Genomic DNA, 56873 nt, shown 5'->3' on the forward strand with positions numbered 1-56873 from the left:
ATGGCCTCACAGGAAAACAAGTCTCCTCATGAGACTGAATGTAGAGATCATACATGTGTGAATGTGCGTTTTTTATAAACTGTGCTCAACTCATTTTCTTGTGCTTACAGTTGTGTCTATAGTAAGTCTAAAAGAAATGTGTAAAGGAGTTGAGAGCCTTTTTTTTTTCTCACCCGGATAAGCTTTTGCTTTGTATTTCTGGAACATGCACGTGAATAGGCCCCCTTATCCTCAGAAAAGAGGGAACGGTTGGGGACATTTGCTTATTGCCTTCACTGGCTGATAAAATTATACACACTTAGTAATTGGCAGACGGAGGGAAAGTTTTATGATATGCTCTGCACAATACACACAAACCCTTGTATCTGCAGGTTTGTGTATATGTGAGGGGTGTGTGAGGGGGTACTTTGAATAATGCAGTCATCACAAAAATTTGAATACTACTAGATACTACAGATTAAGTTACACTTCTGCGAGCACCACAGAGCAAACAGTTCATTCACTTCAAACAGAGGAATTTCTCCAGTGAATGGTGTGGCTTCGCAGTGCTATTTACACTTGTATCTTAAACCACTGCAGGTTATTTGTAATAAGGTTATGACGAATAAAAGCATATTTACAGCTTAAGTATATGCAAATGTTGTTTATTGTCTTAGAGGAACAGCTTTTAAATGTAAATTATAGCTTCAGCTTAAGATATTATTATGTTTTCTAAAACAATATTCCCAAAATGACACTGAACACATGGCTGTACGAAAAACACACTTTATTTACTAGGCAGTTTAGAAAAGTATAAAAAAACATCAAAACTTGGCATGTATAAATGCTTTTATAAAATTGTTTAAGCTCAAAAGCTCGTATAAAACAACGCAACGTATAAAAAAAGATTGTTTGCTAAGTGTTTGACATGGGCTACTGCAGTCTTAGTATGAAAACAAAATGCTGATTGAATATGCATTATAAAACAATACAAAAGTATTCAAACAAATGTTTAGAAGCAACACCCATACAAAAGTATCAATCTGGTGTTTGTTTGTAGCATAATATAAAATATCAGTGTTTAGTACCCAGGCATTTTTATGGAGAATATAAAATTCACGTGCAGGTTGGTCTTAGTCTTACTGGGTGCAAGCTCATGGTTCCAAACATAACAGCACATTTAAGAATGTAGCATTCATATATATATATATATATATGTGTGTGTGTGTGTGTGTGTGTGTGTGTGTGAGTGTGAGTGTGTTCTTAAAATTTAAGAAATGTGATTGCTTATTGTATGTTTCCCCATACATGATACTTTGAAGACCAGAAACATTAAGTTGAAATGATTTTTTTTTTTTTAAATAAAGGCGCCAATGTGGTAATCACATAATACTAATAAGGCTGGCCCCTTATACTGTGAAAAACATTGTAAATCATAAGTTGAATAATGATGACAGAACAGACACAGCTGTTCTTGTTCAGTAGTTAGTAGTAGTTAAGTGTTTACATGTGGTGGCACAGAGCAAACACTTGAAATTCTCAGCAGACCCATTATATCATATTTAAAAGAGAAAGCAACAGAAACGTTTCAGAGGTCAGTTTTGAATTCATTAATATGCGTTTGGATATATGATAATGCTAATAGGGCTTAAATACTTAACTTACAACACTGCTCCACTTGCCAATTGTAAAAAAAAAGAAAAAAAACATTAACAAAGTCATAATAAAAACAAAAGAAATAAATTAATCAACTTGTTCTTTATATTAATATCAAAATTCGGAATTAATAATACAGCCCAATGCAAATTATATAGCCACCATATCCCATTTATAATACAACATTCATAATAATACAATGACAAGACCAAAAGTGAAAGGACGAACATTTATAAAAACCCAAAGCAAATTCTATGTATACGATATAAAAAAAAAAAGTTATAGTCTTTGGTTGGTTGAAATCCAACAAGTGTGAGTGTAAAAACACTAGTGGCATAGAGCCTCTCCCAACTGTTGTACCACAACAAATATGAAACCCACCGCGCTGCGTCCAGCGCAGGGAATGTTGATGTTTCCAGATCAACATGTGCCTCTGTCTACATGACCAGTGTCCTCGTAGGGTAAGTGTTGATGTACTTGTGGCTCTGCTCTGAGGCCAAAACGTGTTCCTCTGTTTTCCCACAGGTCGCCTGCTCCCAGGTACTGAGCTGCTGTTGGTGAGAGAAGAAGGAAGATGATGAGTTTTTATGGTTAATGTGCAATCGCTGCACTTTTATAAATTTAGATCAGTGAATACATAAATACAAACTACAACTACACACCTGTAGTGGGCTGCCCATAGCTCGGCGGGGGAAATAGGTTTTGTGTCCATCTTCACTCAGTAATGAGCTGGTAAGTAGGTCCTGAACAAAAACGCAAAAAACATGTTACCAACATAAGTCAAGCTCATGTCTGCAACCAATACTTCAACAGTACTCCAAGTACCACAGCAAAGAAAGCAGGGGGAGGGATGTATACTATGTGTTATTTTAGGTGAATATTAAGGTTTGATGATATTTGTGAGTAATCAAGGATGGCTTCACGTTACTGAACATATCCAGTGTGGGTCAAAAGGTCAAATTTAAACTTACTGGTACTTCTTGTGCAGGGCCGTTGGGGGAGAAGAGCTGTGTGTGAAGCTCTTGTGCTTCCCACTGCATACATGGGCTCCTCTCACATGGGGACTCCACCTAGAATCCAAAACACATCATGATCACTTAACAAACGTCATTATCAAGAGATCAGGTTAGTACTCCAAGTTATTCCTCTAGTAGATCAACGGTGTGTTGCAAAACCGAAAAAATCATTTACCCACAACCACAACTGCAAACTGAAAGTACATTCCACTTTTCACACTCGCCTTTGCTTTCTCATCTTAAAAAAAAAAAAAACTAAAACTAAAACTTCTTATGTCAGTCCCACATTTGTCTGTATAGTTTTTGCATATATGTCTGTGTGTGTGCTTATGTTGAGTGGAAAGTACCTCTTGTTTTATCTTCTTCAGTGGAGGCTGCTCAATGGCACACTCCATCGGCTCCTGCTTGATGGAGTTGACCATCTGCTGCTCGATAGGGGTGTTCTGGAAAAGAGACAAATCCCCCAGTGAGTCTCACGCATACTACAGCAAGAACAGTGGTTCACAAAGACTATTTTAAGGTCTCACTTACCAGCAGTTTGAGGGGTCCATACTTGGCTTCCTGCAGGGCCAGAGCTGACCTGAAAGGTGTGGGTGTGCGAGGTGATGACTCCAGGATGGAACGACAAATGTTTGGAGTTCGGAACCTGAGAGAAGACCGGAAGAGACAGCTGTTTGTAAAGCCTCACCAACAACAAATAATACAATAATACAATAATACAATAGATTAAAGACAAAGACACTTACATTTCATTCTCTTTCTGAGGCCTGGCAGTGTGGTCTATCAGAGGCTTGGAGTCCACAGGTGAGTTCATCTGTAAACTGTCGTCGGAGTGTTCTGGGCTCATTGGGTGGTTGAGGAACTGTGAAACAAAAGGAAGGAAGGCAATCAATCAAAGAGGTTTGGCAGGTTCGTTTTAGTTTGGAGCGGGAATAATCTGGCAGATCATTCGAGCATACTGAGTCCAAACTACAGAAATGGAGAGGAAAGGAAGAGAGAGAATAGAGAAGGAAGAGAGGAAGATGTGTTATAGTTGGAATGGTGAAGTAAAATAAAAAAAAAAAGGATGGAAAAAAGCAGCAGAAACGCTAATTCTGAATGATTGGTTGTTGGTGTCGTCAGATGGCAGTTTGGTGATTGGATGGATTCTTATCACACACAGCTACTTTAACTACCTGTGAGGGAGAAAAGGGTAGATTTCTGACTGCTGAAGGCTTGGGAGTTGAGCAGATGAAACCAGCCCATGCTCCGTGAGCAGTTCCTGAGCCCTGATTGGGTGAGGCCCTGTCTGTTTTGAGAATGGTGCTATCCAAGAACCCACTGGTAGTGGCCTCACCCACTGAGGAGAGGCTCTAGGAAAAGGGCGGGGAAAATAGGGGTCAAGGCCCACTACTAGGAACAATCTATTTTGCTATTTGCTAAGCTATCTCTTCATCTGGACACAGTTGGTCATGGCACCAAAAACGAGCAACATTAACTTTTAGCCTAGGGACAAACTAAAACTTAATAAGGAGTTCAGATACTTACTGAATCAATGACAGATTCCACAAACTCTGGGATAGTATTTGAGAACGTTGGGCTACTGTGGTGACTGTTGCTGCTGTTGTTGTTATTGTTGCTGCTGTTGTTGTTGCCGCGGGCACGTGTTGCGGAGGCGCTCTCCTCTGGTAGGCAGCTCTGGTCGAGAGGGAGGGCAGGGGCAGCTGCCTGGTGATGAGGTAACGACATGGCCACACCCTCTGAGCTGTTGGTCATGGAGCTCTGGCTGGTCCAGTTCGTGTAGGGCAAATTCATCTGTGGGAGAAAAGGATATAAAGATTGAGGGGCTGGAAATAACTGTTAAGCAATAATCGTCTGAAAATTTGAGCACAGCAGAGTGAGTGTAAAAAGTGTCAAACAAGCACGAGAGAAAACGCAAGCCTGACAATAAGGGAAGAGGTGTTAAAAATGTGAAAAAGAGAAGGAGAAAGGGAACTTTAATGTAAAGGGTGACAGAAGTGTTAAGTAGAGGGTTGCACAAGGGTTCACGCACGCGCACAGAAAATGGCGATAAGGTGCTATTTCATCACTTTTGCAGAAACAGACCCCCCAGATGTTTCCTCCTCCTTATTCACACAGACACACACATCCAACCACTGTCCTTAAAGCCAGGGTCAAATGCACATAAATTGAGCTGTGACACTTTCAAATTTCAACGCTCACCCACACCCAAACTTGCATAGCTACACACACACACACACAACTCACTGGTAGTGATGGCTGGCCTCTCAGCTCATTTTCTGTTGACATGAGCAGCAGTTCGATCTCTTTCACCCTCTGCTCCTTCTCAGGGTCCTCCTCACTATAGTGTCTCTAAGAGAACAAGAACAGAAGGCAGGTTTTAGTGCCAATTCAATCCTGTCCATTATTCTCATTTTACAATCCCAATCAATGTCCTCTTGCCTGACTAAAGTGATCAAGTATATTGCATTTACTTGCTTTTCTTTTACCTGTATAGCAGCGGTTCCATGCTGGGGAATGTTCAGGATGTTCAGATGCAAGGCCATGGGGAAGGGCACCTGTTAACCCAATCAGAAACATGTCCACGTGAAATAAATTAATCTCCTGCAGCTACACAGTCAGCATCATTTAGTTTTTCCTTCCAGCATCCCAAGTTTTAGTTTAAAACCCACTCACTCTGTGTGTGTTGGAGATGTAGGTGTAGTTGAGTGGCGACAAGGGAGGCAGCTGCGCTTGACTGGGTGAGTGGTTGGGGAAACCCATGATATGATTGTTGGTCTTGACGTAGCCATGGCCAATGGAGAGTGAAGAGTTGCTGTTCTTTGATGTGTTCTGAAGGTAGCCCTCCTGTTCCACCTTTCGCCTCATGGTGGAATTCCAGTGGTTCTTTATAGCGTTGTCAGTCCTGTGTGACATGGGTGACCCATATTAACAACCTGTTCTGACACTACAAGATTACAGAGTGACTTTCCAGTCACTCTGTAATCTTATTCAGTCCTGTCTTTGAAAACAAGGGAAAACTTTCTGTATTCAAACATCTATATTCTTTCATGTGTTGTGTGATTTTCTTATTTGCCTCTTCTCTTTTCATTCCTCCTTCAGTGTCCTCCCCTCCATTTCACCCTCTCAACCGCAACATTGCGCAGCCAACCAACAAGGGTTCTGTGATTCATCTAGCTTCTCTTTTTTCCACCTTTCTCTATTCTTCATTCTCTGCCTCACCTGCCAGGCAGCAGCTTTGCGATTTCGGCCCAACGATTGCCCAGCTTCTCGTGTGCCTGGTAGATGATTCGGTCCTCCTCCTCAGTCCACGATGTCTTCTTCACCTCCGGGTTCAGGTGGTTGTGCCAGCGCTCACGGCACTGCTTGCCAATTCGCCCCTTGAGGTGCTTGGCGATCACCGACCAGCGCTTGGCTCCATACTTCTGGACCAGTTCAATCACCTGGGGTGGACATGTTTTTGTGTGTGGGGGAGCGAAAGAGGAAAGGCAAGAGGGGAGGAGGAAGAGCGTTGAAAGGGAAGAGAAGTGAATGATAGTGGGAGGGCATGAGGAAAGAGGAAGGAAGGAGCAATAACAGGGAGGAGAGGGAGAAGTAGAGGTGCAGAGAAAGAAAAATAAGGTAAAGAAGTTAAAGGTAAGTGGGAGATTTAATAGATAGGATATGACAAAACACAAGAGAAAATGAAAATAAAAACTTGTTAGTTATCCATGAAAATCTCAGGCATCGTATCACTGAAAACCTCCCCTCTCCTTCTTTCCTCTCCTCCCTCCTTCCCTCCTTCTTTGTCTTTCGACTTTGAAGAGGCAATTGAGAACACCTGCTGGTGAGCAGTGAGGGAGTTTCCAGTGGAACGTTAGCACTCTGCTAATCATTACAGTGGTAACTGGGTGGAAATATAACTCCTTTGGACTGCTTCAATAAATGCTTCACAGGTTGTAAGAGACTAAACATGTTTCTTGTTGAGTAACGGCAACTTTTTGGGAAACTAAAAATGTGCAACAGCAGCCAAGGAGTTGCTACAGAATAGTTGCTTTAATCACACAGGAACATAAAGTAACCCTGAATGACACTTGATTGCCTGTTTCCTGTGAGTGATATCCAACTATGTTACTCCAAATAATTACCTAATGTAACAAACCTCAGTAGTGTTAAAGGTCATCACTGATGGCTCTCCAGAGAGAAGCACCTCCATGTAGATATTATAACATTATAAATACAGTAATTTAATCAAAATTTCTGTTCTGTGCAAAACACATTTTCTTGCACGGATATTCGCTGTTTTGTGTGTGACCTGTAAAATACTGTGTGGACTTTTAAAGTGGACTCTCTTCTTTCTAAAAGATTATTTTCTTACCCTCTGGTCCTCCTCTTTAGTCCAGGGCCCTTTGATGAGTTCTGGGTTCAGCACCTTCTGCCATCTGTGCTGACACTGCACATCTGTACGATTCTGGTAGGTAAGACAGCAAAGGCATTAATAATCATCCTTACAATATGAGAGATTACATGCATATAAATCAGCAGATCTAAGTAAAAAAAAAAAAAAACTCACAGAGAATTAGCAGAAATTAAACAAAAACCTCTTGGTTTGTCACAACTTCGCCACAAGACTGACTCGTCAGATATTGTTTGTTTACTTCCCTGTCTGTGTGCTTGAGTGTCTGTGTATGCACAGGCCTACTACTTACAGTTAATAAGCTTGCAATGAGTTTCCAGTCTTCTGATCCATGAAGCTCAACAAGTTTCTTCAACTTCTCGTCCTGAAAAAAGAGAATACATGTTGTAGTTTGTCAGACATTGAATGTGTGTCACTCCAATAAACACCAATCACAGCACTTTAAAAAGAGCATAACAGTCTGCCGATGTGGTTAGACCAGACAATTAATAAAAAAAAGGTTCCCAAGGTTCCTGGGAAGTGATCTCTCCTAAGGCACTTTCTATTTAACATGTGAAGTGTGAAATATTTTTGTACTGAACAGCAGACATTGAATTGTTTAAGCAAGCGTCTGTGTGTGTGTACCTCTTCTCGTGTCCAGCGTGTTTTGCCGAGGTGGCGTTTCCCTGCCTTGGCCAGTGATCCATCATAATCGTGTTCATACATCTCAGTCTCCTCCTCATCCTCCTCACTACTGTAAACACTGCAGACAGAGAGGAAGAGGGTTTTTAAAAAGAGGTTGTGCCTGTGTGAAAAAGAATAGTCTTAGATAATAGAAAGGCAAATAATAGCACAATAAGAACCTGTCTATTTCCAAACTACTCCCTAATCATCTCTTTACAGAGCATATAAAGAACTCAGCCCACTCTTTAACTCATCAGGTGTCAACACAGACAGAACCAGTCATTCTTGAAGGTTTGGGTGTAGGCTTTTGGCCAAGACACCCACAAGGGGAGAGAGAAAGAGAGAGAGAGAGGGGAGGGAGGGAGTATGGATGAACAGGTTCCAGTGTTTTTAGTTTCCACAGATACTGGGATTGGCATATGCGATCATAATTTCATGACCATGGCGTGTTCAGACCTGCAGTGGTATTGTACAGGGAAGCAATGCACACGCACACAGGGACACACACACACACACAGAGTTGCTTTTTAACCAATCAGAACATAGAGCATGGACAACGTGGAAGCTAGGTAAGGTAATTTGGCATCATACAGTGAAACAGGTGAAAAGGAACCCCACTGAGATGTGTGTGTGTGTGTGTGTGTGTGAGCTTGTACAAGAGGATATTTACTGTGGACTATCTTCCTTATTTTTGTCAATTTACTCCTTTACTACTACTACTTTAATTGTGTGACTAACTGATTAACAGAAATGACCATACGAAAAATTACACACACACACACACACAAACACACACACACACACACAAAATGACATATTGCACACATTTTATGTTTAAAACAAAGAATCTTGCAATATGAATTTGGGTTGAATGGTTGAATTTCCCATTGTAACCTATAAACAAAACTGCTGCTGTCAGAAGAAGGTAAAAAATAATATCTCGAAATAGGCAACAGACAATATTACGTGCAAACAGACACGCAAACGTAAGACCATTAATACGCCACAGGCAACTCATATTAAGAGTGATGAATCAACTTTAAACTGGATTATGAAGCAGTTTAAGGATGACCATTGCTCTTATCTCAATTAGCGGGGTAGTTGTGTGCTAGGTGAACGCTAGTCGCACCTTCCTCCGGTTATCTGCGTCAAACCCCGAGAATAAACCAATAAACCTCACTGAAACAATCATCGCTAAAACCCGAGTAAAACTTGACGCTTACGCTTTAATCTCAGTAACAAGATGCTTTTCAGGGAAAGGACGTGCCGATCGATGCCTTTCCAGACAGCGTGCAAAACGGTAAGCTGGTCAGTGAACTTGTTGCGATTCGTGTATGAAACAAGGGAAATATATATATATATATATAAATACGTCCTCTTCTTGAGACGAGTGCACACAGAGGACACTGCGAAAGATCAGTTTCCAAAATAACAGTTAACGAACTTCGCTTTCAGGAGATGCTGCGGCAATGCGGCAACATTCAGGGTGTACGCAGGTTTCACCAGGTCGGGTTTAAAATGACCGTTGTGCCAGCTAGATTCGTGTCTAAGATCCAATCTGCAAGTTGCACAATCGTGAAAAAGAAAACATCTGTGTATGCGTGGATGACTGGGGTGATGGCCACCAGAGAAACCAAAGCGTAATGAAACAGAAATGTTACCAAAGACCTTCATAAACTAAATTTAGGATATGAAATTGCTTGTTGCAAAACTCACTCCGGTGCCTGAGTGCGCTGAGGCAGATCTATGCAGACGCCGTGGTGCATTGTGTTTGATTTTGTGTTTATTATAGGCTCCTGTTAAAAACCCAATGTCCGTTTCGCGCACAGCGTGCCACGCGTCGGTCCACCCGCCTAATGTTATTAATGCGCGCGCGTGTATGTGTGTGAAAGAGAATGACTGACTGAGTGACAGAGAGACACTGAAAGAGGCCCCCTTTCTCTCTCTCTCACCACTGACAGCAGCGCGAGGAGCGCACATGCCAGATGACCACCACCTGTCATGAGCGCGCGAGCGACACAGCCACTCCACTACTCAGCTATAACGGCTGAGAAAACAAAACGGCTCAGAAAGACAAAAAGAGCACAAAAATATAATGACTTTATAGAAAAAAAGACATAGACTCCGTCAATAAGATGCACCCTTAACCTCTCAACCTCACGCCGTATCCAATAGTAACGAGAAGAGGAATAAGAGGAAAAACATTAACTGTGTATAAGACGCACATGGAAAAAATAAGAAAGTTATTAAATTACAGTAATATCTGTGTTTAAACTTACCTGTTTCTCGGCCGCCGAGCCATGTTAAAGTGTGTGGAGCGGCTCGCAAGTTGCGCTGAGCACGTACTTTCGCTATCTGCGCTGGGTTTGCTCTCCCGGCGAGGAGGAAGGTTGACATTAATTTAAACTAAGGCACCCTCTTCTACTGCTCCTCCTCCCTCGCTTCGCATCCCGGTAAATTTGGCGCTCCTGGGCGCGTGTGGCAGAGTGCGCATGTCCAAATTTAGAATACTTCAGGACCATCCGACGTTGTGTGATTACGTTTTGAACGACCACGGAAAAGTCAGAATCTTGGTTCACGTCCGAGAAAGAGACAGAATCCTAAGGAATATTTAATGCATTTCCACAGAATATATTAACTTCAGCTTTTGTTGAGGAAGAACCTGTATCAGCTACACCTAAATTGGTTTTACACTTCTTAGCAAGAGCAGCATCATCACCGTTACATTCTACAACTGTCATGATAAAAATAATAATGTATGATGAATAATATGCTACAAATAAAAAAAGGGTCAGCTGAGCGTTGGCTGAATAATCATGCTTCAAGGATCACACTGTTCAGAGCCAAAGTGTGCCAAGTAAATGTTCCTTAAAATTTACGAGGCGTTCATGAAGGCACCAGATCACTATAGCGTAAACTTGTTGAAGGCGCGTTTTGCCTGACTGTCCGCGCTAAACCCCTTTTGTAAACAATTTTTGTGAGTAGCTTCTCTTCTCTTGAAAAAGAGAAGGAAACCAGTGTATGTGGACGACGTAAACAGTCGTGGACTGGGTTGTTTGGCATGTGAGGAAAGCGCAGTTGCAATGCTTTCGGCTACCTGTTTGTAGCTTGCCTGCTGGTGTTAGAGATACAGATGTTTCTCAGTGATAAAACCTGCAACAAGACCTGCTCTTATCGTTTGGCGATAAAGTGAGCCTTTGTGCTCGTCTAGACAAAGACAGTTAAAGAAATGCAGTGGCACTTCAACTTTTTGTGTGGATTTATTGCACATAACTCAAAGGGCATGTTGAATTATGTGCAATAAATCCGAGTTTGCTTTAAGTTTCCTTTTGAGTTTCTTAAATGACAGCTTGCTGATGATCGCTGTAAATTCATTCAGAATAACCCGCATGGAAATAAGGAACAAGTTGAGCATGGTTTACAGCAACCATCTTTGAAAGATTAATAATAGCCAAATTCTCCTGTCTTAATTCAGTTGTTAACTTCAGCAATATTCTGTATTAACGCGACTGGCTACCATGTATTATGATTATTTTGTTTTGGTTGAGTTCTTCATCCTCCCTACGCCTAGACTGTAATCGCTGAACCATTCACTGCAGGGACGAAGGGGGTTAATACTTTATTTGTATAAATGTGTCTTCTCATTGTATTAGTTCCTCCATACGCGACCGTATTGTCCTGGTCACTTGTAATTACCGTCGCCCCAGACCAGCCTATTGTCCAAGGGCAGTCATCATAATAGTGCCCTGATAAAGGGACACACACAAACATACACTCGCGCGCGCACGCACGCACGCACACACACACACACACACACACACACGCGCGAAGGCCACTCACACATCGCCTTGGACTGCAAATTTCACTGTTTGATGCAGCAGCATGGAGTGCTCACTGAAGTGAATCACTTAGAGAGAAAAAAGAAGATTTCCACGTTAAATAAAATACAGCTTCAAATATACTTTCAAAACTTATCTGCACATTGTTATTCATACAGTCTATTGATTTTGGTTCAGAGGCTGGGCATTGGTAACATGAAAAAATGCTGCAGTTACATTTTAAGTACCACTACATCTAACTTCAGGCATGCGATGTGATGTATCACATGGTTGCCTGGTTTGCAATCACCTGTAGGCTTCACATCCTATACACACCTGTGCACACAAGCATTGTTCCAGTCATTTTTATTTTTGCCTAGAGGAGGTGGTACTTCTAATCTTTTCAAATCAAACTTTAATTATACAGCAGCTATCGTGCAAGATTGCAATACAAAATGTGCCACACAGAGAGGAAAGTAGGTCAGTAAAAGAGATACAGTACAAAAATCTCTAAAACATGAGTTGTAACCAGTGTTAACAACAGTACTGAAAGCACTAGTAGTAAAATGATGCAAAATACATAATATTTCATATATAAACAGTTTTTCTGAATGTGTCAGTAGCTGTTTTCTACACGAGCCCTAAATGTGTCTTTTCCCTCGAGGGTAATATTAAAAACTACATCTTGTTATCTGAAACCAAATTGAGGGAAGGGAGTCAGGGTATGCAAATTCCCTTATACTAGGTTGAGCAGGAAGCCTGAGACCCATTGATTCTTAGCAGAGGACATTTGCATGGGCGCGATTGGACAGGTTAAGGGCTGGTATTGTGATGGCTGCCCCCTTTGCAAAGCTTTGTGTGCACAGGTTGGTTCATTTGAATGATTTTTAATGATCGCCCCTGGGCTTGAGATATTATCCCATCGGGCTTTCAAATCCAGTCTTGGGAAGGTCAAACGTGTATTAATTGTCTCTGTGTGTGTCAATGTCTATGTAAAAGTCTGCACTGGGGAAAGCCTGATCCCAGTTACTATTGTTCTACCATACATTGCTCTACGGAAAACCAGCAATAATTTTCCAGAATCTTTTTTTAAATTATAAATATATCCTTAATGAATACATCTCGTCATCATATTGTCGGTGAAACATCACTATTGCTATTGATTTCGTTTCAGAATTTAGTTTTTTTGAATGATCTTTTAATTAAACAACGTGGCACATTAGGGACCTCAAATGTGTTTCCTTATTGACACTAGTTGTTTGGACCACCTGTCAAAGACTGCCAAGGGTGTAAGTTTTGCATTTTCCCCAGAGGCGAGTTCCTCTTCCCATGATGCCTAGTGCCTTTGGCAAATTATGTAAAGCATTACCTCATACCCATTGCCAACTTTTGGGAATGGACTTCACCCCTCACCCACTTGTACAAAGGCTTTGTCTTCTACAATTACACCAGGATTAATCTGTTTTCAGATTTACATGCTGTTGTTGACAGAGCTACAATCATTTGCTTTCACTTGATTCCATAGATACCGTAACCATCCAACTGTGAACAACCATTTTGTGAAATGTCCTAGCACTGAATATGATTCTCCTATAAAAAATAAAATATGATGGATGCAAACATGAAGATTATTACTCATTCAGTAATTTAATTTATACATCATTTAAACAAAGAACCCATGCACTGATCCGTTCATTCTTCTCGCAATCTGTCTATCCATCTGTTTAATCCATCTAATCAGTCCAAAATTAATTCTCTCGGAAACCTCTCGACCACCACTGATTCACTGGTCAGAATTTCCATGAACTCTGCGGCCACCTCGGCAGCACAGATTTGACCAGATAGTGCTTAAAAGACATTCAAAGGAAACAAATGTTCAGATCCTGCGTAGAGGTGTGAAAAATCACACCTCAGCCTCCTTGCAGCATGAACACATACTGAATTCATTGCATAAAGAAAGCAGAGAGACTTAAACAATAGCAAAAAAAACAAAACAAAAAAAAAAACATTTATTTTATGAACTAAAGACTTTGAATCGAGTTCTAGTTGTGTTTTATTTTTAGTAGATCTGTGTGTATTTTTCTTTCTTTATTTTTTTTTTTACAGAAGGTTATGTTAAACAAGAACAACACAAGAGAAAAGCTGCAAACACCACAGCAATTTTAATTGTTGAGGTTTGTACTTTTCACTTAGGCAATATGTTCCATTTCCATTACAGATCAGGTGCTGTTTGCTACTTTGGGTTTTAAAATGTCCTAGAAACATTTTAGTGATGCAAAGGAAGAGTTCCCTCTCTGTCACCTGTGTGACCCTGTAAAATGAGCATGTTTGTGTCTGTTTATTTGTGCATGTGTTCCATGTGTGCATGTGCAGTTGTTTATTTTGACATGTAGATGTGCAACTAAGACTTCAAAACGCAGGAAGTGGAATTTTTAGAGGGGAAACCTCCACCCACTTAGACACACTCACGCACGTTGTGGCACACGCACACACCTAACCAAAGATAAAACTTTGCTCTGACACAATAAATAATAAACTCTTCAGTTAACATCCCCTCCTGATATGAATGATCTCCCTCCTGTTCTTACTAACTTCTATCAAATCAAGCTGCTCTTCGTCAAACTGCCAGTTGAAATATGAGCTATTCATTGTGAAAAGGTCTTTACAATTACCTAAGCAGACGTCTTTCTTTATTCTGCTCTATTTTTAGGTTGGGGAGACACGCCAAACCTCATATTTCATTTCACTGTGCATATGTGCAAGTGTACTTCTGGTGTCAGATTATTGTCTGACATTTTCATCGTCTTCTATTTCACTGGCACATGGGCTACTATAGATGAGATCAGGACAACACAATGTATCAAAAACCACACTTGCATGCACCTGCACACACATTTATAACTATAAAGTGCATGTATATGCAAAGATTTAGTTTAGTTGGTTAGTTTTCACAGAAAAATAAGTGCATACACATGCTTGTAAATGCACAAAAGCACACATATTATTTCTTTCCCCTTTGCGGTAGATAGGCTATAGATTTCTTGTGGTACATAGGAAAAAGTGATGTCACTCATATGGTGAGTGTGTTTGTGTGAGGTGTAGAGTGTAGGCTCAGATGGGCTGGTCTCTAACCATAGGGCATAACCTTTGACAAAAATGGCATACATTCGCACCCCAAGATCACAGGTGGGATTGAAGGCTGTGTGTATTTCAAATAGGCAGACTCTGTCATGTTCTTTCAGTGCACTGCTCATGACCTCTTAAGCTGAAATGATTTTCTCAAGTTAGTGCAGAGAGGAAAAAGCTCTTAATCACTTTGTCAGTTCATCTATGATATTGGGCTTCCCCTTTCACATTAATAACACATAGTGCCTACTATGAATTTTATGTGTCTCTTCAAAAACCAGAACAGCATTTGTTTTTATGCATTTGCAATCTCATTTACTAGCTTCATTATTAACACAACCCAGTCACTAGATCTCTACCCTGCGCTGGTAAAACTTTCATCTCTTCCTGCTACGGCCTTGATGATTAGATTATGTAGAATATTCTCGATTAAATTTACCCCCCTCCTAGTCATTCTGATATTCATGTATCTGTTTAAGAGCTGATAATTATCAGCCCTGCATACACTGCCTGAGAGGCAGTTTCTGACAGGCAGCGTGCAAACAAATCATGAAGCTTGTTTGGAAGATCTGATCCCTGTCCGTATTGGTCCAACTGTAACAGGAAGTTACGTCAGCGACAAAAAAAAGAGCGAAAGCAACTTTTTAAAATTTATTTTAATGACTAGATTGTTGCCCATCAAGCAAAAGACACAACTTGGAGCGACTTTTAAAAACACCCCCCAATTTCACGTTTTTATTTTTGAGGCTGCAGAATTAAATCTGACCTGCCTGTTGCCTTAACTCCACGCAGTAGCAGCAGCAACAGCAGCAATGGCAGCCGGGCAGTGAGACACATGTCACAGCAGTCTGTGAGACGAAACACATTTTCGTGGGGGCCGAGAGACGACAAATAAGCAAAATGTCTCGGCACAGAAATGTCCGAGGTTACAACTACGATGAAGGTAGATAACCTTAACCAGGTGCTGTTCGCGGTTTAAACGTTGTGCCAAGGCCTCAAACCGCTGAACTCGTTAGCCGCTAAGCTACAGTTTACTGCTCTTGGTTGTAGCTCTAGCGGCTAACGCTAGCTAGCTTAGCTGGCAAGAAAACGTTGCTGTCGTGTCACTTGGCGCCTGGCACAAGATAAATTTCACAACAATTCAAGTTTTTGGGCCAACGTTATAGCGTTAAAACTGATGTTATACGTCCAAAGCAAGTTCAGATTATAGCTATTGTTTTTGTTTACTAAAGTTAACGACAGCTACTTAGCTAGCTTGCTAACTTTCCTGTGTTGTGGTAGTTACGTTACAAGCTTCTAATTCATAGCTGGATATGGCATATAGACACCCCCTGGTCTTATCAGTTTATTAATCCTTCCAGCTTGTCAGACCTACTGTTTAAGTATTTATAGGAAATCATCTGGCTTCCCATTTACTGTTTGTTATGCATTATGTAAAGCTGCTGACGAGGCAAAGTGACAGCTGTTACAAAGGACTCTTTCACTTTACTGCTACTGCATTTTAAACATGTGACTGTTTGTATGAAGCACAGGAAAGGAATACATTTGACGCTCAGGTATATGTTTTCTAGACTTTGAAGATGATGACATGTATGGACAGTCTGTGGATGATGACTATTGCTGTATATCACCAGCAACAGGTTGGTATCTGTGATTGCATGTGACAATTAAAAGTTACATCAACAAGTGTGCATATTTTTTAATAAACACCCCACATTAATACACCAGATTTTTTTTTCTTCCAGTCAAAGAAACTAATATGTATTTGCAGTACATTAATGATGAGACTGTAAGCTTTTAAAGTCAATTCTAGTTTGTAAAGTAGGATTGATGAGATCAAATAACTATTTACACCATCTAACATTAATCAGACATCATATCTCTTAGTTTGGCTAATAAGATGTTTCTGATTCATTCAGCCAATCAGTTCATCTACTCACGTCAAGAGAGGCAAGCACCAAAGGAGGAGCCTTTAGAAGAGGAAGAGTATGAAGATGAAGATGTTCCTATGTCCCCTACCATCAGCCACAACCTTGACCCTCTTGATCAAGGTAAGCTTTTTAAGTTCAGGCAGCAACATACAAGTCACAAAGGACGGAGATTGTCTGGCCTTTACCTCTTTTTGTGTTTCGAAATGTGCGTATTGAAGACATTAAGATCCTGTTGAATTTGTAGTTTTATTTTTACCTTAAATATTGTTCTTTATCTTGTAATTTTTTTCTGTATCACAAATGCAATGTCTGTGTTGTACTTTGTAGCCAAGCTGTATTCTTGTCTGGACCATATGCGGGCAGTGCTTGGAGATGCAGTACCAGACTCAGTCCTGAGCCAGGCAGCCATAAAATTTGGATTTGACCCACAGAGGGCACTGGACGCCGTCCTGTCTGAGGACACTAAAACAGCCCCAGTTAAAAGAAGTACCAATGAGGAGACAGCTTCGGTAGCAAGAGTTGGCCAGGAGAAAGCGCCCCTTCCACAAAGAACCAAACAAGAGGCCGTGGCTGAGAAAGGTACGCCTGGAGCAGATCAAAATTTGATCACTTTTTTGGTCAGAAGTTGTTGTCCCTTACTGGTCTACAACAGTTACATAGTAGAGAATGGTTGTTTCAATATTTTCCAAACAGTTTAGGATTTGAAAAAGCTTTTATTCAGCACTCAAAATGATTGAGTTGTTTCACATACTAGGTCATAATAAGTGTTTTTTCTTGTCATTTACTTTGAAGGGATGATAGCCATATAACGATTTCATGAGTACACATTGGTACTTTATGGTGCACAAATAAGGCTCTTGTCTTTTTGTATTACCTGCTTAATAATTAATAGCATTTCACTATAGGCAGAAGTTTTCAGTCAAACATTTTTGTACATCCCACATTGTGTAATTTCTTTTATCACATGTATTCCTCACTTTAGTATAACTAAGGATAAAAATAATCCTTAGTTATACTAAACAAGTGTAAGTGGTAATTAGATGAGATTTTAAGTCCAGTGAAAATCTGTAAGCTTGCTATTTAAGTGGACTGTTAATACAAAGTCAGAAGCTATTAATACTATTAAGAAGGAAAGATAATGAGTATTTCCCACAAAGCAAGAATTATGGGTTGTGATGAGGCAAAATAAGATATTAATATAAAAGAGGATTCAGAGAAACACAAGAACTAGACTTTTGCACAATAGGCTGATAAAAGATTGAGATAGAGCTTGGTAACTAATAGCGTATCATAATATTTGTGACTGCATGCGTGTGGGTTCTCCAGAAGAAACTCGAACAAAAGATAATTTTAAATAATATTCATCAGTATCAGCCAGAGTTCATTTCACACAAATGTGTGGGACGACACATTTAAGTCATGCAAATGCAAATGTTTAACAAAGTGCCTTCTTTCTGTTTTTTTCCCCCCTCATGTTTATGTTATGATTCATCTCGCCTCCTGTCTCTCCTCTTTGACACCTGCAATTGGCTTTCGTAAGGTAAGGAGCCTGCTTGTCTGCTTCTCACACAGACATTAGAACTGAGGCACATAACCCCCAGTCCAATGGGTGCAAACATACGCAACTACGTGTGCCAGCAAGTGCACCAAACTTGTGTGACCTCTTATCTCAAAATAAGCCTGAGCTAGTGGTTAGCAGCTCTGGAAATCAAAATGTTATCTGTCAAAATATTGGTTCAGGTGTTAGCAGTCTGGCACAGCTCATGTCTGAGCATGAGCAGAAGAGTAAGGGGACAGCAGTAATTGACACAGGGTCAAGTTTGGGTATTCCTTCATTAAGTGCTCTCACCATAGGACCCAGTTCACCTCCGTCCCTTACGTCCAATCTGAATAGTCTCTCATTGGGAACATTGGCGTCTTTAAATATATCTTCAGCATCTCACAGCTCAGCTCCCTCCCTCCTTCCAGTTTCACTCAGTAGCCTGTCACTAAACAACCCAAAACTAACAACTGCAAGCTCTTCTCTGGCTGCTCCTCCTGGGTTTGGGAGTCTCAGATCTGTTCTTCAGAGCAACCAGCTCTTAGTGGGCGTTGGAACTGGAGGCAAAGCCACAATGACTGATCCTAAGGGAAGCCCATCACTGGCTGATTTAATCCAGGAGCACTCAAACCACCGTCCAACTATCAGTAACTCTTTCTCTGCTCCACATAGTAGCATAGTCTCTGTAAAGTCTCAGTGCATGACTGCACCAGCACAAACTTTCTCTTTGTCTGAACTTGCTTCACAGCACCAAAACAGGGCTTCACACATTCAGTCTCAATCACAGAGCACTGAACGACTGGCAAACACAACTACCTTTTCTAAACCAACCAACATTTCTTCTACATGCCTGGGTGGGACTGTCTCACTGTCGCAGCTAGCTTTGCAACATCAAACCCACAGTTACTTACCTTCCCCTCAACCTGTCAGCTCTGAATCTCCTGCAAATGCTCTGAAACAGCCACCTGGCCTTTCTGAGCCGCTCTCTTTGTCACATTTGGCTTCTGAATGCAAAGATGAAACCTCAACCACCTCATACAGGTCACAGCACTCCCTAACCTCGCTCTTTTCACCAGCAAAACCAGAGAGGGCGGGTGTCTTGCCAGAAAGTACTTTAGAAGGTGGCATCAAGTGTAAGCTCGACCACAAATCAAACCACCAAAGCGCTGTGCTGCCTAAACCGAGCCAGAATATTGATTTGAGTGCACTCATGGCCCAGTCACATGGAACAGGCCCACGCCACCTTGACAACGACCTTGTGTCGCTGCCCTGTTCAGCTCCACTTGTCTTGAGGCTAGATTCTTCTGTTTTTGCAAAACCTTCAGTATTTGCGATTACTTTGTCGACTCAGAACCGCAGACAGCTGAAGAGAACAAGGAATGTATTGAAGGGAAAAAGAAGAGGTCAGAGGACAGGAAGTGGTTACCAGGCCTTCGTCTGTAAAGAGCAGGACAAAGCCAATGAGCAGCTTACCCCACTTTCACCAATTGTACCATTCCGCTTTGACACTCCATCACCTGACGACATCGTCCGTGCTAATCAGCGAAAAGCTTTCACCAGGTAGACAAGAGGAAATAAAAAGCACTTATTTCAGTTGCATCGAGGTTGGTGCTAAGTTGACTAACTTGGGATAAGAACCTCAGAGTTTTCTGGTGGCCTTTGCTCCACCAACTGCGCTAAACTCAGAGATGCAGCACTCAGGGTCATCAGTCCGTATGAGTCTTTTTAACTACTGTGTCCCACAATAAGCCATGTGGAGTGAAGAAACCTTTGGGACCAACAATACGGCACAATGACGTACTTGCTGCTGATCACTGCAAAAAAAAAAAAAACTTCTAGAAACAGTATTATGACATTTATGCATTTTCTTTTATAGAGGTAAAGAAACAAATCTTGTGTTGCTGTTACATACAGAACAATGATGTTTTAGTCAGACTGAACTACTCAGAGCCTCTCTGGCAGCTTGAAATTAATTGCAGCTAATCTTTCAAAGGATTTTAAGAACTTTTAGAAAGACATTTCTTCATTTACTGTAGTTAAGCATTTTTTTTGCTGTATTTTAAATTTTGAGTCTTATTTTTGTATGCTTATATGGCCATTGGCTTTTTAATTTTTGTATGAAAGTAAAGTAGTTTAATCTTAGCCAGGGAAAATTAAAATCTATCTCTTTTGGCGTGACCTCTTTTCTTTTCTGGCTTTGAGCTGCATGAACCCTCAAAAGAGAAAAAAGAGGTTGATTTTGTTTGCAGGTGTGCTGCAGCTATTGGAATATGGATCAGTTAACCATTGTACTGGTTTACTGCTGCCTGTGTTTGAGATCATGGGGTTGACTTTTTGGTTTAGAGGACACCTGGAGATTTTCCCATGAGAGAGCAGGAACACACACACACACACAGACATATGCATGCGCACTCAGACATGCACACACAATGAACAAGTGAACTCTTTTTATTGTCTGATATTAACAAAATGAGTTTAAAATGAATACCAATAAAGAGTGTACCGAATAAGTGAAAATGAATGCCTTCACACCCGAGGTAAAGTTTTTTTTTTCTCTTGCTCTTAATAGCTTTTAATATCACAATGTACAGATGTGTTTGATTTACACTGGGTGTGTCATCACATGCTGCCAGAGGTTAATTTGTTAATTTTGAAATAAAGATGACTGAATTTATGTACTCTGAGTGCGCCTGTGTCTGGGCGTGTCCCTCTGGTTGTGTGTGGTTGTACATTTGTGTGTGTCTGGGTGTAAAAACATAGAGTTAATGGATTCTGCAGATAAATCAGCACTCGGCACTCGTGTATGGTACCTGTTGATTCAGAACAAGTCTATACTTAAGGATGGGGTCGTGTGCGTCAATGTAAAATTATTATTGGAGTTGAGTAGGGGCCATGTCTGTTGTCAAATTGAAATGTTTAAGAAAGAAAACTGCATTATGTATCTGGTGCAGTGTATGCACACTTTAGGCTAGGCCAAAGTTTCTGAAGTCGTTTCACATGTTTAGTGTGAGTCATTGGTGCTGTTTGAATGGAGAATCTTACCCTTAAAGAAGTGAATGTTTATAGCTTAAGGTTGAACAAGGATTGCTTCAAGCCTGGTCAGATAACATCATGCAATAACAGCCACAACTGTAAGGTGCCTGGTATATGTGGTCTCATTAACTGTAAAAACTGGTGGTCTTGAGGACATTGTTCTGTGCCATAGTTGTGTGGCAGGAGAAGAAGAAAAGAGCTAATGTCAGACTTTTCTTATGGTTGAGTCATTTTTGTGCACTGCCTTAATGTTGTGTTCAGAATATTGTTTGAGCGAAGTTGTAGGGTTTGGGATAGTTGTGTGTAAACTTCATACAGGTGCAGAAAGGTGAGTGAACTGGACCCTCAGGGTGTCAAACATAGACTGGAGAGCCTGGGGGAAATGATATAAAGGGCAGATAGTGGTAATAATGACAAGTCAAACATTAGAAGTCAAACAGGTTTCTGACTTTAGTCCTGGGAGCATGATGATGTTTGGAAATAATTTGGTGGATCAGGGATGCTGTGGTCTGTTTTGAGAATGAAAATAGATTTTGCACTGGTAAAAATGTAGAGATGATTATGTACCTTTGTTAACAAGGAGTTTTGTCCATAAACTTTTTTCTCTTAAGGCGAGCCAGTGTGTGGGTTTGAGCAGCACTCTTGGAGAAAATGTCACCCAAAGCACAAATTGAAGCAGCGCACCAGCAGATCGTCTTACTCTCTGTCTCTCTTTTACACCACCTACGTAGGAAAATCTGATCATGTCTCTCAACTTTCACAGCTTTGTCAGAGGCCTTTGACAGATCAAATCATTTTGTGTCTTTACAGGCTCTGCATTTCTGCAAGGCGTACTTGTTGCACAAACATTGTTTTGTTGTGTTGAGGTGCCAAAACTGGAAAATACCATTTTACTCACAGCAAGTGGTCAAAATAAAGCGAGTGCATATGGACACGCACACATGGCTTCAGAATAACTGCTTTGTTGTGGTGCAGTGTGTTTACAGGAAAAATGGCTAAGAGAGAGATAGAACTCTTTGTCTAAATGGAAACAAAAACTTTACACAAAATTTGCAGCAGGCATGCACTTTGGCCTGAGAAATCGTTCTGGTTCATTTGTTATTCGCCTGTTGCGCTGTTGTAGATTGAACTGAAAAACCATTGCTGTGACAGCAATAGTAATATTTTGTGCAAATTTAAAATCAGAAGCACAGAAGTATCTTATTCGCAAGGTCATTAAACCATGAGTTGAGGTTTAACTGTGGCTGAGCAAAATTAAGATTTTAATAGGATTAATTCTCCAGCCCTATTATTCATTAGAATTGGCAGGAATGTGGGTCCTTCCACAATTTACTCTGTCACTGCAAGTGTATCTGTAGAGTCACTAAAAAAAATCAACCTCACATAATAATCAGCTGTGTCTTATCGGGTATGCAGCTAGATGGTCGATGAAACTGTTGAGTTTCCACCATGCTTTGTCTGAAAGCTAAAGTGTTAATGTTTATTAATGCGTATTGCTAAATCTTTTGCCTTTATACCCTGTTTTTTGCTTCTTTTGAAACTCTGAATGTGGAGTCATGTCTGTCACTCAAAAAAAGGCAGCCACAGGACTCTTAAGCAGGAGATCACTGAAGGGAATGTGGATGCACCACAGAGAATTGCTTAAAATAGGTTGAATTGGTTTTAGGATTATTTTGATGAACAATGTAAATCCAAACGTCCCTTGACACAATGGGTTATTTTGCTGTTGGCCAGAGACATTAATTTCACTACTGTTTTCAAAAACTGTAAACACAACAGGAGGTGAGAGCTCTTAAGTAGCTGTTATGACTCAAGTTGACTGTCTGCTGAGTAGGTGGTTGTAGAGGATAAGGAGATGTATCTTATGATGTGATCCTATGTTGAGAGGTGGTACTGATATTGTGTGCGTGCATATGTCTAAGTGTGAATCATCCTGAAAGTGGTCAGATGGGTCCTACTCAGAGCTTTTTCCTCAGCCAGCACTCTCATTTCCTTTATAGTCATTTTCATTCATGTCTTCCCTGACTTTTCAAAGGTGAATGAAGCCTAACTTGTATTTTGGTTCACTGGTATATCCAGTGTACAGAAAAAAAAATAGGCTATAATGTGCAAGGGAGTGCCAGAATGTTCATTTTAATTCCTAACGCATACCATGCCAGGTGATTTTACTTTGTCCTACCTGGTGGAAACCTCTTATACAGTAGCCTAGACTTAAAGCTGGAATTAAAGCATTTTTACTGTTTGCACCATTTGTGGTGCATGGTTTTCTGTACTGCACCTGAAGATTCTTTGTAACAGCCAGATCTACTAATCTGAGAGTGAGCAAACTTTGACACAGTCATATTGGCCCAGACTGAGATGCAATACAAAAATCAAGTGAAATGTTTTTCCCCTGTTTCTCCCTTCACTTTCCCCCACATCAAGACTATGAGGCTTTGAGATAAGTCACAGCCTTTAGCGGCCTCAAGTGGTAGGGATCCTCAAAATTCAAATTTTCTCTCCAGAATTCTCATTTTTAATTGTGATAACCAGCAGCTCACAATGTTCAGTTTGTTTATTAAATATTGGTTTGAGAAAGTCTTTCCTTAAAACTCAGGAACAGGACAGCAGATGTCGTCAAACGAGGAAAGAGACAACGTACTAACAGAACTCCAAATGTAGGAAGTATTGTCAAGATATATGACATGACTAGATTTCTCTCAGTCGTTCACTCTGTGTCTGTACTGTGCTCTTGGGTCTCTCACTCTCACTTGCCGTGTGAGACTGTCAGTCACCCCATTACTGGCTTTTTCACAAAGAGCCCATGTTATTTTACTTTTGCCTGCACACTTGTGTGTATTTGGACAGGGGGGGAAGAGGGTAGAGATTTGCATATCCTGGGCGGACTCCTCTTATCCTGTGCTCAGTTGAGCCCTGAGGCCAAGGTGTACAAATGACTCACTCACTCGTAGTCACTGCAAGGGTCCCCTATACTAGAGAAATCCTGGATGGAAGGACTCCAACTGTTTACCTGCCAATCTAAACAGTGTAAAGAGATCCTGCTCCAAGCCTCAGAACCTGATTGCACTGTATAGCTATTCTCAGGACACCCTCCTCCCCCGTTAATGCTGCCCCCAGGGTAGCCCAAAAAAAAATTATCTGGCAAGTTAGTTGTTTGCGAAGGCATTAAATTGTTTGACAGAGCAACATGTCCGGTAGTTAAAAAAAAGGGGGGTTATTTATTGCTAAAGACCTTGGGGGGTTGTAGAAGGGTGTGTCTGTCTGTTTCACCCAGGTTAAAATACAAATTAGGTGACCCTGATTGCCTTTATTATATTACTTAATCTAAAGTGATCATTTGTCTCACAGCTGATGTTCCATTAGTAGATTGCAAGCTGTTGGCTGGTGTCCTGTCTGACACAGGTGGTAGAAACCTACACGTCACTGTAGTTGGGACATGAAAAGCCCCCAGCTGCTGGAAGAACCAAAATTCCCCAGAGAGTTCTTTCTCTATCTTATGTTACTGCCTACTGCAGGATAAAACACCATCAGATAATGATTATGTAGATTTCAGTGCTTTTGCTTTTCTGCGTGGGTCCATTTATTACTAGTGCAGGTCGTTTTCAGGACTTTTTGTCTAGTATCATTTGGAAAGGGCACTTTATATAAGCTGTAATCATTTCTTTTTAAACATAACTTTAATGCAGTTCTGCACTGGTTGTCCTTTTTTTCCACTCTTTGTACAGATGTGAAAATAAACAGCATGCAAATGCAATCAAAGAAAAGAAGGCCTTTTCAGGGTGCGATGAACTGCCTAGCTTGTGTATCAGTGTTTCAGAATGAGAGGGACTTTTTTTTTAATGCAGAGCGAGTCATTCAGAGAATGCTTGGTTAGAGAAAGTCCATTAATAATTCTGTTGAATGACACCTCTGTTCCCCTCATTTTCCCTCAGGGTATTTTTTATGATGAATAAACTGCAATGAGCTTAGAGTGGCACACAGAAGGGATTAGTATAATGTAAAAAAAATGCATGTTTAACCAAAGCTTAAAGATTTAAAGAAAAAAAGTTTTTTTCTTGAAAACCTTAAACAGTCTTCGACAAAGACAAACATCAAAAGGGAACAAACTTTTGAGCAGCATTTTTCTTGCTTCATAAAGGTTCCAAAAATTTGCAGTTGTATCAAAAAGGGATGTGCAGGAGTTTATTTTGTGTTCATATAAAAAGAAAATATAAAAGGAAACATTTTATCATTGGTTTGTTGGTCATAAAGTTGTAATATATCAACCATTAAGGGGTATTTGTACACTGAACAAATCTTATAGTGCCAATATATGCACATTTATTTTAAAGAGTTGTGTGTGACGATACACGCATTCACCTCCAGCCCTGCACTTTGCTGAGGTGACACCTTTTCAAAAGATTCATTCTGCGAAACGCTGTGTCACACTGTTCTATTTACGTGGAGACGGGAGGCAACGGCCACTTCAGAAATTAACCCTTTCTGAACCAGGATGACACTGCCACACACATACACACAGACGCGCACGGTGTGCAGTTGGGTTGGCTGTGCAGCCCAGTCTAAATGAATCAGTAGCAGGTTGATATGACTGGGACCGGTGGCCATTTGGGACTGGGATGACAAAGCACTGACATCAACAAGTCTCACTGCTGCAGAATATGAGAGTGCAACTGATTTCATCATATGCTCACACTAAAGAATATATACTTGGATGCCTGTAAGTGATAACTATAACCAGGAAAGTAGTCATAAGCTATACGTTGTATTAATATCCTCTGGATGTCTTAATCCCACCGTTAGTGGTGTACATTGCTCAACAAGCTGTCTCCGTGTTTTATAATGTACTTTGGCATTTTAAAAGGAAAAGATCAAATCTCTTGTTTAGACCCATGCTCAATCTGCTGCTTCCCTGACTCTCAACTATTAACCAATAAAGTGTGAACTTTTGCACCGCGATACAGTCTTCCTGGTCTTAGGAAATCTGTGAAAAGTCTGCTTGCAAGTTTATGGGGTGGGAGAAACCTTTCAGTCTTATCTTGGTTATGAGAGAAAGTAGAGACATTTCTAATGCCTAGATGGTCATTTCTAATCTCTTTTTTAAATAAGATAAAAATGCCATATGTTCCTCTTTTCGCAGGCCACAGTGAGTCATCGTTGCCTTTGTTTGTGAGCAAGTGTACATTTTGTTCCTCTCTTCTCCTCAGCTAAAAGCAGAGATGCCTCTCACAGTAAACTGGACTCTGAAGTGGTACCCAAAGTGGCTCGCATGACTGTCTCAGGCAAGAAGCAAACCATGGGCTTCGATGTTCCCAGGTATCGAAAAAAACTCTGCCACTTAAATACACATTGTTCTCTTAAAACATAAAAAAAAAAAACGGCATTAAAGACGTGATCAAGTGCTCCCCTCTATATACACTGAAAATCTTTTAGCCTTTGGTAATATAGTTTTAATTTAAAATGAAAAGCAGATAAAACCATAAATTTGGATTAGCTGATGAGCATTACTGACACTTCAACCTTGAGTGGGTGTTGTGTAGATAAGAAACCATCTCGTTTCACAATATACCAGTGCTGCAGATGATTTTGGGAGCTGTATGCAGGCACATTTATCATCTGTGCCAGAGAAGAGAGGAGTTGTGTTTCATTGTGATTAAACTCTTCCCCATTTCTCTCCTCAGCACAGGGGAGAACGGCGTCGTCAGTGCTTCAGTTCGCCGTGGTGGCAGTCCTGAAAATGCAAGTGTAACACCTGCCACAGAAGCCACCTCCAAACGTCCCGAGACCCCATCTAAAGGGTCAAATGGAGACGAGCCCTCCACAGTTCCCACTCCAGGCCGCTCCTCTGGAAAGTCCCGCCAAGCGATTAATATCAAGGCTGAGCTGGAGAAGAGACAGGGGGGCAAGCCTCTGTTAAATTTGGTGGTTATAGGTAGGAAGAACACTTTCCCAAAAACCACCACAAAAAAAAAGCACTTGCAGATTAAAATGTCATTTCACTCAGGACAAATACAAGGAATACAAAAGTGGATTCTTCACCAAAACATTTGAAAAACTTAATTCAAACTTCTCCCTTAATTCCTTATACAAGAATTTCTGACATTGGTTAACAGTTACATACACAGAGGAAGTACAGCTTGCTTTTTTGTTAGGCAACTCAAGTTTTTAATCTTTGGGATTTTACATATTAAGAAATACAGCAACAAAATAAGTTGTTTTTTTTGGGGGAGTTCTTTTTTTTTTTTCATGAAGCCGTGCTTCTTGTAGCCAACTGTAAAATGCAGTTTTCTCACATTTCAAGTTGCAGGTGTGAGGTCCACATCAAAATGTCCACACGCTGCAACATAGCTGGTGTGAAAAAAAAAATCAAATTTTCCCCCCATATCCTAAACTTGGTTCATGTACACTGTATGTTTCTTATACAAGTTAAGCCATTTACTGTCTGATATTTAAGTGTAATGTTGATCAGTGAATAATTTTGAATCTCCCTTTTTTGGTGCCCTTGTTTGGTGTGCATATGCCTAAACTTGATGGTAGTGAAGGAGTCGAACTGCAGAACAGCGCAGTTGCTTGATAATATTTTCTCTTTCTCAGTTGCACGAGAAAATATGACTTGGTAGTTTCAGAAGTGCAGATGATTCTAGTTTCCCACAGCCTGTGAAACCTTTCGTTTTACCACGGTCCTTTCCCTTCCCCCTCTCACCGTCAATCCTTGTTCCCATTTGTGTCTGCCACACTCAACTTGTGCAATTCTGCTTCTTTCCTTCTCCCATCTGTGGCTTCCTTTAGCCATGTCTTACATTCTCTCTTCCCCCACCTGTCTTATCACTCTTGTGACAGTCTTCCTGTCTGTGCCAGTCTATCCTCATCCCTGCCTTGAGTCTTCCCCACCCTCCAAGCCCCTTTTCTCTATCAGTTCCTTTCTTTATACAACCGGTGCTCCTTGGCGATGTTACATTATTCCCTTCTTCTCTGCAGGACACGTGGACGCAGGTAAAAGCACACTGATGGGCCACCTGCTTTATCTGCTGGGAAACGTCAACAAACGTACCATGCACAAGTATGAGCAGGAGTCAAAGAAGGCGGGCAAAGCCTCCTTCGCCTATGCTTGGGTTCTGGATGAAACTGGCGAGGAGAGGGACAGGTACATTTTGAATGTGAAGCTATGGACAAACAGACAAATATGCATGCCTCCACCCCAGACCCCCTACCCCTCCAACCATCCCATCCCATACCCACACCCACACCCACCCACCCAACCTCCTCACTGAGGGCAGAGGTCAGGTTTGGTTGCAGATGGACAAGGACACTTGGGAAGTGCGGATGCTTACCAAACTGTCTGCTCCTGCTATGTGCTACTGGTTTATAACAAGCAGATCTTGAGAGTCCAAACGTTTTGTCCACTTACTGGTGTACCAGTACTGGAAGAGAGACTGGAAAGTCATCATCATCTTGTCCAGGATGTGATTTGGGGAAAAAATGGCTTTCTCATGAGGAGGAGCAAATCTTTCCTACACTCTTTGGAACATGTTTTGCTTCCAAATAGCTGTACTCCTTGTGACACAGAAAAAATGTTGTTGTTGAAAATATGTCCCTGTTTGCCCTCCCTCTCTGTTGTTGTTACCAGAGTGAAACGGAAGCGAAATATGCCAGAAACAGAAAGTGACTCGGGTGGGGATCCATATTCACTTATCAGTAACTTCTGAAGCAAATACGTAATATAGTGTCTGTCTGAGAGCCTCGCCCGCTAAAAGACGTTGCTCTTGAACTGAAATTGACTGAGGTTTTAAATCCACATCCTTTCATAGGGCAGTCCAGCTACTCAGCACTCCACCCACGTGATTGTTTTAATTAAAAGTGTTCATTTTACTACACGTCATTGTTTACATTGCAGCTGAAAGGAAAGCAAAAAACGTGATTATTCATTTTTTTCTCTCTCCAGAGGTGTGACAATGGATGTGGGCATGACCAAGTTTGAGACAAACTCTAAGGTGGTGACCCTGATGGATGCACCAGGACACAAAGACTTCATCCCCAACATGATTACAGGAGCTGCACAGGTATAACATATAAAAGACTCAAGCCTGCACTGTTCACAAAGATGAGATTTAGTGATAGAAGTGGGCATTGAGTGTTTGGAAGTACAGAAATTGTACTTCCAAACACTCATTTTGGAGGAGGCCTCTATAACAAATTTAACAATGCAACATTAACATACTTTGTTTATATATATATATTTATATTTATATTTATATATATTTATATATCCTAATAGATAATGCATTGTTTAATGTTATATAGAAGTGTTTCTACCAAATCATTTGAAACATTGTTTATTGATGATATAATTAGACTAGTCTGGAAATCTGGCAAATCTAGCAAATTAAATATCTGACATGTCAAGGTACTGAAAATAAAATACTAATGAAGACACACCAATACCTCCAATAACCACCTAAGCTGACCTCAACTGTTTGTCGAGGTGACATTAAGCATCTCTCTAATTTTGCAAATCTCTGTCTAAAGAAAATCCTCTCCCTCCTTCAGTATACCCTCAGCTGGCCACACCTGTTATGATTTGAAATCACTTCCCGTGGTTTTGGGTGTTGGTGTCAGAGAGTATTTTTGCCGACATGGGTGTGTTTGTCTGTCTCTTTTTTGGTGCACTAATGTAATTTCTCTTTTTACCTTATGACTGTCTTCACGTTCAGCCTCCTCGTGTAGTGACTAAGGGGTTTCTGTAGTAAGCAAATGAAGCTGTCAGTCAGACACATGCTATGAAGGATAGGATGTTTCTCAACCTGTAGTAAAACATTTGTTCATTAATTTAAAAATAAGTGAATTACTGTATTTTTATTTACTATTACTGCCTGTATGACATATTTGGCAGTATTTTGCTTTCTGGTACATATTACAAGTTGAAGTAACCATCACCATCAAGGAGAACAACAAATAAGTTGACATTTTATCTTGTGCAGATTATGAGTGCATGTTTTGCAAGTTTTAGGTTTTGGAAAAAGAAACAAAAAGCTTATGTAAGATAAGGTAAGATAAGATAATACTTTATTGCTGCAGCATAAATATAAATAACACGACATTTCACAAGAAACTAGAAAAATATAAAGTAAGTAACAAATAAGCTTAGAAAATTAAAAATAGAATATACAGAATAACCACAAGCAACTAGAAAAAAGATATAAAGTAAGTAACAAATAAACTAAAATTAAATATAGAATATACAGAATAACCGTAAAAAGAAATGAAATGCACAGTGGTGTAATTATGTCCTACATCATGAATATCATGAAAAAGAAATACTAACAACTCCAATAGGAGTTTTACTATTGCACAAGAAAAGTATGTAAGTTTAATGCGTGATTGTTATAAACTTCTGAATCTTATTGGAACATGATGAAGTATTGTGTATCTTGTGCATTTTCTTTTTAAGCTATTTTATGCTTTCTGATATTATAGACACTGCTTGTAAGCATCATTAAAGTCTTATTTTTACACTTATGTTATAAAATTCAGCTGTTAAATTACCTACTGAGGTGAGTTTGACTGTGACTATGATGCTCACATCTGCCTCAACAGAAATGCAAGCATATGGGTCTTATCTTTCCCCTCGGTTTTCTCTCCAGGCTGACGTGGCGGTGCTTGTGGTGGATGCCAGCAGAGGAGAGTTTGAGGCAGGCTTCGAGGCGGGTGGTCAGACCAGAGAGCATGCCCTGCTGGTGCGTTCGCTGGGCGTCACTCAGCTGGCTGTGGCAGTCAACAAGATGGACCAGGTCAGACCTGCTACACATCACTGACACACGATGCAGATGACTTTCTTTTGTTAGCATTACACATATGCATTAGGGGTAATTTGACCAATAATATTGTGGTACAGGAAATACAAACAATATTACTCTCACAAATTAGTGAAGGGGTTTCATTTTTACAAATACGTGTGAATTCGGGATCTGTGGGGACATACAGTTAAAAGTAATTTTTTTTTTTTGCTTTTTCAAAAATCTTAGTGAAACTGTAGAAACTGAAAGTACAGAACCGTAAGAATGTGGGAGTTCACTGATAAAATCAAGTCAAGAAGCAGAATTTCCCTATTCTGTCATAAAGCAAATACTGCTATATAATTTTTAGATTTTCTCAAAGTTCGTGACTTAACACCTCAAAGTGTTTGTCAGGAGAGAAGGGGACCTTAGGTGTGTGTGGGATTGCATTTTTGTGGTCTTTTTTTTTTTTTCCGATAATCACTGGCATGGTTGTTGACACATTTCCATTTCAAAGCCGTGCTGAAGGGGAAACTTTGTGTATTTTCCTTTATATGTGTATATAAATCAGGTAAACTGGCAACAGGAGCGCTTCCAAGAAATCATCTCCAAACTTGGCCATTTTCTCAAGCAGGCAGGATTCAAGGTGAGTTGGCACAAAGTCACTCGACATCTTGCGATATTAAACTCTTTATCAGTGTCAGTAATATTAAGTACTGTTTTACATATTTGGGCAAGAGGAAGTACTTCCTAGTTTGAAACTGGTGTTTATCTGTTTTTCGCAGGAGTCTGATGTTTTCTACATCCCCACGAGCGGCCTGTCGGGAGAAAACCTCGCCACCAGGAGTTCAGTTTCACAGCTCACCTCCTGGTTCTCTGGTCCCAGTCTCCTGGAGCAGATTGGTAATGCACACTGGCATGGATCAAGCTGCCTAAAGCGCTGACTCCCTTTTGACACTAAAACTCAGTGTTCTCTGGGGAAAAGTGGAAAAAAAAAAGTACAAGCGACAGTTCTACAATTCTGTTGCTGAATCACGTTTCTCTTGCAGATGTGTGAACAAACACACAAGTCATTCATTGGTTTTTGTGTGAATTAATCTGTTGTCATCTAGTCTGGTGTTGAATATGAAAGCACTTATCTTAAAAATAAAAATCAACCTACAGAAGGAAGTCATACTAGTGAAAAGCTAAACTGTGTTTAGCTAAACTAGTTTTTTCCTGAAACTAAGGAAACCATGAAATACCACTCTGCTAACAAGAGACCACTTGATTCAAGAGAGTTCCTAAAACAGGCTGAATTGAAAAAAGAAAAAAAATGCTGCCAATAATTGCTCCACTTAGCCCAAATCTGTTCATTATCAAATACTTAAATTTTCACTGTTTGATACTCAAAACACAGATTTTGAGTGGTATAATTCTTCAAAATGACTCAGTACAGCATAGAATGAGTAGTGGATAGTTAAGAAGAAATTAAGTACAATTTCTTTACAGTGTTGTGTGCACTCTGTATTTCATACAGCTCCGTGACTGCATTTAAAGTGCTGTTTGTCCAGACTTATGACCAGTAAGAAAACCATAGTGTTATACATCCAGTACCAGTGAAAATGATTCATCGCCCGCAGTCACCGGGCTTCTCATAATACTTTCTCGCCTCTACGCTCCTCATTGTTTTCTTCCTCTTTTTTTTGTCTTTGGTATTTTTCCTCTTTTCTAAAGATGCCTTCAAAGCTCCTCAGAGGTCTGTAGACAAACCTTTCAGACTGTGCGTCTCAGATGTTTTCAAAGGTAAGTCAATGATCCATACTCACATATGGTTTGAGATTTTGTTCATGCCCCTTCTCATTTTAAAGTTTAAGAGATTGCTAATGTTGCATTCTCTCCTCCCAGACCAGGGTTCAGGCTTCTGTGTTACCGGGAAGATCGAGGCAGGTTACATTCAAACTGGGGACAGAATACTGGCTATGCCTCCTAATGAAACCTGCACTGTCAAAGGTATGCGCTGTCTTCGTTGCCATTTTGGCATTGTAACTGACTTCGGAATTTCAGTTTTGATCTTTATGTGGCCTACACAGCATTTTCCTCATTGACAGCACTAAGGTTTCTAAAGTCATGGTTTTAAATTGTGAATCATCAGGGCAGCTTAAAAACAAAGTTTCATAAAGGTGCAGTTATTATCTGCAGCAGGGCATGACACCTGTGCCTCTGAACCTAATATGCATATGCAAGAGAAAGCTGTTCGTAGGCTGAAAGGAATGCTCACTCAAACACTTACTGCATAGGTTGAAATACTTATAAAAGACACTATTCTTTTTTGTTTGAGCAACTACTCAACACATTTCTATAACCAAAAAAATGTTTACACTAACTAATGGCAAACAACTTTATGATGTGTTTCCTCAGACAGGACATCAAACTAAGCTATGCTAAAATAAAACTCTTTTATTTTATTTATGTATTTATTTATTTATTTAAAAATAAAAGAAATAGTCATGTCAGCTCTAAGCACACCTATATCTGAGCAGTAGATCCCTATTGAGCGAGTGGTAAACGCTGCCATCCTGTGGTCACTGGATTACTCACCCTCTGTCTGTCTGCACTGCAGGAATTACTCTGCATGACCAGCCTCTGGACTGGGCTGCTGCTGGAGACCATGTCAGCCTGACAGTCACCGGCATGGACATCATCAAGATCAAGTAAACAAGTGACACATAACAGTTGACAGTGTATTTGTTAAAATTCAGAACTTTATTTCACGAAAAAATTAGAATGATTCTGTTTAACATGCTGTGGCTGCCACTGTGGTTCAGTCTTGGCCATTTGTAGCAGATGTTTGTGTGGATGCTAGTCTGGATATTCTTTGAAAACTGCAGGTATCCTTGTTGTAGCTACCAGTTATGTAACATTGCTCTCAGTCCCACCCCTCATGGGCTTACTATACTGTACTAGACACCTTTACAAGACATCAGTTTGGCTTTCATAACCCTTTTCAGGTGATGTAACCTGGATTTTTGCTTATGCCTGGCTTTTATTCACTTGTTATATTTTCTGATATCCCCTTCCTTCCAGTGTGGGCTGTGTGTTTTGTGATCCTAAGGAGCCCATTCGAGTCTGCACTCGATTCAGAGCCCGAATCCTGCTCTTCAACATCGAGGTCCCCATCACACAAGGCTTCCCCGTAAGTGCAGGCAAACACGCTCGGACCCTCTCACTTGCACATAAAGGCATTCTGTCTTATTGTGCGTACACGTTTGTTAATTGTGGTGCTGTTTCTGTGTGTGCGCTCGGTGTAGGTATTGTTGCATTATCAGACAGTCAGTGAGCCGGCCACCATTAGGAAACTGATTAGTGTCCTACACAAGAGCAGCGGTGAAGTGCTGAAGAAGAAACCCAAGTGAGTTTTTTGTTTTTCTAAGTTGCTGTAGCATTCTCAGAGGAGTTGACTGCTATTGTTATTGCTTGCTTAGTAACGCTACTTTATTAAAAATTAATAGATAACGTAGAATCTAAATTTTTGTTCCTGTTAAGGTGTTTGAGTAAAGGTATGAATGCCATTGTGGAGATCCAGACCCAGAGACCGGTGGCATTAGAGCTGTACAAGGACTACAAGGAGCTGGGCCGCTTCATGCTGCGATATGTAGGCTCCACCATTGCTGCAGGGGTTGTCACTGAGGTGAGGTGCAGTTATCATTAGGACAAAGACAAAACAAAAGGTTGTGTGTTACTGCAAAAGAAGCATTGGTTTTAAACTACGACCCTGTTTTGCTGTGTGCTCTACCTTTCTACTGCGCATTCTGTAACTTGTAAATGTCAGTATGTAGACCTGTTGAACCCAGTGGAAGAACTGACACTGGATGGCACTAACTGTTGTTCTGTTTTTTCCTTTCTTAAACAACGTGCCCTCAGTAAGTTTCCTTCTGTTCTTGCTCACCACAGATCAAAGAATGAAGACCCTTTTCCATCAGCACGGAGCTGCTCTGGAGACTGCATGCAGCTAGAGACAAAGTGCAATTCCTCAAACAGATGTCACTCGTGGACTCAGAGCATCACATCCATCCATCTCTCCATCCAGCACTGTAGCCGCTTCACCTGACTGCTCCTTCCAACACTAACTGCACAGATACCAACCATATGGCGAGATACCCGACATCGTGACACAGTGCTGCTGAGCACCCAGCAACCCCCACTTCACATTTTTTTCCCCGCTGTCTGACCATTGGCCTGTCAGAAAAACCTTGTTACAGTCTCTGGAAGATAATCCTACCATGCTGAGATTTCCACAGTGATTAATTCCACTGTATTTAAAGGAGCTGTGGCTGGTCATGAATTTTGACTGAAAGATAAAGAAACCCGGTGTAGCAGCCAGCACAGATAGATCAGCTGTGGTATAAAGGCGACATTTGCTTTCTACTGTATTTAAGGAGCGAAAGAACAAGTCCATGTTTCTCCTTTATTAATGAGGATTCAACATTCAGGTTACAACACAACATTTTTCCCTGTTAAGGCTCCCCTAATCAAATCTGCTGACAGGAAGTAACTCATTTTAAATATAGACAGAAATGAAAGAATGTAAGGTTGTGTCATGTTGGAGTTGAGTTGCAGAATGTTTTTTTTTTTTTTTTTTTTTTACCACTGATATGTTGTCGATATGCATCTCAAATTACAATAACTAAGAGGACAAGGTCTACAAAGACATTTAAATGCTTGCTCTATCTGAGGTAGAATAGTTCATGAACAAAAAAGGGAAACCAAATTTTCCACTTCCATCTGGAGAAGGAGACAGATTTCTAATTTATGTTAACGAAAGATGATTACTTGAAATGCTTCTACAAAGGAGACTTTCAGTAAAGCAGCAAAATGCTTTTTGAAGGGCTTTTTTTTTCCTTACAAAGAAAGACTCAGCTGAATGGAGGTGAGAGGTGAAAGGAGCTGTTTTTTCTTTTTCTTCATGTGTTAAATCAGACATGTTGGTGAAGACAGTGTGAAGAAAGATGATGCAAAATGAACATGACATCAGTAATCTGAGGTTTGAGTTTTGATTTTAGCAGTTTGACGTATCCTTTTCTGTCCAGGTTTAAGGCACTCAGTCCGTGAAAATGCGAATCTGAATTGCCAGCAAAATCTCCAGCACTTAAGCGTGGAGAGAAACTGAGTTTTTTCAATGTTGAAATATGTATCTAAAAGTAAGCAGGAAGTGAAAATCTAGAGATGATCATTTCCCGTCAAGTTTGACAGTGACACAGCTGGGGTTGTTCCTGCTGGAGTGGAAAGCACCACACAAGCCAAGGAAAGTTTATCAGTTAAAGCTGTATGAGAAAGACGGAAAAGATCAGAGGACATCGGAATTTAATTCCGAAAACACTGACAATGAAATAAATCCCAAGACACTCTCTTCCTTTATTGGACAGCGCAGGTATTAAAAGAACAAAGTAGTACAGAGAGGTGAAAAACAAATTTGCCATCAGATACGCATATGTGTACAATGACAGATAATATATTTGCCGGGCTTCCGGGGTGGGGTCTTTCTCAGATAACATTTTGGTGACAGTTTTGGTGTTTAAAAAAATGTGTGACGAAGGTGTTGTCAGATGATGTCTCTGATTAATAATGAGCAACCTCTGTAGTTCCTGTGTGCAAACACATCAAAGTGTGTGTGCATGAAAGTTGGCTAAAGGTTTGTTAGGTAGGGAATGGACAGAAAAAACGAAACTGCATACAGTACAAGATAGTAGCCCTCTGATACATACAGGCTCAGTTAGTCTGATGTCTTTTGTGTTGATTTGCGTGATTTGGGAGGGTTTGTGACGTGATGCATCAGCATTCCAGCTACAGCTTGCTCAGGCTTCCTTGTATCTCCTCTTGTGTGGTTTGGTTATCTCTGATACAATACTTCTGATTAATATTCATCTTAATATGACTCACTTGTACAGTTACCATAGTTGCAGCCTGACGTGCCATTGAATCAGACACAAACACTGCAAAACTATATAATGTGGCAAAGGTCTCAAAAATCATGGCGATATTTTCCAAACATATTCTATTCCCCATCAAGAAGAATTTCCATGGAACAGACAGCATGTAGGTCACCCAGCTGCCACAGGATGGCAGTGTTCAGTTTCATGCAAGGTCACCACTCCCTTTAGTCCTCCACACACATGTACACATGCATTCAAGCGGTTTGTAAACGCAACTAGCAGAGCCAAATGGACGATGACAATAAGAGTTGTTGTAAATGCTGTAAGTATGGTGGCCCGTACCATAATGATGAATCACTTTCTCAGTAAATGGGTGAGTAATGCTGCGGCTTCCATAGTCTGAAGCCACTCTTTCTGAATCAGTACTTTCAAAAGCTGACAGTCACACGGTTTTCACCCTTGTGTACACAATCATGAAACAAACACTTAAGCACCATAAACCTTGTGTAACTTGCACAGGCAGGCGAGTTCATATCTAGGGCCTTGCATGTCACCTTGTACTAACAGGAATGCACAGCATGAAAAATCTGAGAGAAAATTCTTCAAGCAGAGAGACCTGGCCTCGAGCCGAGGACACAGGCTGTGAAGTTGCTCATTGATATCCAATAGGCCTGATAGCTTTTGCTGAAATCTCACCTCAAGGTCCATTTAGTGGCTGCTGTGGGAGCCTCATATCCCATAATCTTCATCAGCCGATGGTGTTTTCCATCCAAGGTTGCACCTTAAAGTACTGGGCACAACGAAAAAGAGACAGGATTTTTTTTTTGAAATGCTGAAGTCCACTTTATTTTGCATACTATGAATTTAAGCCATCAAAACAAGTAATCATACCTGTCCCTTTTTAAAAAGTTTTAGTACGGATTCTCATGTCTGGTGCACTGATTGGTATAATGGTGGTAAACTAAGGTTTATATGGCTGCTTTGGAAATAATATATGTTTTAATGAGCACTAATCAGTAACTCTGATAACCAGCGCTGTGTTCTGGGAGAATAATTAGCTCCCTCTGCTGTGCAACACACCAGTGTCTTTTATTGTGAAATATACTGTGGGAGGATCAGTGCAAGGCCAGGTTAAAGACTCTTTGCAGTTGGATTTAGGTAGTTTGGGACATTGCCTGCACCAGTCTGCTGACATTTTACTCTCACTTAGTTGTATGTGTTTGGTGGCATTAGCAGGTAGTCATGTCGAAACCCTCGGTGCAGCGCTCATACCTGGTTCTGGAGAACTACATCGGAGGAAAATTTGTCCCTTGTCGGAATCACATCGACTCCTATGACCCGTCCACCGGAGAGGTCTACTGCAAAGTGCCTGACAGCGGCAAGGAGGAGGTGGGACATCCACAGACACACAAATAGGCCAGACAACAATGCAAACAATATTTGTAGTGTTATTTGGTCTGTGTTTGGCTTATGTTGTAATCTTTGAGACCATTTTGAAATCTAATACGAGTCACTTGTGCAGCTGGTTCTGAAGTAATATTTTCCATGTTGTGTTTCTGTTTTTTTGTCCACTCTGTTACATAACCCTTATGATTTTCCAAAGTGGTCTTTATTGCAAGGATACAGTGCAGGATTGTATTTTACTGTGCAATCTTGAAATCAGCCCTTGGATAAAGTAGTACTTTATTAGTATTTTTATATGTCATATAATAATGAATATAGGTGCAGGTTAATTCAGATGCTGCATGTGAAAGCACGTCAGAGGGAAGCACCTTTGCCCATTGCAGAGTCAACAGTCTAGTAATCATTAAACACTCGATCAATAAAGCTTAATGTTTTGTGTGGTAAGATGAAGAGGGAGTAACCATGTAATTCCCACTGCCATTGTAGTATTTTGTGAAATCAAAGTTTTCAGGCAATGTACACACACATTCTCCCATTACATCCAGTGACCCTTGAGCACAGGTTAGGGATAGCAAAGACAGAGTTCATTAATTATTACATTTAGGATTTTTAGTCTTAAGAGTTGAAAGTATCCAGTATATTGCAAGAAATAATCTGAAAGTCACCCAGAACCGTATGCTAATCTCCCCTTTGTATGACTCTGTGCAGGTGGAGGCAGCAGTGGCAGCAGCTAAAGAGGCCTTTCCTGACTGGTCTGCCCGCAGCCCAGAGCAACGAGCACAGGTCCTCAACAAGCTGGCTGACCTGATCGAAGCCAACCTGGAGGAGTTTGCCCAAGCTGAGTCCAGAGACCAAGGTGTCTTGTAATATTTTAACACATGTTGTATCAACCCAAGAGTCAGAGAAGTAATCAGTCACCTAGTCCGTGGATTTAAGTGAGTCAAAACTGACCAGTTTTCAATTTAAGTCTTAAACACGACTGGATGTTTCCATCTAAGTGCAGAAATAAACTATCACTAAAATTGTTTGGTCAATATAATCAGTCATTACACATAATTTGCCAAGACTTAAGTCCTGCCTGTGCCATGTTTGTGACAGGCCACTACACAAAAGTGACAGAATAAACGACTTGCTGTTGATTTGGGGTTTTTTTTTTTTTTTTTGACTCATACCAGTACTGGCTACAAAGCTGTTTGGAAGGTTTGTCCCCTGGCGTGGTGTCAGAGGAAACTGGGCCAAGACTTTGGGTGATTAAAATCAAATGAGTATGAAAGAGTTTAGCAAAGTTCATGGTAATCTGAGTATGAGATTTTGGGTAGTCCTGTGTGCTAAACCGATTGAGTGACTGCCTGAGTGGTGTGCTGAAGCAGTGTCCAAAATATAAAGAGATCATATCCTGAGAAACATGAGTTCATGTCAAGAGGTCAAGCAAAACACGAGGATGTATATTTTACTTTTGGGGACATTTGATTTTTGGGATATTTTGTCATGGATACAAAGTGTGGATGAAAGGTACATTTAGATCTGATAGTAGTTTTTAAAGTAAAAGTGATAAAATGACAGAAAAGTATGCATGTTATGTCAGTGTTTCAGTTCACAACTGAATGGTTTATCTGTTACGTTGGTGTTTTTATAGATTAAAGCACCATTAATATGTAAACAATTGCTGGATTATCCTCCACTGTTCCTAACTTCTATGTCTTTGGTGTACAATTATAGGTAAAACAGTAACATTTGCACGGACTGTGGACATTCCCCGGTCAGCGTACAACTTCCGTTTCTTTGCGTCATCGGTGCTCCACCACACCACTGACTGCAGCCAGATAGACCACATGGGCTGTCTCAACTACACCATCCGCTGTCCTGTGGGCGTGGGTGAGAGCTCAGTGTGTTTGCATTACAACCTGCAAATGTTCTATTTGTGTTTTATGTGTTTTTTAAATTGTGTTGTGGTGTGTGTAGCGGGTCTGATCAGCCCCTGGAATCTCCCCTTGTACCTGCTGACCTGGAAGATTGCGCCTGCAATCGCTACAGGAAACACGGTGGTGGCCAAACCCAGCGAGATGACCTCTGTGACAGCCTGGATGATGTGCAAGTTGATGCAGCAGGCTGGTAAGACTACAGCACCCACAATGCACTAGAAATCCACTTAGACACAGAGAAGTTAGATGGGTTCTCTCATGCATTACTGCCTGTAAACATAATATGAAGATGCTCACAAATAATGCATGTCTTATTACTTACTCTCTGCACAGTGCCAAAACTCACTTTAACTTTTGCTATTAAAAAATTTTATTTATATTCTGTTAACTCTATAAAAAATTGATAATAAGAATAACTAATGATGGATACAAATGTCTGTCTCTGCAGGTGTTCCTCCAGGAGTAGTCAACATCGTATTTGGCACTGGTCCGAAAGCAGGTGATGCCCTCGTTGGCCATCCTGAAATCCCACTGGTCTCCTTCACTGGCTCCACAGCGACTGCCCAGCGCATCACAGAGCGGAGCGCCCCCTACTGTAAGAAGCTCTCATTGGAGCTGGGAGGTAAAAACCCTGCCATTATTTTTGCTGATGCAGACCTGGACCAGTGTATCGAGACCACGGTTCGCTCCAGCTTCTCCAATCAGGTGAGAAAAGAGTGTTTTTGAGTGTTAAAAAACTCTTTTAAAGGCTTAATTCTTTAAGTTTAACTTTTAATTGCCTTCATTGCTATCATTTAAAAAAAAGCACTTTTGCAATAATAAATTCATATTTATTTCAGTGGTATCATTCTTCTCATCTTTAATTTTCGGTGTGAAAATTAATAAACATGTTTTCCAAAATGTCAAACTTTTCCATTAAGGGTATAACAGTGGGTCCTACTTGATTTCCTCATCTCAAGTCGATTTGTCAAAAGTTAGCTTTCAGAACTTAATTTCAGTTTGAGCTTATACTGTATGTTTAATATTTCTAGATTAATATCTTTCAACACACAGGTATCAAAGAAATGAACCAACAGCAGGTCATAGTTTCCTGCTCTTAGCTGTTTTATCTGGCCCTGCTTATTTTAAATACTAAGCACTTAAACTTGTTTTTGGAAGTGCTTCATGGTTTCAATTTATTCTGATTACTAATGTCAATAAAATGAAGGCTATTACCTGTATGAAGAACTCTTCTGTCTGCATGTGATGAGGCTGCAATGACATGATTTGTCCACAGGGGGGAGATCATTGTCCATATTTTGTCATGAGATAGATGCATGAAAACAATGTCCTCATCCATCAGCATCAAAATCTTCCCTCATCTTTTCCTACTTTCAGGGAGAAATCTGCTTGTGCACCAGTAGGATTTATGTTGAGAGGAGTATCTACTCTGATTTCCTGGAAAGGTTTGTGGCTGCGGCTAAAAAGTGGAAGACCGGCGTGCCTTCTGACCCCAGCAACAACAACGGAGCTCTCATCAGCAAAGAGCACCTGGAAAAGGTGGTTATATAAGGTGTTGGATGCTTTGAAAGAACAGTTTTCCATTTGAAAGGGCATGTTTTCAATACTCATCTCCAATGAATTGTAATCCCTCTTTGTCTTGATTCCCAGGTTCGAAGCTTTGTAGCACTCGCCAAAGCAGAAGGTGGTGTCGTCCACTGTGGTGAGGGGGTTGATCGGCTGGACCTGCCTGAGCAAAACAGGTCCGGCTACTTCATGCCAGCTACTGTCATCTCAGGCGTATCTGACAGCTCCCGTGTCATGCAGGAGGAGATCTTTGGCCCCGTCACCTGTGTCAGCCCCTTCAACACAGAGAATGAAGCTGTTTCCAAGGGTAACGGGGTGCGTTATGGTCTATCGGCCACTGTGTGGTCTCGAGATGTGGGGAAGGTTCACCGGGTGGCCAAAAAGTTACAGGCAGGTTTAGTGTGGACCAACTGTTGGCTGGTGAGAGATCTGAACCTGCCTTTCGGAGGGATGAAGAACTCTGGTGTAGGAAGGGAAGGGGGGAAGGATTCCTACCACTTCTTCACAGAGGTGAAGAGTGTCACGATCAAACACTGAGGAACGAAAGGAGGGTGACAGCAGTTTTTAGTCTTGATTGGAGGAACAGTTTCTGTTAGAGGCAGGTACAGAGATTTGGGGAAAGTTGTGTAGTTAATCATGACTTTCATCAACCTGCATCAGCAACTCTTAGGAATTTCAAAACAGATTTCTCCTCACGCGCTCTTGGATTACTGAAGCTTGTGATTAAGTCACATTTGTAGAATACAAAAGTTAGAGAAAGTCACATTGTAATAATACAGATGAGTAAACCAGCAGAGATCCAAAAGAAATGTTTAGTGAATAGAAAATATATCACCATGTAAAACATTAGGATATTATACCTTTACCATTTGTTCTTTCTTGAATATTTTGTATCACAGAACATTCTCTATTTTTGAGCATTTCTGAGCAGATGAAATGAATGGAGTGGTTTTTGGTCTTAAAATTAGAAAAGGTGCAGACCAGACAAGGTAAAACCAGATAAGGCAAAAGCTTATTTTCTTTTCCCCTTTCAAGAAAAGACGTCAAGGGCACAATTTATGAATTTAAGAACAGCAACTTAATCCAACATCCTTCAAAAGTTTAAACCGCAGGTTCGTGTCCTGCATGGCAGTTCAGGGAGTAACACAGCAATCCTGAAAAGAGGGCATACAAACAGTGATAATACAAATAGAAAAAAACCTCATTATGTGCCTCAGGCTAAGCAAACCCAAGAACCAAATCATTGCGGCTGAGTTTCATCAGCACAAGACATTTAGGCTGACATTTGTTCAGGTATTTTGTAACACATACATGTGTTGCCCCAAATTAAAACACCTTACATAAATCCCACATGTTGTCAAATGTGTTTTTATGTTTACTTTTGAAGTCTGGGTAAGTCTTATGTCATGGTTGTCTGTGGAATGCGGTAACTGTTGATAGTATCTGTGACACAATGTCAGTAAAAGATAGACAGATGTCCGATTATAGGTCTGTTACAAAAACAAGTCCACCAGAAGATTAACATTCACTCTGTGTCACTGTGAAAAGGAAGAAGGCAAAGTTTTACATTCGCATCAACATACTTTGTACTTTTCATGTGTTGTGGTGTTATCCTTTATGGCTGTACGCCTGGTCAAAGTCTGCTCTGTTACAGAATTTTTTTTAACGTCATGCTGACTTTACAGTATGTACTCAGAAGTAACTGTTTTCATGAAGTTTATTTTCTTTTATGTCTGACCTGCTGACGTAGCAAAAGTGAATAAGTGTCAAACTAGTCCACGTGGTGGTTGGGCAACATGTTTGAAGGCAGAAATAGGAATGTCAGCAGGCTAAATGAATTGCATGACTCTGACTGGAGACACATGTTCCAAAAAACTGTCATGAAAAAACCCTTAGTGCTTTACAGTAGAGCATCCAAATGATAGAATGAACATGCTTACAGTGAAAAAGCTAACACGCTAATGTTTAGCAAGTTTAATATTTACCATGTCCACCTCACTTGTGCGGATTAGCAGTAAACACAAAACACAGCTGAGTCTGATGGTAATTTAATTATTTTTTTGTAGGTATTTGGTTGTAAACCAATTTGTTAGACAATTTTAAATTTTGACCTGATGAACTAGATAAAAACTTTAGGGCTCTGCAAAGTTATTACAATTTACGGGACATGAACATGTCTGCACCAAATTTTCAAACTATAATCTAAATCTTTTTAAATTTAAATGATGCCACCACAGCTGTTCTCAGCAGGTCGCTCCATCTTCTCCTTCTGTAATCACGTTTTTCTGCACACTACCCCTCCCTTCTTTGACCCCCCCATTAAACATATCTCCTCTCTTTGCTTAACACCTGATCATGACTTAATGCAGTGTGAGATGAGACTGACGTGGGTGGTGGATCATGCATGCAAATGTGCATGTGTGCACGTTGCTCTCTGCCTCATCTTGGCCCGCCGTGCCAGTTTAGGAAAACAGGGTACGCGGGGGAAGCGCCCTATCCGTTAAGTGAGTGTGTAAAATCACGTCCCCCTGGTGAGCTGCACTGTATGTGACATTTACCACAGAGCCAGTGTGTGTGTCCCACCCTCTATGTTTTGGCTAGGGAATGGGTATTGTGCTGTGTCAAGCTGCATGGCTGCGTACACACACGCGCACTCCTGTGCCTTCCTCGAACATAGCGTGTGATGAAATGGATACCACCCAATAGTCAGGTTAGGAGGTCTGACGAGATGTGTTTTGTTGCTGCAGCGCACACACACACCCACACCCACACCCATCCAGTCATAATCTTTGAAACGGAGTGGGAACAAAGTAAGTCAGCAGTTATTTCATTTTCCTCCGTTTCCGCCCTTTTTCTTGATTTATCTACCATCTCTCTTTCGTGGATGTTTCATTGAGAAGGAAAAGGCTCATTGAAGTGGGTCTCAGCCCGCTGTACGTGACTCTGAGGACACTGCCGGTGGCTTCAGCCAAACAAAGCATTTAACTTTCACCTCTCTTATCGGGCACAGGGAGAAATTAAAGTAGAGCATCCTTCCATTTTATATCCATTTGGAAACTGGAATATCTAGAATATTGAAAGATCTGTTTTTTTCTGTTGGCTGCAAGGATGTGATAGGCCTCCTGCAGAGGGTTTTCTCATTGGTATGTATGTGGAGAGAACAGTCATAGGCAACAGCCGTTTTCACTCTTCTTTTGGCCACAATCCAGTGTAATAGGTCTGTGAAATACTATCTTTTAATGTGCTTTAATTGTAAACATACACACAGTAACATTTGATTGTCTGGAGTATGTGAATGTGTGTGCATGAGAGCTATATAGATAGAGACAGATTACAAGAGAAAGAAAGAAAAACAGACAAAGAAAGCATGAGCAAGGTCCAGTCCTGATGTGACATATCATTGTTTCCTTGTGTCCCAGATTCTGCAGATTGTCAGCTTTGTTTACATTTTTGTTTTTGCTTGACAATTGTTGCTTGACTTGCTATGACATCTGAAATCAGTTCAAATCACAGGACTTGTTCATTGAGTCATAGAAAGAAAAAGTATTCTAGGGAACAGTAAAGACAAAACTAGAAAGCAGTGGTTTATTGTCTTTCTGTCTCTTTCCTTGATCCTGTCCATGGCATTTGCCTTTTATAGCTTTGGTTTTCCTCTCTTCTCCTCCTTTAATGTCATGTATCACACACAAGAAGTTTGCACTTTCTCACCACCAGCCTCTGCTTCTCTCATCACACTCACGTCTCTCAAGGCCTTCTGTCACATTTGGGTTTGGGGAATTTTCCACAGTGGGCAGCCTGGGTTTTGTGGTAGATAAGCCCTCAGATGATGCTGAGTACTGAGAAAATGCTGCAGTTCAAGCAGGTTAAGCAAACTCAGCCAAGAAAAGCCAGTGTGTGTTTGGAGCGTGAGAGAGTTTCTTGGCTACAGAGGGCCAAATGTTTGCAGCTGCGTGTCAGTCTCTGCTGAGGTGCAGTGTGTTTATCAGTCTGAAAAGGTAAAATGACGGCTAAAGCTGGAGCCACACACAGAGAACCTGGCAAGGTACAACTTCAAGAGAATGTGACAAGGAAGATGAGTAGCAATTAGGTACAACATCCTCTAATGTATTTCACAATTATGCACACTGGTTGTAGTTGTTGCTTTAAAGACCTTGTGTGAGGAATTTTGCTTGAAAAAAAGGAAACATTCACTGCTTTCCTGACTAAAGAAAGACACCGGAGTTGGAAACCTGCACTCATAAATAGCATTAGTTTCAAATCAGGTCAGTATGCATTGTTGACTGACTTGTTTTGGCCATGGGCTATCACTAACTGAAACCTCCCGTATCTGTAACCTCAGCAATCTGCACATTACTCTGTGATTCCGTCACATAGATTTTCCCCTGGAAATCTCAAGGAAAGGTTTTTCATAACTCATTCAGCAACAGATTGCATTTTCAAAGGAGGAAATGTTGGATTTAAACATTGGTTTTGCTTTGAGCAATCTTTCCGAAAATACAGTAGACATATGTGGGATTAGCAAAATACTTTTGAAGATTTAACCCTCAAAGGGTATGTACCTAATTCACAAAGTAATGTGCAAAAAGGTGCTGTCACATTTGGGATCATAAGGACCTTATATATATTATCTTTATACAATAAGATTTGAAATGCATGCCATATATTAGCGATATTAGTGATGACCACCCACGTCATCACCAACTGAAACTCACTAGTATGGTTTGGAATACATGCTGCTCTGTGCTTTATGTCTTTAGTTTGTGACTTAATTTTACGCTGATGATAAGTTTTGTCATGCTAATTTAACAGTTTGACTCACAGGCTAAATCCTGTACAACATCGTATCACTGTAGTTGGCAGGACATGGTGGCCTAGATCCATTCTTCCTGACAAACTGAGTGAATGATGTGTTTATCCAGATTATACATCAATTAGAGTGTTGTGCTTGACACCATCTGGTCTGTATATTTGTTCACAAATAATGTAATAGAGAAACAAATTCCCTCTTTTTACCTCTGGGCAGACATCCATAGTGTACTTAACCCATATTGGGGAAATACATCATGGGACACTGGATTTTTGTTTTCCTTATCTAATGAAATTAATCTGCTTTGTTTTTTTTTAGCATCAGTACTACCAGGATTGTTTTTCAGCATTCAATAGCTACACTGGCAGGTTTGACAGTGTGTGTGTGTGTGTGTACCAAAGACTCATGGGAAGCCAGGTGAACAGCTAAGAAGTGGGGCAGGACTTTGGCTCTTTTTTCTTACATGCTACAAACAATTAAAGAGGGGCAGTCCATGCTGCGTATTGTGTGCCAGATTTGTGGACAAACAGTAAAGAGCGAAAGGGATGATGATTTAATTTGGTGTAAAATGGAGCACAGTGCAAACACGTGTCAGGAAGCCCCAGGTCATGCCATTGTGAAAACACTGTGCACAGTTTGTACTGCTCAAAAAGGGTCCTGTTGGAGGTGTGGTATTTTGCATTTGAAATGTTGCCAATCCATCCCTGCAGTGTGGATGGCAAAGTGACATTGTGAAATAAGAAAATGTTTTATTATAGAAAAGATGACAGATGTGGAGTGAAGTAGGAGGGAACTTCAGGATTATACCTGAAGATCCACATGATAGTTTAGAGGAATCATTATGGCAGATTTGGGCTTTGGAAAAAAAAATTGAAAAAGTAGCAGGAGATCTAAAGAACTGATCCAGGCAGTTGTGGAGATTAAAATGTGTTGCCTATTGTCTAAATATGGCCATAGATTGGAAGCACATTTTTAGGCATTGCATTTCAAGTCCTCAGGCAGCAATGATTCATGCTTGAATAAATAGTTCCTCTATCTTGAAGTGGTTCTCCGCTCATTATCTTTCTAGTATTTTACCATTGGGAATCTTACACACCCATTTAGGAAGAGCTTGTTAGTAGCGCATTCTCTCAATACCATAATACAGGAACAGGTACAGGAAGCTCTGAAGAGATTAAACTGAGCTGGGATGTAGCTTGGGTTCTTATGTCCTGGCAGTAAAAAATCTCAGAGCTCCGAAACGTTTGTGCTTGTGCCATCATATCCACCTTTGTCATCAAAGTTAATGAACTGCAGAGGAAGAATAACCTTCTTATAGTCAGTGCACAGGCTGTCCATTTGCAGCACTGTTCTTATGTCTCCTGTGCAGAGGATGTATCCACTCTAGGCTGTTTCCATGAGAGAAGTTTGCATAGTATCGTGTAACTAATGCGGACACCAGAGGACACAAAAGCTTGGGTCAACCACAGCAGTGTAAACAATACAGAGAAACCAGGTCAGCATGGAAATATTAGATGTTTACACTGGGGCGTTTATTGATATCAGTCTGAAATACTAGAAGAGCCCAGAAAAGAAGGAACTCAAGAGAGTTTATAAAGTACGAGGCTCACTTTGAAACTCCTTTACTGACTAATAGTAAAAAAAAAAAAAAAAAAGTCCCGAGGCCTTTTGTCAGAGTTGTTCAGGTTGTCATATCAACATCAACATGTTTTCTCAATGTTTGTTCATGCACGCAGCTCTCCAGCTGAAGGACAGTGGTACAAGGTAGGCAGCAGAATGAGAGGTCATCAGTGTTGTAGGCCAACTTGCCTGATGGTGCCTCCCCTTCAGTTACCTAACAGCTCTCATTTGACACCAGGGAACAAAATACCGAACATGTTGTCACTTATATGTAGGCCGTCATGCAGGTAATCACTCATCTGGAGTGGAAATATGTGAGTGTGTGTGCTCAGCGTGGGATGATCTGCCCTAGATTACTCATTTTCAATATTTGACATGATGATGAATGTCTTTTACATAATCCCATGACTCTGTTTTCTTATACCCTGCGTTTTATACTATTATATATGTCAATATATGTTGTAAGTAACCTCTTCTGTGTGGTATGATCAGCAGGGTCAGAGGATGGAGGAGGTGGACCAAATGACTTCTCAAAGTCCTTAGAATCCTGCAAATGTGTCAGAAAAAATACACTCCACCATTCATGGGTGCTGTCTTTGCCACTTCGGCCTAACAGTGTGTCAGCTGAACATAAAAGAATATTATTTAGACTTTCTTTCAGTCTCTATATTATGAATCTTTTATCTCTGTTTTTCCAATCTAGTTGGATCTATTCAGCGCTAAGACCACGCCCCTGGGTAACCGCTTGGCCTAGATTTATTGAGCCTTAATTAAAGACTCTGAATGGAAGCAGACAAGTGCCCTTTCAGGTGAGTATATTTGGTTCAGAGGTCTTTCCACTGGGAGTCACTTAATCTTCAAAGGTTAGTAGATTCAAGATACAAGAGTTGCTGCTTAATTAAGGTAATGAATGAAATTTGGATCTTTTTTTAACATCTTTGAAAAATTAAGCATTTTTGCAAACAACGGTGGCTGCTTTAAACATTTCATTTTACTACACCCACAGATCTGCCTATAGCAGCCAGTTGCAACAGCTCTTCCTAAGTTCAAACTACTAATGAATGCAGTATGGTTTTATCCACAGTTACAAAGGATTGACAGTTAAGTGTAAAATACTGTTTGCCCCCCTTACAATTAGCTTACAGCTTGTGATGCAACTTGCTGTTGATTGCTTTTGATTAAATGGCACTACAATCAGATCGTTCCTAGCAACAGATTTTTTTAGTAGCACAATTTAGTGAATTTAGTTTGAAACTACCTAATAGCAACTACAAATTTACATGCAAACTTGAATGGATGGATTTATGAATAGCAGTAATCCAATGTTTTTTCATTTCAGTTAGGAAAAACAAGATTGCAGGCAGCACACATGAAAAAATATTTCTTGACCAGAAAAGACACTTATCCTTACAAGGACTCAAGCTCTGCCTCTGTACTGCATACCTATGAATATATGATTCAAATTTCCTACAATAGATTCTTTAAAAATATATTTCATGGCATTGGTGTCTCACTGGAAAAAGGCTCACAAAGCTTGATTTCATTTTCCACGCAGAGGGGGAAGGATGACACCAAATCCTCCCCTGAATGGAGAAATAACGAAGCCAATATGTCATGGTGGAACAGTGTGCTGGGCCTGTCACCTCCAGCATGGCTGCCTCACAAAGGCCATCAGAGCTCCACTGAGACTGCACAGAGCCGAGGCCTGTCTGTCAGTGCGTGGGTGGATGAGTGTGTGTGCATAAAGGAGGGGTGGAGGGGGGGCAGAGACAGAGGGAGAGGGAGAGTTACCGACTTAATGCTGACTGGTCAGTTCCAGGCTGTAGGACCAGATGGCCCAGTTTGGCCTCTGATTCCTCAGGCCATTGTCCAGGTGAGGATTGGTCTGCACACTCAAAATAATATAGGCAAAATATGTTTGCATACATGAGTATACAAAACCTTATCCCCCAGCCAATTTTTTATTTTTCAATTTCACCCTGAAAAACTTGCTCTCACTCTTGTTATAGTTTAAAGCCTGAGCCTATTCCCCATCCTCCCACTGTTCAGGTTAAATATAGTCTATAAAAAACATGGTTGGAGATTAGAAAAACGAAAGGAAAAAGGGCGATATGCCTATATGGTGTGTGTGAACAGAGGGTGACAGAATGACAAAAGTACATATGAAGCTGAAATTAGAACGGCCTATATGAGGATTATAAATCTGCTCATGAAGACATATTGAACTTGAAGGTTCATTCATTAGTATGACAAAAAAAAACTCAAGGTCTACTTACTAGATCTCCCTCATCTTAAAGCCTTCATCAGTAGACAAGAGAGAGATTGCTCAGTTGACACGATGTATGAAGGAATGGATTTATACATTTATTTATTTCTAAACATAGTTAAAAATAATGAATAAGTAATTGATATTGATTATAAACTGTTTTATCTGCCCCCAACTACAAAAGAAGTGTGCTACAGTGTATTATAAATATTTTATTATCTATTTATTGTTTTTGCAGTAAATGCTAAACAGGGGGGTTGAGATCAACAAGAGTTCTCCATCAGTTCCTCCTACATTTGCTCTGTCTCTTTTCCGATCTCATTTCCAGTAGGTGTTGTGTGCCTGTCTCTCTTCTCTTTCTCTTTTGATTTCATCCTACCTTTACACGTTCATCCGCCTCTTCAACCTACTTGTCTTTTGTTTTTAAGGCTTGTACCCTTTCCGGGCATTTTATTGGTTAGCTGGTGACACACCACCTCTGGGAACACAGCCACAAAAGATCAAACACACGCCTAACTACACAAAAAGTGGTCGACCCTTCCTGACGCATAACAAAAAAAGGTGCCATGTGACCTCCGCCGTCTGTTTACATTTGCTTCCCGACAGTGACCGACAGTACAACCAAGATTCTGTCTGACAACACTGATCCCTTGTCACATAGGTGACATGGGATCAGGACGTGGAAATTCCTAACATAACTCAAGTCATAATTATCCAAGCAGTGTATTGTTGTCCATATATCAGTTATTTTTATTACCCATTGATCCACCCCTCTCATAGTGAGTCCATCCCATGAACCAGGTTGTAGACCAAATGATTTCATAACACACCTAATATTTACCTATCAAACTGGTGCAAGGCCAGTGGATCTGATCCGCACCTAAATTCAGTTCAATAGCATTATTTTAAAAGTGCATTGACCTTACATACACACACACACACACACACACACACACACACACACACACACACAAAATCCTTGCTGACTTGTTCAAGCTTTTCGTGACAATAGTGCCTTGTCTCAATGCATTTCCTGACTCAGTGTGGAGAGAAAGGGACACTTTCCGGGGATTCTTCAGCTGCGTTGGCCTTGAAACACTCTCTTACAAACACACACATTTGTGCCTCAGTCTGCAACTAAACACCCCCATGGGACAATAAAATGATTTGATTTAATTTCACTAATTAGTCATACGTTGTCATAAATGTGACTGCTTTGTGGGCGGACAAGGAGCCTTCTTGTATCCTATGCTTTCTCTCTGGAGACTGTAAATCCTGATATGATCAAAGCTGGTTTTCCTTTTACGTAAAGTGTCGCACCAGTTTTTTACTCTTAACAAATTTGGAAAACCCCAGGACAACAGTAGTTTCTTATACTGTGATTAACAAGTGAGTTAGGAATTTTTAATGGGTTAGGCCTGCCCAACACATTACATTTATTCTCCTTCTATGTGGTGGTCTTAGCTATGCTTAGTTTAGCTGAATTAAATCCGCTCCCTCAACATTTTTCCAGCTTTGGATAGCAGGTGTCTGTGTCTAACGATTTCTGTACCTTTGCACCCTCTTCATGCTAGGATTGACCAGCTGTGCAAAGGCGAGGGAGGAGTCAGGCATTATATTTCTCTTTGTAGCTCTTTTTTCATTTATTACTCAACTATTTGTTGCCATTTTAATGTAAACAGCTGAGTGCAACACTGTGAATGTCTCCCTGGAGAGATTGTTTTTTTTAAACAATATTGCATCTCCCCCCTCCGTCACGGTTGGATTTTCACTCCATCTTCCAGCGTGGCTGTTTGGAGCGACTATAAATACATTGGATTTCCGCCGTGGTCGGACAGCACGACTTAAAAACTAGTTCTGAGAGACCATAAACAAGTCCTTAAGGATATAGTCTATGTTGTTTTAAATTTTCAGACCATTTTTAAAAAATGGTTTACAAATATATGGTTTCATCTATAAAAAGGCTCTGTAATTTCCTGAAATTGGTGGACAGTTGACTGTAGTTTTTGGCAAAAGCTACTCAAAATAGTACAGTAAATAATGACTTTTTTATGTATTTATTTTCAGCAGCGGATTAATACACAGTCAGAGCTTTAGTGAGTATATAGAGAGCAGCAGGACAATGTATGGCTTTGCTCAAAATCCATACAAAAGAAAACTGACTGATTTCGATTTAATTTAGCTTCAAAGTTTGTGGCACACCATACTCAATTCAGAGCAGCTAATATTGTTTTATAATACAGACTTGATCTCCTCTCTTCTCCTCTCAGCTAATTGGATGTGTGTGTGCGTGTGTGTGTGCATGTGTGTATGCATTGCGTAACCCTCTGTTTGAGGAGTGCTTGAAAGGGAAGCAGAGCACTTGTCCTAGGGTGCTGTCAGTCGTGCCACTGAAACCAACTGTGGGATTAAATAAAGAAAAAGAGAAAGAGATGATCTAAGTGAGACACACAAAGAAAGACGGCTGGGTAGATGCACAGCAGGGCTTCACAACACCCGTAGGCCAGCCATTTATTGGCCCACCGGGATGCTGAGCTCAGGATACAACAGGACCAGCTGGGGAGATGAGATGAGGAGAGGAAGAGGAAGACAGGCAGGGAGAAAGGAAGTGGCAAAGACATAGAGAAGAGTGAACAACTGAAGTCTTGGGCACTTTTCTCAATAGCTCTCCTTTTAAATCAGTCTAGTCAACAATGTGTTTTGCGAAATTCAAAATGGTCGCTACAGGGCTCACACACCAAATGCAAGCCAGTGCATATTAAATAATATCATTTATATGAATTGGACTGGTTAGGATTGGATTAGCCTCTTTATAGCAGCTATTCTGCAGTTTAGAGGAGCTGCAGGGCTTTACTGTGATATTTGACACTTTGCACCTGAACTATTAATGATATCCTTCATACTAAGGTGTCACTTGATAGTTTCAAAGCCAAAGAAAATGAAACCTGTCTGTCATTTTACCGCTGTTGGTTGGTGGTGAGGATGATGTCGCCATCCAGTCACCTGGTGAAAATTTTGGCTCTCCAAACCTACAATGGCCACATTTTGATATTGTGAAATTTTGCTTTCAGTAAACATGTCTTATCTAATTACATAACATTTCATCAGTCTTAAGCCCCATTCAAGGCTAAAGGCAAAAAATGTCAATAATGTTTTTTCTGTTTTGTATAATATTGGGTTTAATGAATATTTAAAGGCCAGGAAAATTCATTTTCTCTATCAAATAATGACTTTGGATGTTGTTTTTGTCTTTTAACTTTAACCTGGATTTTTGCTTATTCTGCCAGTGATATCTCATGTTGCAGAGAAACACTTGTGAGTTGAAACCAAGTGTTTGGGGGCTTTAAATTGTGTTTATGCACTTGTGTGTTTTTCTGCATTCATTCTTGACATATGTAGGGTATCAGCAACTTGCAGTACACGCAGAATCTGCCAATATTACCAGTTAAATCACATTAGCAATAGAAAATCAGCAGCGACGATACACTGTGACTTGATGCGCTTTAGTCAGTCTGTACACATCTTTCCTGTGGGAGGTCAAGATGAACAAAGCTGTCTGTGTCTGATTGTTTTGGTTCTAATTTCGCTGTTGGTGCTGGTATGCATGATGGTGGGACGAGTGTACGTGAGAGTGAAGAAGAGAAAGAGTAAGACGGGGAAAAGAATGAGAAGAAAAGGTCACCCACTTTTGTTTACAAGATTGTGGATTGACTCTTAAAGATGGCAATTTATCAAAAAAACACATATACCATTTCACATCACAAGCATGAGGCGTAGCTCTGTTGCAAACACACATCAAATGATATTTTCTTCCATAAGAGGGACCTGATGCAACAATGTGACACTGTTGCATCATGTCCTAAAGGTCATGAAAATGGGCTTCGATTGTGTTTTTTGTGTTTTTTTTTATAAACTTGGAGGTGGAAAACACAAACTGTGAAAATGAGAAGTCACTCACTGCTGCCATTCCTCAAGCTCCTATTGCTTTGTGGTGTATTTTCCAAAGTATCCACCAACATTGAGACAGCATTAAACATGTTTTCCACACAGGGATTTCAATCAATTGACCTTATTCCTTCTGCCTAACCTGAGACTCCCCCTTACTGGTCCATTCTGATTGGCTGGATTTCACAATAACAAAAACTTTCACATGCTTTGAACTCATTGCAGTTGCAACTGCAACTGCTGTATTGTGTTTTTTTGTGATTGTGTGTTTTCCCATGTTAGGTGAGGGAAGGTCTGGAATTGATTTGATCTCTAAATAAATGTCCGTGTTTGGCTGTTAGTTTGTGGGTGTGTTTACTGTTTGTTTAGGTGTGTGTGACAGTACATGTGTGTTCAAATCGTGGCCTTACCTCTTTGACACTCAACAGATTATTAACTTGTCTCTTCAGGTACTTGTTGTCACATTGCAAACGACTCATAACACTCCGCAAAAACTCAAATAACAGCACTGACGTCATTAGTGACGGTGAGGGACAGTTGTTTATGTACAAGTACTGTATAAAGGTGGAAGGGGAGGACTTAGTGACAAATAGAGAGGGAGGTAAAGAAGGAGGGGTAGAGGAGGAGAAGGAGGTACGTGTTTTGGGCTTCATTTGGAGGGAGTACAAGGAAAGTGTGCGTAAGGTTCTGGTCAGCACGGAGCCAGGGTGTAAACACACCGCCAGAAATGATGTGTGTACGCCCTGTAATTTAGATGAATGAACACTGGGCTAAAGTTACTATAATCCAAATGCACACACACACTGAACATCATTTGCATGTAGACTGAAACATTCACATTTTACAAACCAAAATACACTAACTGAACCATAGCTTTTATAATTCATGCCAACTAACTTGGAGGTGAAATTTTCAGCATTGATTGTTCACATTCATAGAAATTTGTTATTGTCTCTTTTTTTTTGTATTTATGTAGTTTAAATCACAAGTAACATAATAACTAACTAATTAACTAGTGTGGCCTGGTGTGGTATACTATACACTGTAGTATATCATATGGTACTATATCTTAAGGTGTACCTATATACTGTAGTAGTATCGTTTACTATTTACTAGTATGGTATGTATGGTCTGCTATTGTATAGTGTGGTATGGTGTATTATTGCATGTAACGCTACAGTATGGTGTGATGGTAGTATGATAGTATGGTATAGCAAGGTGTACTATAGTGTTGAGTGGTATGTGGTGTTGGCTAGTATCATATTGGTCAAACTCAGTTGCTGAGAAACAAAAGCCTATCATCTCGTTAATTCTAACATTATTCTGGAAGTTATTTTGGAACATTATACATGTCCACAACTAGAACGCTAGTCATCACTGTAATGATACAGATGCACATGCATTTTCAAAAAAGTCCTGTTCTGCATGCTGATGTAGTGTGTACTGAGGTAGGAGTAATGAGAGAATGCACGTGGTCTGAGTCTGTTTGAAATGTAATAAAAATAAGTGGGGATTAACTCAGGAAAGATCAAAAGACAATGAGACGAGAGGATAGAGTTCGGGTCATCACCTCCTCATGGACTGACAGAGGCTTTGTGCTTCCTATCTATTTAAAGCACTGTGTTGACCACAGGGTTGAGAGTGTGTATGAGTGAAAGTGTGTGTGTGTGTGTTCTCCAGTGGTTAAAGGTTATGGTCTGTATAAACAGGGAAGGGATTTGTGCATCAGTTCTTTCCTGCTTCTTTTTCGCCTCATAGATTTCTACCTCACTGCCTCTCCCTTAGATGGCATCAGATTGCGTGTGTATGTGTGTGCTTGTGTTTGACCTGCAGGACACCAGCTCAGACTGCTGTCTCCATGGCGAGGACTGCTTCCTGTCATCGGAAGGCTGGGTTTCCTGTGCTGAGGGCGCTGTTAGAGTTTGTGTACAGCAGATTTCTCATATTGGAGACATTTCAGCACCATACAAGGGATAGTCCACACATTCCTAAACAATAAAAGAAAATAAATCTCACATCTACGTTCTGGTGTTGGTGGTGGTATATTCTACTCTGGGACTAAGATGGGTGCATTAGATGAATCTTTACTCTTAACCCAAAAAAACTGCACTGGCAATTCTTCATCCCATTGTTTGTATGGCAGCAGGTCGGGGAGATGCATACAGCATCCAGGAAGCCGCTTCAATTCACTAAAAGTCCTGAACACGCTCTATGACTCACCTTCTTGTCTAGATTAGACTCCTGCAAACACAAGACCAAAAAGCTACTAGTAGAGTGGAGGAGGTTGGGTGAAGTTTGGGGCGAGGCTAAAGGTGGAGGAAGCTTCTCAAAATAGCAAATGCAGGCCAAAGCCATTGTCTGAGCTGTTCCAGTGTCTGTTCTTTTCCTCCTGCAGACTGCTCCATCCCTGCTCGCCACACCCCTGCAGTACAGTGACTGGACAGTAGACACACAGGCACCAGGGGGGAAACTGTTTCGCTGCACGCTATTCTTTGAGGTCGGC

The 56873-nt window shown here is 40.6% G+C and overlaps 3 protein-coding genes across 5 annotated transcripts; 2 read left to right on the forward strand and 1 right to left on the reverse strand.

Moving 5' to 3' along the window:
• Positions 1 to 751: 751 nt before the first annotated feature.
• Positions 752 to 10127, reverse strand: myb (v-myb avian myeloblastosis viral oncogene homolog). 2 transcript variants are annotated; one of them, XM_041064885.1, is made up of 15 exons: positions 9990 to 10127; positions 7672 to 7789; positions 7340 to 7411; positions 7009 to 7101; positions 5874 to 6094; positions 5328 to 5556; positions 5141 to 5209; positions 4899 to 5003; positions 4179 to 4445; positions 3398 to 3513; positions 3183 to 3297; positions 2999 to 3094; positions 2607 to 2705; positions 2298 to 2378; positions 752 to 2186 (listed from the first exon to the last, which is right to left on the reverse strand). In XM_041064885.1, exons 1-15 carry the CDS (start codon positions 10010 to 10012, stop codon positions 2073 to 2075), a joined length of 1818 nt encoding a protein of 605 aa, XP_040920819.1. In that variant the 5' UTR covers positions 10013 to 10127; the 3' UTR covers positions 752 to 2072. The 2 variants fall into 2 exon arrangements, with proteins under 2 accessions (XP_040920819.1, XP_040920818.1); XM_041064884.1 differs by having other exon boundaries at positions 752 to 2183; positions 9990 to 10028.
• Positions 10128 to 15380: 5253 nt separating this feature from the next.
• Positions 15381 to 35603, forward strand: hbs1l (HBS1-like translational GTPase). 2 transcript variants are annotated; one of them, XM_041063992.1, is made up of 18 exons: positions 15422 to 15597; positions 16226 to 16294; positions 16574 to 16705; positions 16913 to 17164; positions 26363 to 26471; positions 26837 to 27087; positions 28134 to 28299; positions 29098 to 29215; positions 30797 to 30943; positions 31500 to 31574; positions 31714 to 31831; positions 32645 to 32713; positions 32816 to 32920; positions 33531 to 33621; positions 33995 to 34103; positions 34219 to 34319; positions 34454 to 34598; positions 34862 to 35603. In XM_041063992.1, the coding sequence occupies exons 1-18, from the start codon at positions 15555 to 15557 to the stop codon at positions 34871 to 34873; spliced, it is 2112 nt and encodes a 703-aa protein (XP_040919926.1). In that variant the 5' UTR covers positions 15422 to 15554; the 3' UTR covers positions 34874 to 35603. The 2 variants fall into 2 exon arrangements, with proteins under 2 accessions (XP_040919927.1, XP_040919926.1); XM_041063993.1 differs by lacking the exons at positions 26363 to 26471; positions 26837 to 27087; positions 28134 to 28299; ... (9 more) ...; positions 34454 to 34598; positions 34862 to 35603 and adding an exon at positions 18131 to 20799 and having other exon boundaries at positions 15381 to 15597.
• A 2286-nt stretch (positions 35604 to 37889) lies between these two features.
• On the forward strand, positions 37890 to 43077 carry aldh8a1 (aldehyde dehydrogenase 8 family, member A1). Its single transcript, XM_041065227.1, has 7 exons — positions 37890 to 38229; positions 38953 to 39100; positions 39964 to 40119; positions 40207 to 40356; positions 40615 to 40871; positions 41544 to 41705; positions 41817 to 43077. The coding sequence occupies exons 1-7, from the start codon at positions 38083 to 38085 to the stop codon at positions 42267 to 42269; spliced, it is 1473 nt and encodes a 490-aa protein (XP_040921161.1). The 5' UTR covers positions 37890 to 38082; the 3' UTR covers positions 42270 to 43077.
• Positions 43078 to 56873: the final 13796 nt, after the last annotated feature.

The sequence above is a fragment of the Toxotes jaculatrix genome, chromosome 19, assembly GCF_017976425.1.
Source record: "Toxotes jaculatrix isolate fToxJac2 chromosome 19, fToxJac2.pri, whole genome shotgun sequence".
Classification (NCBI taxonomy): Eukaryota; Metazoa; Chordata; class Actinopteri; family Toxotidae; genus Toxotes; species Toxotes jaculatrix.

Excerpts from the sequence above, each read along its gene's own strand:
- myb (XM_041064885.1), bottom strand. The coding sequence starts at position 10,012 with ATGGCTCGGCGGCCGAGAAACAG. Across the intron at positions 4,446-4,898 it reads GAGGCCAGCCATCACTACCA|ATGAATTTGCCCTACACGAA; the intron begins GTGAGTTGTGTG and ends TTTCTCCCACAG. Across the intron at positions 3,095-3,182 it reads ATGGACCCCTCAAACTGCTG|AACACCCCTATCGAGCAGCA; the intron begins GTAAGTGAGACC and ends TCTCTTTTCCAG.
- hbs1l (XM_041063992.1), top strand. The coding sequence starts at position 15,555 with ATGTCTCGGCACAGAAATGTCCGAGGTTACAACTACGATGAAG. Across the intron at positions 16,706-16,912 it reads CCTTGACCCTCTTGATCAAG|CCAAGCTGTATTCTTGTCTG; the intron begins GTAAGCTTTTTA and ends TGTACTTTGTAG. Across the intron at positions 32,921-33,530 it reads TGAAACCTGCACTGTCAAAG|GAATTACTCTGCATGACCAG; the intron begins GTATGCGCTGTC and ends TCTGCACTGCAG.
- aldh8a1 (XM_041065227.1), top strand. The coding sequence starts at position 38,083 with ATGTCGAAACCCTCGGTGCAGCGCTCATACCTGGTTCTGGAGAACTAC. Across the intron at positions 40,872-41,543 it reads GCTCCAGCTTCTCCAATCAG|GGAGAAATCTGCTTGTGCAC; the intron begins GTGAGAAAAGAG and ends TCCTACTTTCAG. Across the intron at positions 41,706-41,816 it reads GCAAAGAGCACCTGGAAAAG|GTTCGAAGCTTTGTAGCACT; the intron begins GTGGTTATATAA and ends CTTGATTCCCAG.